Source organism: Hyperolius riggenbachi, chromosome 2 (genome assembly GCF_040937935.1).
Source record: "Hyperolius riggenbachi isolate aHypRig1 chromosome 2, aHypRig1.pri, whole genome shotgun sequence".
Lineage (NCBI taxonomy): Eukaryota > Metazoa > Chordata > Amphibia > Anura > Hyperoliidae > Hyperolius > Hyperolius riggenbachi.
Window position 1 is genome coordinate 559685551 of NC_090647.1, and position 72089 is coordinate 559757639.

General features: G+C 47.1%; 2 protein-coding genes across 4 annotated transcripts in view; one reads left to right on the forward strand and one right to left on the reverse strand.

Moving 5' to 3' along the window:
- Positions 1-4850: 4850 nt before the first annotated feature.
- Positions 4851-53280, reverse strand: LOC137545151 (stefin-C-like). 3 transcript variants are annotated; one of them, XM_068266264.1, is made up of 4 exons: positions 53219-53280; positions 15317-15441; positions 11342-11443; positions 4851-5275 (listed from the first exon to the last, which is right to left on the reverse strand). In XM_068266264.1, the coding sequence occupies exons 2-4, from the start codon at positions 15410-15412 to the stop codon at positions 5078-5080; spliced, it is 396 nt and encodes a 131-aa protein (XP_068122365.1). In that variant the 5' UTR covers positions 15413-15441; positions 53219-53280; the 3' UTR covers positions 4851-5077. The 3 variants fall into 3 exon arrangements, with proteins under 3 accessions (XP_068122365.1, XP_068122363.1, XP_068122362.1); XM_068266262.1 differs by having other exon boundaries at positions 15317-15494; positions 53219-53263; XM_068266261.1 differs by lacking the exons at positions 15317-15441; positions 53219-53280 and adding an exon at positions 26266-26386.
- Positions 53281-69827: 16547 nt separating this feature from the next.
- The window catches only part of LOC137545293 (stefin-C-like), a 5803-nt gene continuing 3541 nt past the window's right edge, over positions 69828-72089 (forward strand). The window contains exons 1-2 of the mRNA XM_068266408.1: positions 69828-69923; positions 70628-70729. Coding sequence (XP_068122509.1) covers positions 69828-69923; positions 70628-70729 — 198 coding nt within the window. The remainder of the gene's footprint in view (positions 69924-70627; positions 70730-72089) is intronic.

Here is a 72089-nt window from a genome sequence, read left to right on the forward strand (position 1 = left end):
CCCCTGTTGGTGCCTAAACCTAAGACCCCCCTGTTGTTGCCTAAGTACCCCTCCCTGTACCTACCCCTAACCCCTAGACCCCCCTATTGGTGCCTAAACCTAAGACCCCCCTGTTGGTGCCTAAACCTAAGACCCCCCTTTATTATGTGGATAATAATGTTTTACTAATTGTGGATTCAAAAAATATTTTGCAATTTACGTTACGTACTGATCGCTTTATTTTGTGAATAATAATGTTTTACAAACAGTAAGGGATAAAACTTTAAATAATGTTTTAATTATTTAAATAAGATAAATATGTTTAGTATTTTCATAAACGTTATTCGGCACGGGTGCATTTTATAAACGTAAATCACCACAAGTTCAGTTATAAATCATTAAACATCGCCGGGCGCCGTTTGTAAACTTAATTTAGCTCCTGGCGCCGTTTATAAACTTTATTTAGCTCCGGCGCCCTTTTTTCCTACTCGGCGCCCATTAAACGCTATTTATTATGGGAGTGAATGGCGGCGCCCTTTTTGTCCACTAGCGGCATGCGCCCTTTTTTCCCAGCTCCGATGGGGACAGCATGGATTACAGCACCAGTGAAGAGTCTTCCCCGAGTGCCACTTCTCCTGAGAGTCTCCCCAGCATCTCAGTGATGGAGCCCTGGGAGGAAGGAGAGAAGCCGCTCAACCAGCTGGGATCCCTGGAAACAGTCCATTCCAGTTACTGTTAAATACCGTCAGAAAGAATGTAATTGCCGGTAATTAAATTATGTCCCTTTACCAATGCTAATACCACCCACATGCTCTACCAATGATATGCCACTTTATGTAGAAATAGTAGATATACTGCACAGATGTAGAAATAGTGCACAGCTTAGTGATTATTAAAGAACATATCATTTTTGGTAACTTAGCATAAATCTTAACCAGCTGAGCGGTCTGGACGAGCTCAGCTCGTCCAACACCGCCAGCGGCTGCCGCTCAGGCCCTGCTGGGCCGATTTTAATGAAATAAAAAGCAGCACACGCAGCCGGCACTTTGCCAGCCGCGTGTGCTGCCTGATCGCCGCCGCTCTGCGGCGATTCGCCGCGAGCAGCGGCGAAAGAGGGTCCCCCCAGCCGCCTGAGCCCAGCGTAGCCGGAACAAAAAGTTCCGGCCAGCGCTAAGGGCTGGATCGGAGGCGGCTGACGTCACGACGTCGGCTGACGTCGATGACGTCACTCCGCTCGTCGCTATGGCGACGATATAAGCAAAACAAGGAAGGCCGCTCATTGCGGCTTTCCTTGTTTATTCTGGGCGCCGGAGGCGATCGGAAGATCGCCTCCGGAGCGCCCTCTAGTGGGCTTTCATGCAGCCAACTTTCAGTTGGCTGCATGAAATAGTTTTTTTTTTATTTAAAAAAAACCCTCCCGCAGCCACCCTGGCGATTTAATCAGAACGCCAGGATTGGAAAACAACATTATGGCAATTGATTCACTGTGGGTTATTACTCAACAGTAGCTACATTAATGTCCACCGCACGCTGTTCAATAATTAAAAATAGTGCTTCCTCAAGTAATAAGACAATGCATTTCTCTTTTTAATTCATAAATTCCTACCAACACTTCCTGTGTTGAAAGATGTAACAAACACGAAGTAGTTATGTAAACAAGATGTTAACAAATGTCCGCCACAGGGGTTGATAGTGTATCTGACACAGATAGAAAGTTTAAACAAGATAGTTTGTGTAAATTCATGGTCAGCTGGTGCATTAAAACACACTATAAAGCAACAGATCTTCTGCAATGCAATATGCTTCACACCAATTCATTATGAAATATAACATATTTATAAATCCACCTTAGAAGTTACCGACAAATCTGATAGAAGTATAAATATTTGTCTCCCATAACAGCTAACTACCCGTCCACAGATAGTTAATAAATAAAAGGCTCTATATGGATTGCACTGTAGATTCTCCTACACTCAAGAGCAGATTGCCATTGTCACTTGCTGGATGTGAAGTTACATGGCATGCAGACAGCCCATTCAGGTGCTAATAGCCGCTAGCAGGATCTGCACTGTTCTCTCAATTCAGAGGGGATGCAGACTATCAGCTGATGCTCTGAAGATTAGGATCAAGAGATGCCATTCCCACACAGACCAGCACAGCGGGTGTGCTTGCAGCAAATGACACCTTGTATCAGATCAAAGGATCACCTCAGAAGAACACATTAATTACCTTACTTGCATTTAACTGCTGATCAATTAACAGCTAATCTATAGTAATTAACTTATTTATTACATTATTCACAAATTGCATGATTGAAGCGCATCCCATCTAAACAAGAGTTTACAAAAATAACGAGCTGGTTTGGAGATGAAGTTAAAGATTAACTGAAGCTGAGAAATTCAGAGCTGAACAGGAGACAACTAAGGTGCTGGAGAGAGCTCACCATGCGAAATAACATCGGAGCTGATCAGGAGAGAACAGGATACTAGCATTGCAGGAGAGAGTAGCATATGATCAGTGCCGACCAGGTAATTAGCGGTGGCTTGGTGGGCTGTGCGCTATAATTTAACATGATGGGGAGCTTAATGAGGCTATGCACTCTATATATATACATGCTAATATTGGGCTACAGATCACTGCTACTTACAAGGTATGCTTCCCATAGCTGTAGCCTTATTGTAGCAACTGTAATAACTATGTTTTATTTGTATAGGACACATCTAGCTATATTGTATCGCACCATCCTAACTGCATTCACTGGCATCAGCGTGACAATGCAGCTAATTAAAATGGACTCTAAATTGAAAATTAGGTAGAAGGTGAGAAATATCGGCTATTAAAAGTGAGACCATGAAGGTGCAGTTAACAGAAATTATTGTATAATGTTGTATTATAAAGGCGCATTATATATTATATGTTTTGGACATTGTTGAGAAATATCGGGTATTTAAACTGAGAATATACAGTAAATAAAAAAATGCCGGTAATCATTAAGTTGACTAAGGGCGCATTGTAAATTAAGACATTTTGCTAGTGGGAACAAGTTGCCTAAAGAAACAGTATAAGGAGCAGTATTATGAATTACAACGGAATAATAATATTATCTAGCTTACGGTATACAGTAACCAGGTTTATATAGGTTGAGAAATAAGGGTTATGAAGGACATAGCCATAATGAATAATGAGATAGCAGCAGCCAATAGAGCGGGATAAGGGTTAGCTGCAGCGCATAAGGGTTAGCTATGCAGAAGACGGACGGTTTAATGAACAGCCGCAATCCGCGCCCATATTATGCAATCTGCGCCGTGAAAACAGGATGTAGCCGATAATTGCATTGTCTGAATAGCCGCGCCTAAATTAACTTGCGCTGCTATCAGCGTGTTCGTTCCAGACACAGGCCGACAAGTCTGACAGGGGAAAGATACATTGATTTATTACAGAGATGGTTATAGTAGAAAGAGCTGCAGTGAGCCAGAACAGATTAGAATAGGTTTAGGAACCTGTAGGATGGTAGAAAAATGTTGTAATTTTTGTTACAGAGTCACTTTAAAGTGGATCTGAGATAAATTTACTCATTGCATAAGTGCCCCTTACATGTAGTTTATATGGCATTCCTCAAGCTAGATAGTTTTAATACCCCAATTCCATATAAATTAAAAAAGCCTCACCCACAGTGCCTAGGCATTCTGAGTCCCATGTAGCAAGTGCTCATGGGAGCTCAGTCTGGGGTGGAGGCAGTATTACTAGCCAGAGATTTTAGAGGCAGAGGGGAGGAGGAAGGATGAGAGAAGAGTGGAGTTTCACAGGCTGGGGAGGGGGGGGGGGGGGGGGGGAGATACAGAGCAGCTTGCCTGTGTAATGACAAGTAGAATATGGCTGCTCTCATTGTATCACAGGAAGAAATCAGATACTGTTAAAGCTGTTAGCAGCTAGATTTGCTTTGTAAACTATAAACTTTAGATAAGATATATAGACTAGCATAGCTCCCAACTGTCCCTTTTTTAGAGGGACAGTCCCCTATATCTATATCTATATCTATATCTCTACTAAAAAAAAAGTGTTTGACTCTAAACTTTATTCCAATCCTTTAAATATATATATTACTAATTTTAAAATGTTACTATGAAGAACAAAGCAGGATAGAAAGTAACAGTGTGGTTTGAATTATATAACATTTTTCTTAGGAAATTTATGGTATGCGTGACTAGGGTTGTGATCAAGCGTGTGGCTTAAGTGTCTCTCTTTCTGATCTCAAAATGTTGGGAGGTATGGACTAGACTTCCTTAAAGGACCACCAATTTTTTTTTTTTTTAAATAAGTGTATGCATATGTATAGGATGTACATTTGTTCCAGAGTAGAATACACTATTGTAAGTGACACGGGGCGAAAGGCATTTATATATAGAGTGACATGAGAGGATTTGGCATATCCATCTACTCATGGGGGATTTTCATGTTCTCTTGATTTTAAAAAGCACTTCCTGGACAGCAGTTGCTCAGTCCAACTACCAAAACAGTGTGCATGCTGGCATCTTTGCCTATCCTCTCCACAGAAGGAAATACCCATAAGGAGATGGATTAGTCCAAAACCTGTCATGTTTACTGTAAGTGACACTGCAGGACAAACTATTTACAGCGCATGTTACTTTGGATACGTTTTTGCACGAATGTTCCTATATGAGCTGCAGGGGGAAAGTCAAACGTCTAGCCAAAAATGAGTTTTACCAAGTTAAACACCATACTTTATATTGCAATGTGATTTTTACATGGATAGTCTATTTCACTACAACCTGAATCAACTCAAATTCTCTGTTTTAAGAAAGTAAACTTGTTTGATAAAAAAAAAAAGACAAAGATAAAAAGCTGAGGAGAATAAGTTATTTATTTCAGTTGGTTTATAAATATGAATGTTTTCAAGACTCAAACTTGCCTTCAGTGATAAAAGCATCCCCCAACACAGGGCAGCAAGGGGTGGGGAATTTGGGATCCCAGCACAGTGCAGCAGGGGGTGGAGTTTTGTCAAGTGAATCTGGATGAACATTCAGCAACTCAGGAAAGGACTGATGCAACTCTACAGGAAGACGCAAGCTATTCTCCCTCAGGGGAGTGCAGCCTCCTCCCCCTTAGGAGGCACAGGCTCCTCCCCCTCAGGAGGCCCAGCTTCCTCATCAAAAGGCACAAGCTCATCCCCCTCGGTCTTGTCCAGCTGGTAGGTGGTGAGAGACGGCGGCTTATTTTCTCCTGGCAGCGGCTCAAACACCAGGATGTGAGCGTAAGTGTCATCTGCATACTGCACCTGTAAACACAAATATAAAGTCTTTAGAAATGCGACTACTCTACCCAGTCTGCAGAAATCAGAACTTCTAATCGTCCTCCCAGGCCTGATATGAAATTGAATAAGCTCTCATCTGTAAAGGTGCCCATACACCACTAGATATTGCAGCCTGATTGACCTTCCGAGTCCATCATTCCATCTAGCTGAAGTTGGTGTAGAAACATTTCAGCCAAAAGGCTAGATTGGACTGATGGAAAGTTCCTTTGATGCAATTCCACCACAAAGAATGCAAACTTTCCTGTGTTTGATACACATACAAATAAAATTTTTAAAGGAAATCACAATTCAGCAGTGTAAGTGAAGTGAGGGGAGCACAGTTAACTTCATTCCATTATAATTAAGGCCAGTTGCCTGGCAGTCCTGCTAAGCTTTTGGTTTTATAGTTGTGTTCAGGGGCGGGCCGAGGCAGAGGCGAGAGAGGCTCCAGCCTCAGGGCGCAGTGTAGGAGGGGGCGGGGCTGAGGCGAGAGAGGCTCCAGCCTCAGGGCGCAGTGTAGGAGGGGGCGGGGCTGAGGCGAGAGAGGCTCCAGCCTCAGGGTGCAGTGTAGGAGGGGGTGCACAATTCATTCGGCTATCATTCCCCTATTGTGTTTAAAGCGGAGAGAAAGAAAAAGGGGATACATGTCAGTGACTGCAAGCCAGATGAGAGATTAAGGTTTTCTGGTGCCTCTTAGTCTAATAGCAATCAGTGTGTGACGGAGGGATGGGAGTGCATTTTAGGGTCTCAGCCTTGGGTGCTGGAGGACCTTGTCCTGGCTCTGGTTGTGTTTGAGTCACACCTGTAACAAGCATGCAGACTGTTTAAAAAAAAAAAAGTGTACCAGGGGAAAGTTGATACATACCTGGTGCTTCCTCCTGCCCCCGCTGCCCAGATAGCTTCCTTGTCCTCAGTCGCTGCCTGGTTTGTCCACAACTGGCTTCAGTAAGTCGGTGCAGTCCAGCCAGGCATGCTGCTCAGAACATGTGACAGGGGCGTGTGCAGCCACACAGCATGCACCGGACAACTTTGAGGCAATTTGCAAAGGATCCTAGTGGCAACTGAGGACGAGGGAGCGTCAAGGTCAGAGGAAGCTACGGGTATGTATACATTTCTTTGGACCCTCGTAGGTTTACTAGATTAAAAATTGTAAATTCTTGTGATGTGGTGTGTCACCCCACATTCCCACTCTTGATACCTGGGAAGAAGCAGCATGGGTGTGACCAGGAGCACATCAGCAAGTTGACCCCCCCATTCCCCCCACGGCCAGCAACTTGTATGCATAGTCTGATGAGCGGCAAGTGTACATAAAAAAAGGCACCTGGAAAAGGGCATGTGGTGTAGCGGAAGTTTAAGGATTTTGTCAACCATATTTTATCATTTGTGATAAAAATCAAATATAGTTTAGAACACTGAAACTAATGTATTGTGTATAATCTTTTATCATTTCTTCATGTAATAAAATCTTAAAGTATTGTTTATAACTATGAAAAAAATATAAGTAGCTTGTTACATAGTTATAACTGTAGTAACTTTACTACAACTAAACCTAACCCTACTCACAGAACCCTCCGGTACCCATCCCTAACCCTTAAACCCCCTGGTGGTGCCTAACTCCATATTATCAAAAAAAATAGATATTGATATATTGAGTTGAGGAATTTTTGTATTTTCCACTAAATATTGTTTAATGGAACTTTTCATAGAAACGATTATGGTAAGTATGTTTGTAAAGGTTATTCACCAGCACCTATTGAAAATGTTATTTCACTGGGTGCTCAAATTTCCTGGCAAGCACCCATCAAATAATATTTAACGAGTCAATGGCGGTGCCATTTTTTGTCTGCTTGCCTCATGTGCCCAAATCTCCAGCCGCTCAGAAGCAGAGCACAACTGAGTATCAGCAATGTGAATGCTGCAAGATTTTTAATTTGTTCCCTTGACTGGTTGGCAGAACACTACAAGCAATGCTTTTCCTGATCTTAGATTCAAGTTAAAGTGACCCAGAGATGAATAAAGCTGTTTTACACTTGCTCAGGGCTTCCTCCAGCCCCATAAGCATGGCAGTGTCCCTCGCCGTCCTACAATGTCCCGTTCAACTGCGGCAAGTGCAGAAAGCCCTGGCGATGTCAGACTGAGTCCAGGGTTTGATTGCAGCTGCATGGAGGACGCCGTGACGACAGCAAGGGACGCATCCATGATTATGGAGCTGGAGGAATCCCTGGGTAAGTTTAAAGCTGCTTTTTTTTATTCCATCTCTGGGTCGCTTTAAGTGATCCTAAACTAAAGCTTTGCTCATACTCAAGGCTTCAGAACTTCACTTCCAACCACAGGCAGCTCTATACACCATGCTCACAGGCATACATTAAATAAGGGCACCAGAAGAAGGTTGTGGGGTATAGCTGAAATGTTATAATATTTTTATTGCTTCATCTAATAAAATGGCAAACTATTGTAGAACAAAAATGTACACTTGTAGTAGGGCATAGTAAAAACATTAGTAAATATTACTGATGTGATATCCGGATAGGTTGTAGTAATATGCCCACACAGTTCAGCCAGGTAGAACGATGCAAGTTGTGGATGGAGAACTGTTCCCCCCATGGACTTTTTGCTGGCTCAACCATACAAGCTACTGTCTCTCCAGTGCTCCCTCCAAACCATAGCCTGCAATTCAACTGTTGCTATGGCACACTGGGATGCTTAGATTACAATCAGGCAGGGCCAGGCAGAGGCGAGAGAGGCTCCAGCCTCAGGGTACAGTGTAGGAGGGGGCACACAACATCACCCTATTGTGTTTGAAGCAGAGAGAAGAAAAGGGGATACATAGTGACTGCAAGCCAAATAGAGATTAAAGGGACGTCCGGCGAAAAAAACCTGGGGCTTCTACTAGCCACTGCAGCCATCCTGTGCCCTTGTCATTTACTGCTGCTCCAGTCCCCTGCCGCCAGCTAGTTTCGTTTTGGGCCGCATTGCGTACATTTGTACGTATTCCTGCTGGTGCAGGAATGCATACGTTTTCACGTTAGCGGTGCAACGCTAATAAATTTGTGGGGCAATGCTAAAATGTATGAGTGTTGCACCGCTAACATGAAAAATTGTATGTGTAAAGTTCCTGCACCAGCGGGAATGCATAAAAATGCAGCCTGCCAACACCCCCCCCCCCCCCCGGTCAGCAAAAACAAAACTAGCTGACAGAGGGGGACCACCGGAGCAGCAGTGAGGTGCTACAAGGGCACAGGATGGCTGCATGGGGCTGGTAGAAGCCCCAGGTAGTGAAACTTGGTGGACAATCCCTTTAAGGCAGGGATGTCAAACCGGTCCTACGAGGGCTAATGTCCTAACATTTTATACACAGCTCAAATTAATTGATGGTTCTGAATCAGGAAAGGTGCCGTCCATCAGGTATAACACATTCCTCTCTCAGTCCATCCTAAACACTGGCATGGATCTGGCCCTCCAGGCCTGGAGTTGGACACGTGCTTTAAGGTGTTGGGGGCCCTGGGGTGTCTTAGTCTAATAGCAATCAGTGTGTGACAGCAGGGGTGGGATGGAAGGGCGCACTTTGGTATCTCAGCCTTGGGTGCTGGAATGCCTTGTCCCGGCTCTGCAATCAGAGAGTGCCAGAAGTCAGCAAGTAGACAACTTCTAGGTAACCAAGAATACAAGAGCAAGAAGCATAGTGTCAGGGCTGGTTCTCGCCAAGCAATGTTAAACATTTGCATCTGGCGCAGAGCTTACAGGGGCCAGGGCCGGATTTGGACTTCCCAGTGCCCTAGGCCCGGTACCACCAACCCCCCCCCCCCCACACACACACACACACACTCAGGGTGCATACACACATCAGACCATAGTCTTTGGAAAATGAAGGATCACAGACCAATTTTACCCCCTTCCATGTAGTATGAGGGCCATACCTACAAAGTCTATTCTATTGAGCTGAACTCCCCATCAGATAGAAATCTTTGCAAGATGCTGCACACAAAGATGCTGTACACATGCAACAGATCAGTATCTGCAAAAGATCTGTTCCTGCAAAAGATCCGTTTCTGCAAAATGCATTCATAGTCTATGATATCTGCAGATCCTCATACACACCTTGTTTAACAAACATTCATCTGCAGATCAGATCCACCAGGATGGGTTTTCAGATCTGCAGATGATTGTCTGATCTGCAGATGAATGTCAGTTAAACAAGGTGTGTATGATGATCTGCAGATCTCATAGACTATGAATGCAATTTGCAGGAACGGATCTGTGGCAGGAACAGATCTTTTGCAGATACTGATCTTTTGTGTCTGTACAGCATCTGTGTGTGCAGAATCTTGCAAAGATTTTTTTTCTGATGGGGAGTTCAGCTCCATAGAAAAGACTGTGAAGGTACGGCTCTCATACTACATGAAGGGTGGTAAGATTGGACTGTGATCTTTCTTTTTCCAAAGACTATAGTCTGATATGTGTATGAGCCTCACTTGTTTGCAGGATACCTATGAATGTTTTCTCTCTGAAAAATGATGAATGATTGTTTTTCCTGTTAGAGCAGTGAGTCCCTAATGCCTGGTACGCACCAGATAGATGGGTTGAATCGATTTTCCGATCACTTATACAAAGTCGATTAGAAAAATGATCAGAAATCAGATTAGACCTGTCAGAAATAATCAATTTGAACCCATCTATCTGATGGCAAATTGCATGGTGTGTACCAGGCATGAAGTAGCAGAGCGGCATTCATCTCCCTCTCTGCTCTTCTGTAATCACAGATCTGTTGCATTTATTTTATAGTATTTATTGTACTTATTCTTTCACAGGTGTTTTTTTTACTGTTTGCCAACACGGTACAAATATATATTTTTTTAATTTTTAGTGTATGTTATTACTTTTGGTATACAAAACAGAATGTAACAATACAAAAGTATACAACAGTACATTTGTAATTATAATTATAGAGAAGTTGTCTATCTCATACTAGACTACTGCTGCCTTTAAAATGAGCCAGCAAGGGGTTAAGATTTAGCTTAGAAGGGGCTGCCATAAATCTCTCTAAGGAAAAAAAACCCTTATCTGTTTAAGATTTACAATCCAGGGGGAGAGAGGAGAAGGAATGGCTCAAGTCATTAACAGAATCTGACCAGCAATACATTGTTTAGCCCAGCTTGAGTTGTAAAGTGGAAATAATTCTGTTAAAAATGTTTACTTTTACTGGATCAGAAATTGTCTACATTGTGATCCATGTTTCTCTCACCCCTGGCAATAAACTGAAGCGTGTATGTTCAGTAGATAGCACTGTCTCATCGCACACCACGAAGTAAGGAAAATACACGGAGCTCTGGAATTCTGACTGTGCGTGTGCAGCAAAGCCTGGGCGCTTTGGAGCAGGAGAAATGATTTATTTTGACATGCAGCCTCTTATCTCTCTCAGGTCCTGCCGCCCTTTTATCCTTCTGATTTTTTTCCGCCCTAGGCCGTGACCTTTGTGGCCTTTGCAGAAATCCGGCCCTGACAGGGGCAGCATTTTTGTGCTGTGTTTACACTAACATGCAGAGTAGGAGGAGACGCAAGAGGAGAGCTAGGTGGAGAGGCCATTGGGGAAGAAGCAGCTTGTTGTGCTGTGTGAGGAGTCTGACAGTGAGTGAGGAGAGGGAGGCAAAAGGGCAACAGTGTTTCATTTGACTTGCACAGCAGAAGGGAGGAGGTGGCACTGCTGTCCTGACTGAGGAATGGAGTAGCTGAGGGTGAGCAGTTTGTGACCCACAGCCAGTGTGCTATTGTGTTGGGCTGCAGCATGTCATGTGAGCATTAAATGAAGCAGAGTAAATTGTCTGGTGATGCTGTGCAATAATTTCAAATTGGGGGAGGGGAGGGGACACCCTCACAAGTTTGCCTCAGGCAGCAAAAAGTCTAGAACCGGCCCTGTAAAGTGTTAGATGAAGTCGGTAGGATTAATGTGTGTGTTGCGAGCCTTCTATTACTAAATCTCAGCAAGGTAAGGTTACTAATACTATAAACTACTTATGCCAAGACCCCTATAGCATCCACATGTGCACAAGTTACCTTGATGAGGTAGTTCATGCCGGCCACAACCTGTTGCCTGTATGATTTGGCCACAAACATGGTGGTGTTCACTCCAGACTTCTCCAAGAACTGCGGCTTCACCTGCAGAGGGGAGGGAGATATAAGATTACACAGCATGTAGTTACAACTACCCTCAAGTTCACACTAGTGAAGTTTTCAATCAGTTTGATCATAATGGGGGGCATTGAACATCGGTGTGGTACATCGGTCAAATGTTTGTAATGTCAGAAATTGATTGCAATTCTCAATTGAACAAAAAAAAAAAAAAAAAAAGTTAGTGTGGGCGTGGCCACCTTAAGGATGGAATAAAGTTGTCAATTAAAATAAGCCGTAGCACATCTTTTAGGGGGAAAATATATGTAAGACCGTCTTATTTTCGGGGAAACAGTAGCGTTTTGAATCGCTCCCTAAACACTCACAAATACGCTCTAGTGGGTCCCAGCCCCGACGGTTAGGAGCCAAGAATGCTTTTGCAAACGTCTTTCAGAGAACCAGCTTGTGGATGAAATCTCAAATATCACTTGACATTGGTTGTAAGTACTCCATGCTCGTATTGTTTCTCACATTACAAGAGTGACCGGTTAGCTTTCCATTAGAGGGAACCTTAACTGAGAGGGATAGGGAGGTTTCTTTTTAAAATATACCAGTTCCCTGGCAGTCCTGCCGATCTCTGGCTGCAGTAGTGGCTGAATCACACCAGAAACAGGCATGCAGCTCATACAGTCTGACTTCAGTCAGAGCACCTGATCTGCATGCTTGTTGAGGGGCTGTGGCTAAAAGTATGAGAGACACAGGATCAGCAGGAGAGTCAGGCAACTGGTATTGTGTAAAAAAAAAAAAACAAACAAACAAAAAAAACCATCCTTCTCAGTTTAGTTTCCCTTTAAGGAAGAGGACCTAAAGTAGTGACTGAGGCAGCCATTTAGCTGCACTTGTACCACCGCTCTGCCAAGCAGAAATCAGCCTGCAGCCTTCTGACACAGGGCTGTTACCATGGCAATTCTGAGTGGATGCAGGATTATAAAAAACTAAAAAAAGTTATGCAGTTTGACCAAATTAAGCCAAGGTGGACATTGGATTAACTTCCACCTCAGTTTCATTTGATTGGTCAATTTTGAACCTACATCATTTGCATAAAATTCAGCATCAAGTCAGGATGTTGTGCATGTGACTGGTCATTTCTCCTGCAGAGTTGCTGCAGCTAAATGAACCTGTAGAGTCACCTTGGCTTCACTATATATTAACCTGCCTGGCGTTCTATTAAGATTGCCAGGGAGGCTGCGGGAGGGTTTTTTTTTAATAAAAAAAAAAAAAAAAAAAACTATTTCATGCAGCTAACTGAAAGCCCACTAGAGGGCGCTCGAGGCGTTCTTCCGATCGCCTCCGGCGCCCAGAACAAACAAGGAAGGCCGCAATGAGCAGCCTTCCTTGTTTTGCTTACATCGTCGCCATAGCGACGAGCGGAGTGACGTCATGGACGTCAGCCGACGTCCTGACGTCAGCCGCCTCCGATCCAGCCCTTAGCGCTGGCTGGAATTTTGTTCCGGCTATGCTGGGCTCAGGCTGCTGGGGGGACCCTCTTTCGCCGCTGCTCGCGGCGGATTGCCGCAGAGCGGCGGCGATCAGGCAGCACACGCGGCTGGCAAAGTTCCGGCTGCGTGTGCTGCTTTTTATTTGAGCCAAATCGGCGCAGCAGGGCCTGAGCGGCAGGCTCCGGCGGTACTGGACGAGCTGAGCTCGTCCAGACCGACAAAGCAGGTTAAGCTTTCAAGCGGCAGAGACTACATAGAGTATTATGTGCATGCCATTGACAAGCACTGGTTTCCATTAACCCCAACACAGCCCTTAGACGACAACTGTAGCGAGAGGGATATGGAGGCTGCCATTTATTTCCTTTTAAGCAATACCGGTTGCCTGGCTGTCCTGCTGATCCTCTGCCTCTAATATTAGCCATAGCCCCTGAACAAGCATGCAGCAGATCAGATGTTTGACATTGTCAGATCTGACAAGATTAGTTGCATGCTTGTTTCTGGTGTTATTCAAACACTACTGCAGCCAAATACATCAGCAGGACTGCCAGGCAACTGGTATTTAAAAGGAAATAAATATGGCAGCCTCCATATACCTCTCACTACAGTTGTCTCACATCCAATTGTGATTGGTCCATCTTACCACTTCCATGTAGTACGAGAGCTTACCTACACAATGGGCATGAGGCAAAGCTTTTTCATATATAATTTAAGTCGATATGCCTCATACTTTTCCTTCATTCTTTACTAGTGTCATAATTGTAATTTTGCATCCCAATTCACAATTACAATGAGAAATTGTAATGCAAAGTTTTGGGAATATTTCTTATTTCACATGGAAATGTAATCCAGGCAGCTGTAATTTTGCATCAACTTACCAGTTAACAGCAATGCCACCACACATGCCATCATCAAAATTGCTATGTTAAGAGGAATATTGGGAACAAAAAAATAAATAAAAATAAACACGGTTTTACTTGTTCCCAATATTCCCCTTAGCATACGTAGCAGTTTTGGTGATAGCATGCATACGGCCTTTGCTGTAAACCCTTAGAGTCAGCATGAAATTGTGCAAGATTTCAGATAGTTCACTTCAACCGCATGTCCAAACTAATCACATATGGCTGTAATTGCAAGAAAAGAAATACACAAAACTTTGTATAATCATAAGTAGCAGATTACAATCAGGCACTTGCACACCACTGGGCTCTATTCACAATCATTTTCTACATGCAGAATTGCACTTGCTGTAAATTTGACTGAAATAAGACTATGACAGATTAAAAATTTTACACATTATTTACTGCATGTGTAAAATTGTGCACATTTACCTGCATGCAAACTTGAAATTCACAAACAAAAAGGGGCACCTTATTTCTGACTTACCGTAACTACTGATTTTATATCACCTACTAGTACTTGGTGATATATTTTGCCTTCATTGACTTAGGCCTCTTTTCCACAAACTGTTTCTAGGCAGTGAAATGCCTCAAACTCACAACTGCTGCCTGGCAACTGCTCACTGCTGCCTGGCAACTGCTCACTGAGCACACAGCTCAACAGTTCATGGAAAAGAGGCCTTAAAGTGGATCCAAGATAAATTTTTACTCATTGCATGGCGTTTCTTTCATATAATTTATAAGGCATTCCTCAAGCCAATTACTTTGTTTTTTTTTATACTCAAATTCCCTAAAAACTAAACTAGCCTCACCCACAGCTTATCCAGAGTGCCTTGGCACTCTCATGTAGCAAGGGCTTATGGGAGCTCAGTCTGGGTAGGAGGAGGATACTAGACTGAGATTTCAGGGGCAGAAGGAGCTGAGAGCTGCAGATCCTATCAGCTGGCCTGTGTGTGTGTGTAATGTGACAAACACAGCTGCTGTCATTGTATCACAGGAATAAATAATCATAAACTGTTGAATCTGCTTGCAGCAAGATTTGCTGTGTAAACAATCCAAACTTCAGATAAGATATGTAGACAAGCAATTTGTTATAGTTTTTCATTTCAGATCCCTTTAAGTGGAGTCTTGAGCACTGTGTTTGCTGGTCTTAAGTGTTTTTCGTGTGATAAAAAAAAAAAAAAAAAGTCACCACTACCAGTTGTATAGCGGTCAAAATTCTCTTACCACATGTGTGATTGTGAATAGAGCCCAATGTGGCAGTTGGGCTGTACCTGTCAACCAAGGAGTATTTTTGAAATTAAAGTTATTGCAAGATCTCCGAGAGGTGATAGATTAGCCCAAAGCAGACTTTTACTACTTACTGTGCCAAAGTAAAGAAAATGCAGTAAGCCTTTAGATTAGATTTGTAAAATTTATAGCAACATAAATAAAAACTTGCTTTCATATTAAAGCCTTCAGGGGAGGCTCCTCTAACTGATATATGAGCTTTACAATCTCCCTATAAGAATATCACTACCACTTACTGTATCACAGAGAGCCTGGATCTTCTCATCTGCCTGCTGCACTTCCCCATATCCTCCAATCACAGGCTGCTGAACTTGGGGCTCCTGATCACACATCTTCTATTGTGCAGCAACAGACTGAATGACTGCAGGAAACCAGAGCAAGTGCTTATATATGTGCGGGCTGTACCATTACCAGCTGGAAGGAGGGGTGGGGGACCAACAACTAGAGATTAGGAAGGTCAATACAATGCAAATAGTTCCAAATTGATGCAAACTTTTTATGCAAATTTATGAAGTTTGAATATGTTTGAGGCCTCTTTTCCATGGACTGTTGATAGGCAGTGAAATGCCTTCTAACTCTCACAACGGCTCACTGCTGCCTGGTAACTGCTCACTGCTGCCTGGTAACTGCTTGTTGCTGCCTGGTAACTGCTCACTGCTGCCTGGTAACTGCTTGTTGCTGTCTGGTAACTGCTCACTGCTGCCTGATAACTGCTCACTGCTGCCTGGTAACTGCTCACTGCTGCCTGGTAACTGCTTGCTGAGCACACAGCTTAACCGTGGAAAAGAGGGCCAAGGGCTCAGCCACACTCTAAGCACTTTTCTGAGTGCTTTGTGATTGATTAGCGCTTTCTGAGCGCTTTTTTAAAAATTGCTTGGTACTTATCCGTTAGCCGGGCGCATCCTCTAGGTGGCGATAGAACTCCACCAGAGGTACATCTTTCCCTACTATCCATGGCGGCCTGGAGGGGGCATAGTAATTAGCGCTACCTGCCGGATGCGCCCGGCTAACGGATAGGTACCAATTGCTCCCTTTCACTTTCATTAAAATAAACGATTTTAAACGATTTTTACCGCAAATTTAATGAAAGTGATTGGGAGAGATTTTTTTAAAAAGCGCTCAGAATCAATCACAAGCGCTCAGAAAGGAGCTTATAGTGTGGCTGAGCCCTAACTGGCAGAAAAGTTAAGGGTGATTCAGGTTTTCAAGAATGAGACTATTTTGCCTATTTGCCTATGTATAGGTGTCCCCAGTATATGCAGCAAAGGTCTTAGGTGTCCCCAGTATATGTAGCCAGGTGTATAGGTATTCCCAGTATATGTATCAATGTGTATAGGTGTCCCCAGTATATGCAGAAAAGGTCTTAGGTGTCCCCAGTATATAGCTAGGTCTATAGGTGTCCCCCAGGAGGGGAGGAGCGCAGTGAAAGGGAGCGGTGTGCACAGCGTGGGGAAGGAGGGAAGTTCCCCCCCACCCTCCCTCACCTTGGGACCCCCCTTCCTGGCTCTCCCTTCCGGTAACTCGGCGGCTAACAGCTGTCAGCGGGCGGGGACTTACCACCGTTCTTCCAGCCGCCGGAGGGAGCTCTGCTCTGTGCGCGCTAGTCTGGTCTACTGAAGACCAGACTAGCCGCGCACAGAGCAGAGCATTCCTTGCGGCTGGAGTTGCTCGGGCAGTGCCCAAAAAGAGTGCTTTCTCTCTCTCTTTTTTAAATTTTACTGCAGATTTTTAGTGAAAACACCATAAATTTCATGTTTTTTTGTGTTTTCACAGTCCGTATGAGGGAGAAGAAGGACTTATGGTCCCTAAAAGTAACCAGTCCTTGTCTATGAACACTCTGCCTTCAGGGGCGTAACTAGAAATCACTGGGCCCCCCTGCGAATATTTGGATGGGCCCCCCCCCCCCATAGGTGCCAAATAATCGTAATTCACTGTAAATTAATTGTAAAGTGGGCAGCATTTTACCAGACAATCGTAATGTGGGCCAGAAAATCGTAATGTGGGCAGAGTTCACCAGAAAATCGTATTGTGGGCCTTTAGAAAATCATAATGTGGGCAGAGTTCACCAGAAAATCGTAATGTGGGCAGAGTTCGCCAGAAAATCGTAATGTGGGCACCAGTCACCAGAAAATCGTAACGTGAGCAGCAGTCACCAGAAAATTGTAACGTGGACAGCATTCACCAGACAATCGTAATGTGGGCAGCGTTCACCAGAATATCGTAATGTGGGACAGAAAATCGTAATGTGGGCAGAGTTCACCAGACAATCGTAATGTGGACAGCATTCACCAGAAAATTGTAACATGGACAGCATTCACCAGACAATCGTAACGTGGGCAGTGTTCACCAGAAAATCGTAATGTGGGCAGCAGACACCTGAAAATTGTAACATGGACAGCATTCACCAGACAATCGTAACGTGGGCAGAGTTCACCAGAAAATCGTAATGTGGGCAGCGTTCACCAGAAAATTGTAACGTGGACAGCATTCACCAGACAATCGTAATGTGGGCACTGCGTTCACCAGAATATCGTAATGTGGGACAGAAAATCGTAATGTGGGCAGAGTTCACCAGAAAATCGTAATGTGGGCAGCGTTCACCAGAAAATTGTAACATGGACAGCATTCACCAGACAATCGTAACGTGGGCAGTGTTCACCAGAAAATCGTAATGTGGGCCAGAAAATCGTAATGTGGGCAGCAGACGCCTGAAAATCGTAATGTGGGCAGCAGACACCTGAAAATCGTAATGTGGGCAGCAGACACCTGAAAATCGCAATGTGGGCAGCAGTGACCAGAAAATTGCAATGTGGGCAGCAGACACCTGAAAATCGCAATGTGGGCAGCAGACACCAGAAAATCGTAATGTGCGCAGCAGACACCAGAAAATCGTAATGTGCGCAGCAGACACCAGAAAATCGTAATGTGCGCAGCAGACACCAGAAAATCGTAATGTGCGCAGCAGACACCAGAAAATCGCAATGTGGGCAGCAGACACCAGAAAATCATAATGTGGGCAGCAGACACCTGAAAATCGTAATGTGGGCAGAGTTCACCAGAAAATCATAATGTGGGCAGCAGACACCAGAAAATCCTAATGTGGGCAGCAGTCACCAGAAAATCATAATGTGGGCAGCAGACACCAGAAAATCGCAATGTGGGCAGCAGACACCTGAAAATCGTAATGTGGGCAGCAGACACCAGAAAATCATAATATGGGCAGCAGACACCTGAAAATCGTAATGTGGGCAGCAGACACCAGAAAATCATAAAGTGGGCAGCAGCCACCAGAAAATCATAATATGGGCAGCAGACACCAGAAAATCGCAATGTGGGCAGCAGACACCTGAAAATCGTAATGTGGGCAGCAGACACCAGAAAATCATAATATGGGCAGCAGACACCTGAAAATCGTAATGTGGGCAGCAGACACCAGAAAATCGCAATGTGGGCAGCAGACACCAGAAAATCGCAATGTGGGCAGCAGTGACCAGAAAATCGCAATGTGGGCAGCAGTGACCAGAAAATGGTAATGTGGGCAGCAGACACCTGAAAATCGTAATGTGGGCAGCAGACACCAGAAAATCGCAATGTGGGCAGCAGACACCAGAAAATCGCAATGTGGGCAGCAGTGACCAGAAAATCGTAATGTGGGCAGCAGACACCAGAAAATCGTAATGTGGGCAGCAGTCACCAGAAAATCGCAATGTGGGCAGCAGTGACCAGAAAATCGTAATGTGGGCAGCAGACACCTGAAAATCGCAATGTGGGCAGCAGACACCAGAAAATCGCAATGTGGGCAGCAGACACCAGAAAATCGCAATGTGGGCAGCAGACACCAGAAAATCGTAATGTGGGCAGCAGTCACCAGAAAATCGCAATGTGGGCAGCAGTGACCAGAAAATCGTAATGTGGGCAGCAGACACCTGAAAATCATAATGTGCGCAGCAGACACCTGAAAATCACAATGTAGGCGGTAGACACTAGAAAATCATAAAGTGGGCAGCAGCCACCAGAAAATCATAATATGGGCAGCAGACACCAGAAAATCGCAATGTGGGCAGCAGACACCTGAAAATCGTAATGTGGGCAGCAGACACCAGAAAATCATAATATGGGCAGCAGACACCTGAAAATCGTAATGTGGGCAGCAGACACCAGAAAATCGCAATTTGGGCAGCAGACACCAGAAAATCGCAATGTGGGCAGCAGTGACCAGAAAATCGCAATGTGGGCAGCAGTGACCAGAAAATGGTAATGTGGGCAGCAGACACCTGAAAATCGTAATGTGGGCAGCAGACACCAGAAAATCGCAATGTGGGCAGCAGACACCAGAAAATCGCAATGTGGGCAGCAGTGACCAGAAAATCGTAATGTGGGCAGCAGACACCAGAAAATCGTAATGTGGGCAGCAGTCACCAGAAAATCGCAATGTGGGCAGCAGTGACCAGAAAATCGTAATGTGGGCAGCAGACACCTGAAAATCGCAATGTGGGCAGCAGACACCAGAAAATCGCAATGTGGGCAGCAGACACCAGAAAATCGCAATGTGGGCAGCAGACACCAGAAAATCGTAATGTGGGCAGCAGTCACCAGAAAATCGCAATGTGGGCAGCAGTGACCAGAAAATCGTAATGTGGGCAGCAGACACCTGAAAATCATAATGTGCGCAGCAGACACCTGAAAATCACAATGTAGGCGGTAGACACTAGAAAAAAAAATGCACCTGTGTGAAAAAAAAACAATTCACTTACCTGACAGAAGTCTTCTCCTCTCCCGGCATCTGGCTCGCAGCTCCCCGAGTCCTCCTGCAGCACATCTCCCGCGCTGACAGGCAGAGTGCAGGGCTACGGCAAGATGGCTGCCGAAGCCCTGTACTAGAGACACAAATAGTCTCCAGTGTAGGGCTTCTTCGGTGGCCATCTTGCCGTAGCCCTGCTCTGCCTGCCGGAGACTATGCAGGCTGCTGGAGCGGGGCTGCGGGGAATGAACTGGCGCAGCGTCTATTAGACGCTGCGGCCAGTTGAGCACCTTGCTGGGGGGTCCAGAGCAGCACTCCCCCCCACACACAGTGAGCGGGCCCCAGAGCAGCCCCGGGCCCCCCTGCGGCTGAGGGGGTCGCATCCCCGGTAGGTACGCCGGTGTCTGCCTTGTTCTCAATCTCAAGACGGTTGAGAAGTTTATCTTCAATCAAATAGGTCAAATTCTTCTAGAAGAGATTCTCCACCTATGGACTATTATCATGAAGGGAATTCTTCTAAAAAGCATGTTAGCAGGAGAATTTCTCCGAGGAGGCATACTGTCCAACAGTCCTGATTTGGGCGGGACTTCCCGGTTCCCGCCCCCTTGTCCCGGGTCCCGCCCACTCTTTAACAAGTCCCGTTTTTACAATCCTTCCAAATGGTGGCACATACCAGGTGTCTATGAAGCCTGTCTTTTTAACACAGGGGTCTGTCTAAATGTGCTAATCACAAGCAGCTTATGTCCTGCCTGACATACACAAAAACCCCAGACCTCTCCTCCTTCCCTCCCCTCTGTGTGTAGCTCTTACTAGCTTTCTCCTTCCTCCAGCCAATAGAAACACAGAGGCAGCCCTGCCCTGCCACAAGCTCGTTCAGGCACGGAGGAGAATTGCCCTAGAGGTCTCACCACCAGCACCAGGACTCACCCTGCATGACACAACAGTGAAATTCTTACTGTACGCAGATGACCTCTTACTGCTATCACCAACTAAAGAAGGTCTACAAGACAGCCTAGAAATCCTGGAGAAATTTAGCACAACATGGGCACTCCCCATCAGTGGTGTTCCTACTGTAGGGTGCAGGGGGGTGTGGCGCACCGGGTGACAGACAGCTAGGGGGGTGTCGCCACGACCCCCCACAGCAGCAGAGCAGGAGGGGTAAGCAGCGCTAGAAGGAGGAGCAGTGGGGGCAGTGGTGGGCCCACTGTGCTTCCTGATTAGCGGAAGCACAGTGGGCGGCATTGAAGGCGGAGATCTGTGATGACATGACGCTACCAACGCTTGGATCGCGGAAGTGGTGAGTAATTCTGCACATGTCTCCCCGCCGCCGAGCCCGCACTTGCCACCGCTGATCTATGGAGGGGGAGAGAGGCAGAAGGAGGGGTCCCAGGTGAGGGAGGGGGGGGATATTTCCCCCCTCCCCACCGCTGCCCCCACTGCCCCTCCTTCTAGCGCTGCTTCCCCCCTCCTGGGGCATCTATACTGGGTGCAACTGTACTAGCTATACTGGGGGCAACTAAACTAGCTATACTGGGGGCAACTAAACTAGCTATACTGGGGGCAACTATACCAGCTATACTGGGGGCAACTATACTTGCTATACTGGGGCAACTATACTAGCTATACTGGGGGCAACTATACCAGCTATACTGGGGGCAACTATACCAGCTATACTGGGGGCAACTATACTGGGGGCAGCTATACTAGCTATACTGGGGGCAGCTATATAAGCTATACTTGGGGCAGCTATACTAGCTATACTAGGGGCAACTAAACTAGCTATACTGGGGGCAACTAAACTAGCTATACTGGAGGGCAGCTATACCAGCTATACTGGGGGCAACTATACCAGCTATACTGGGGGCAACTATACTAGCTATACTGGGGGCAACTATACTAGCTATACTGGGGGCAGCTATACTGGGGGCAACTATACCAGCTATACTGGGGGCAACTATTCCAGCTATACTAGGGGCAAATATACTAGCTATACTGGGGGCAGCTATAGTAGCTATACTGGGGGCAGCTATACTAGCTATACTGGGGGCAACTAAACTAGCTATACTGGGGCAACTAAACTAGCTATACTGGGGGCAACTATACTAGCTATACTGGGGGCAACTATACCAGCTATACTGGGGGCAACTATACCAGCTATACTGGGGGCAACTATACTAGTTATACTGGGGGCAACTAAACTAGCTATACTGGGGGCAGCTATACTGGGAGCAACAATACTAGCTATACTGGGGGCAGCAATACTAGCTATACTGGGGGTAACTATACTAGCTATACTGGGGGCAACTATACTAGCTATACTGGGGGCAACTATACTAGCTATACTGGGGGCAACTATACTAGCTTCATTGGGGGCAACTAGTTTCACTGGGGGCAGCTATACTAGCTTCACTGGGGGCAGCTATACTGTGGGAAACTACTAGCTATACTGGGGGCAACTATACTAGCTATACTGGGGCAACTATACTAGCTAATACTTTAAATTACAGTTAGCTCCGCCCTCATCTGGTAATGACCACGCCCATTTTTGCCGCGAAGCACGCCGCAGGTTGTGACCAATTTTTTAGGGGGGGGGGTGTGTCTTTTAAGACCCAGCACCGGGTGCCAAATGCCCTAGGTACGCCACTGTTACTTACCTGTTCTCTGTTTTGGATGGGCTTCTCTCCATTGCACTGCCCTGCCACCTGTTGGTGGCTCCGACTGCAGCCAGTCGCACAGAGGACAAAGAAGCAGCGCATGCTCTGGCCACTCGCGCTCCCTGCCACCTGTTTGTGGCTCCGACTGCAGCCAGTCGCACAGAGGACAAAGAAGCAGCGCATGCTCTGGCCACTCGCGCTCCCTGCCACCTGTCTGTGGCTCTGACTGCAGCCAGCCAGGACAAAGAAGCAGTGCATGCTCTGGCCACTTGCGCTCCCTGTAATTTCCTGCTCCTACCCAGATGTGCACAGCACACAAGGCCAGTACAGTGTTATGCATTCTTGACAAGTACCGGTCATACATCAGCGTCATTTCTCAAGTATGCATGCCCAGAACACTATCGGCTGCTGTGCACATTCAGGCAGGAGCGCAAATTACAGGAATTATTTCTTGAGGGGGCAGAGCAGCACAACTGAAATGAGCACATTGAAACCAGTGATCGCTAGTCAGAGTGTTGGACAGAATGTTTTTTAGTGGTGGTGGTGGGGGGGCGGGGGGGTTGGTGAAAGCAGGCCAAGGGCACTGGAAAGTACAAATCCGGCCCTGGCTGCTGCTGGGCTGCTGGCAGTGGCACACACATAGTATGAATTAGCAATGCTGTCTATGCAAGACAAGTGTCAGTTTGACACACAGAAAAAAAAAATGATGGCTACAACAGGATTAGCTCTGAAAAGAGCTGTTGAATGAGGGGTGCCATTAAAGCAATAAGATTCAGCCAGGAGCAAGCTAACAAACCAAGAGCCTGACTAATCTGTCCCTAGGAGAAAAAGTCTGCAGCAGCTTGCCCTAGTCTGTCTATTGCAGGCACACGAGTGAGTGTAATGGCCGCCGGAGCCTGCCTTATATAAGGGGGGGTGGGGCTCCAGGGCTGAGTGTAGCCGGATTGGCTACAATGTGCATGCTGACTGTGATGCAGAGGGTTAAAGTTGACCCTCATAGTGCATTATGGGGCTAATCGAACTTCCGCAAAAGTTTGCCATCGCAGGTGAACGCGAACCACCCGACGTTCGCCTGGAACCGTTCGCCGGCAAGCCGTTCAGGCCATCTCTATGCATTATACTTCTGAAAACGAATTTTAAAAACAATATTTGTCACAAACCTTATTCTGTAAACGAAAAGTTTTGTTTTCACGGTCCCGGCGCCTGCTATTTATCGAGCACCTTAATTACTTTTCAGGCACCCAGTAGCCGATATTTTGCATTGCAGCCTATGGAGCGCCCTTTTTGTCCATTAGCCATATGCATCCTTTTTTCCTGTTTCCGGAAAAAGTGCTGTGTTTAACCGTTTCATTGATGTTCTGCTACAATTTTTTTCTGGGATAGTAGCTTTAAAGAGACTCTGTATTAAAAAAAAACCCTCTGGGGCATACTTACCTTGGGAGGGGGAAGCCTCAGGGTCCTAATGAGGCTTCTCCCATCCCTGTGGCTGCAGGCAGTCCAGCGTTGGCTCCCCCGAATCCTCCTGGAATCCTCTCCCGACAAGCCTGACAAGAGAAAATGTACCGTGTTTCCCCGAAAATAAGACACTGCCTTATAATAATTTGTCTTTCAAAAATTGTGCTTGGTCTTATTTTCGGGGAGGTCTTATATTCTATGGTGGTAGTCAGATCCCCTTTAGTGTATACAATAGCTACCGGTAGATTCCCCCCACCCGCCTTCCCACTCCCTTTACCTCCCTGCTCTTGTTTCTGCCCCCCGCCTTAAAGTCCGGAACCCTCTGCTGAATATGCCTGGCATAATTCACACCGCATATTAGCGGTGACTCGCGGTGAAAGCAACTACAGTAATGTATCCAGTAACCGTACCGTCAGGAAGTAAACAGATAGTTTCTTGAATAGGGTGGCGCCGTTACTGGATACATTACCGTAGCTATTGTCACCGCTAATCTGCGGTGTGAATTATGCCAGGCATAATCAGCAGAGGTTTCCGGACTTTGAGGGGGCCAGGAGCAAGAGCAGGGGAGGGAAAGGGGGGCGGGCGGTCTTGTGAGCGGGCAGGCGAGCAGGAGCAGGTCTGCCACTAGGTTTTATATTAGGGGGAGGTCTTATATTTCGAGCATACTCGAAATATATGGAAGGTCTTATTTTCTGGGGAGGTCTTAAATTCGGGGAAACACTGTATTTACCTCTCCGGGATCCAGCGCAGGCACAGTAGCGGCTCTTTGTTTGGGCTAGACGGAAATAGCCCGATCGTATCCGCTACAGGGCATGCACAAAAGAACTGGCACCTGTGCAGTACAGCAGATCGATCGAGTTCAGCTATTTCCACCTTAACCCGATGGAAGAACGGCTAGGTGCACCTGCGCAGGATCGCGGTAGGTAAATATTTACATCACCACACTTTGGGGGACCCGGGCAGGCTAACAGAGGTACAGAGGAGGACAGGGGACATCGGAGGTAAGAATCCCCCAGAGGGATTTCTTGTAAATTACAGATCCTCTTTAAAGCTGTAAGGAATCTTTGAGCAAAGTAGAAATGGAGACTTCCACATATTATGCTGCATTTTAATGTTGTAGCATATATCATGTGTTCCTGCATATGGGGTGGTCTGTGTGTATCTGGGAGGAGGAGGGGGAAGGAGATGACACAAGGTTTCTTGCCTGGGATGCCAAATAGGTCAGTAGTGGCCCTGGCTACACACAGTTCTCTCTTTATTTTCTGTTTACGTTTCCTGTAACGCAAAACTGTAAGGGGGAAAAAGTTGTAACTGGATATCTGTAGTTAGATACCTACCTTTAGGATGATCCAGCTTCTCAGTTTCTCCTCCACTCCGCTGATGGCCAGGACTCTCACAGCCACGTTTGCACCAATGTACGAACCAGGGCCGGGCCGAGGCATAGGCTGGAGAGGCTCCAGCCTCAGGGCGCAGTGTAGGAGGGGGGCGCACAATTCATTCAGCTGTCATTCCTAATTGTGTATGAAGCAGAAAGAAATAAGAAAAGGAGATACATGGAAGTGACTGCAAGCCAGATAACAAGATATTAAGGTGTTGGGGAGGTTGTGGGCCCTGTGGCACCTCTTAGTCTAATAGCAATCAGAGTGTGACGGCTGTGGTGGGAGGGATGGAGGGGCGCACTTTGGTGTCTCAGCCTTGGGTGCTGGAGGACCTTGTCCCGGCTCTGGTACGAACGCATGCGTAAGTGCGGCCAGCACCTGCGCAGTAGCACAAACCCACTCATGCACTGCTATTTCTTCCATGCTTCTGTGCGGACTATACTTGCGCCTGTACAGTGTGGTCACGGTTGTACATAGACAGGAGCGAGGCCACGAGATGGTAGTCAGCAAAGCTTGTCAAATAGGTTCAGAGGGTCTTAGCGCAGGAATAGTGAGGCTGAGGGGGATGGAGGAAGGGGGGCTCAGTCCTTTCCAGGGGTGCCCTTCTACTGAAAAGACCACTATCGAGAAAAAAAGTAGGCAGTTAAAATCTCCTGAACAGCAGTTTAACTGCCAAAATAGTAAGATATCAGCCAGCCTCCCTACTCACTTGTACAATATGATGTCAGTTAGACCTTGCTACTGCCGTTCATGAAATATTGTTGAAAACAAAGAAAATCATGAGAATCCCCATGAGGAAATGGACTGGCCCAAAACCTGTCTGTTCTGTCAGATTCTCACTGCTTACTTTTTTCGTGATAGTGGTTCTTGACTCCTTGTAGTAAGTATCTTGCTTTTTAAGCAGGCATTATGTCACATGGTATTGCAGTATCACAGCATCCCCCCTCCCCACTTACCTGATCACAGACAGCTTGTTCACAATCATCAGCTGGTGTCGGAGGACCGTATGCTCCCGCCATACCCAACTCATGCTCATCTGGGCTATCGTGGCCAGACATCTTCAATCAAGTGTCACACTCACAGAGCAAACTGGATGCACCAACTGAGGCCATCTGCTCTTATATACTAATGGGCTGCACCATTTTTTGGGAATGATGGGGGTGGATAATTATTATGTGCTTTAGCATACTCTTGTTTAACCACCCTGGCGTTCTGATTAAATCGCCAGGGCGGCTGCGGGAGGGTTTTTTTTAAATAAAAAAAAAACTATTTCATGCAGCCAACTGAAAGTTGGCTGCATGAAAGCCCACTAGAGGGCGCTCCGGAGGCGATCTTCCGATCGCCTCCGGCGCCCAGAATAAACAAGGAAGGCCGCAATGAGCGGCCTTCCTTGTTTTGCTTACATCGTCGCCATAGCGACGAGCGGAGTGACGTCATCGACGTCAGCCGACGTCCTGACGTCAGCCGCCTCCGATCCAGCCCTTAGCGCTGGCCGGAACTTTTTGTTCCGGCTACGCTGGGCTCAGGCGGCTGGGGGGACCCTCTTTCGCCGCTGCTCGCGGCGGATCGCCGCAGAGCGGCGGCGATCAGGCAGCACACGCGGCTGGCAAAGTGCCGGCTGCGTGTGCTGCTTTTTATTTCATCAAAATCGGCCCAGCAGGGCCTGAGCGGCAGCCTCTGGCGGTGTTGGACGAGCTGAGCTCGTCCAGACCGCTCAGCAGGTTAAACTATTCTTAGACTGAAAAAAGTTGATGGTAAAAAACAACAACTGACTACTCCCAGAAGGCGAGGGACGGTAGTGACACCCTATAATTAACTTATTAGACCCCCCCTCTCAGTGGAATGGTATCTACAGTCTCAGAAAGCCAGGTATGATTGACAGGCAGGGAGGGAACACTTATTGTGCAATACAGGTGACAGATTTTTTTTTCCAAGGAAGCGCAGCCTAATTGTAAGTGGATTCCAATACGTTTATCTTGCTCAACAATAAGCGGAAAGCACCTGGGCTGTACCACAGCTCTGCACGGGGGTAAATTAGAGGAATGCAGATAATGATGGATAGAGGGGAACGGCGAGATGCAAATAATTCCGACTTACATGAAAATTTCATGCAAATCACATATAGCTTGAACTGGGCAAATCCAAATTGGCAAGCAGTATATTTAGCAGTATATTTAGTTCAAGGAAGTTTTGAATCAGGAGGATATTATTTATTGGCTAACTTAAAAGAAAAAGACCATAACCACGTGAAGATTGCGCCTTTTCTCCTGCCGACAAAGGCTTGCGCCTGGTGATATCATGTAATTGTGATTTTGCGTAAATGCACAAAACGACGGTTAATGACAGCCTACAAACTGCAACAATCTTTCATTTTGGATCTCCTCAGGAATGATCATTCACTCTGCCAAAGCCCACAGCTTGGAGGCAGGGCAGCCATCAAGGGGGGGGGGGGGGGGGAATTGACACTGCAGTGAGGAGCCCAGGGCTTCTGGGCCCCCCCAAAGCACTGGAGGGGCCGCATGTGCTGGCTGCGGGCCTGTGGCTCACTAACCAGCACACCGCATTCCAGCACTGAGAGAAGAGTGACATCAGCGCTTGAACGTGAGGAGCAGATGAGTGAGCCCGCTACAGCTGACTTTCTATACAGGGGCACCACCTATATCTGGCTACAGGCTACCTATACTGGGCCACCGCCTATACCTGGCTACTTATACTGGGGCTGGAACCACCTATACCTAGCTACCTATACTAGGGCACCACCTATACTTGGCTAATTATACTGGGGCGCCTATAGCTTGCTACCTATACAGGGGGCACCTGTACCTGGCTAACCTATACTGGTGCACCACCCATACCGGGGGCAACTATACCATGCTGCCTATACTGGGGCACCACCTATACTTGGCTACTTATACTGGGGCTGGAACCACCTATCTAACTACTGGAGTTAGATTTCAAAACAACCGATGTAGGCTGTAAAGTTGTTCTTCTGCGCGGTTCCAGTGATTTTTTGCCCACCGCCAGGCACTTCTCCTGTCTCTTCTGCCCCAGGGTGCCGGGGTCACTTGACAAAAACTAGAGGCCAAACAATGGAGGCTTCTAGTTGTCACGTGCCAAGGTGCCTCTAGTGTTTGTCCTTTTGTGTTGTCAAGTGACAATATGCTGCCTACACACTGCATAAGAGGGGGGAGGGGAGGAGGGGGATCTGGCAGGCAGTGTGCATAGATCTTTAATAGATTTCATGCTTAAATGTATTGAAAATCTTCATGTAACGTATGGAGGGGTTCAATCAGATAGTTCCCTCTCTGATTTGGTAATGATCTACAGGCCCGCACCCATTACTTGATTTTCATTTCCACGATTTTGTGATGTGGGTACAGTCAGGCACGTGATCATGCAAATGACATTTAGCAATGCACGGTGATAATGAACATCATGGGCGATCAGATCCTTTACCACTTCCCTACCACAGGTTTTTTTCCCCTTCAAGACCAGAGCAATTTTTACATAACTTCACCATAAAAATAATTACAAGCCTTATCAATAAAAGCAACAGTAATATACCCTCATGACATACATATTAAATAAGTCCCTAAGGTAACTATTTATGTAGTAGTTTATTTTTTTTATTTTTTTTTATTTGTATTTTTTTTTACCAGTGTTTCTTTTGGTAACTATGGGGTGGGGGTGGAAGGGGTTAAAAAATAATAAATGTTTATTACATTTTGGAATGTAAAAATATATTTGGGTGTATTTCAGTGTATTTTATTTTTCGGCCACAAGAGGGCACTACACTTAGTTCTGTCTGCTGTTTAGAAACTTGGCATACATTTGAAAAAGTCGCGGTCAAATTTGGGTGCTATTTATCATCGAAAATAAAACATAGCGGTAATTAATGGGATTTGTAGTGTCAAAAAATGACATCGTTAACTCCCAATATTTTGATTTTCAATATTTATAAATATTGTATTTTAAGTAAAAATGTCAATAATGCTTGTAAGAAATTGTTTTTTTTAGTAATGTGCGCGCTATAAAATACAGAACATAAAAAATAATTACTCAAAATTGATAATTAACGGTTAATTAATGTTGATAAATAATAATATATTTAAATAATAATATTGAAATTAACAATATTTATATTTATATTGTACTTCAATTCAAAATATCGTTTTATAGTTGTACAAGGGCAATATTAATAACCGTTAAAAAGAAATATCAATAATTAATTATTATCCCTAATTAACTGCTTTCTAATGTTGTAAAATAATAATAATTTGTATTAACAATATTGACATTATCAATATTTATTATTTTTGAACTTTAGCTAAAAAAATCTAAAATAATAGTTACAATTTCCTAATTTTTTTTTAAATATTAGTTTACACAGTTATATGTGTTTATGGTTTCTAGTTATTAGCCGTCTAAAGCTGAAATTTTAAAGTTTTTTTATCTATTTCAAATTTTCGGTTTTGTTCTTTTTCAATTGTATTAAACGTTATTTATTAATTGAGTTTTCAATGTTAGACCATATATTGATTGTACCCTGTAATTCCTTTTTCAATGGTTGTGATAATTTTGAAAATTGATTGGCTTGGGACTTTTTCAAATGTATACCTATAAATACTGTTTGAAATTGTTGTTCTGTTTTGGGTTTTTTTCTGAAATATAAGTATCAAAATAGCGGCCTTAATGTTTCAGCTACTCTACTTAATGGTTAATGTTAATTTAACAGTAATTTATCTATGTTCCTGCGAGAAATATGTATTATTACCGTAAAAAAAAACATGGATGGTTATTTGAGGAATGTAATAATATTTCATTACTAGCTGATTGCCCGGCGTTGCCCGGGTATGTATTTGGCTGGTGTTGGCTCCGCCTACGTTTTCTAACCCTAACACACAAACACTCAATGACCAAGTTTGTGAGCTTTGCGGTCTTTGGTATCAATAATCAGCATTGAAATGAAACAAATCTGATTGGCTGTGTGTGGCTCCACCCCCTTTTCTGAATTTGAACCCCAGTCACCCAATAACCAACTGTACCATGTTTGAGGCCTGTGCCATTAACAGTTCAAGAATGGTAGCAATTAAATATTCCCCTTGAAAAGCAACAGGTGAAGTTTGATTCACTTTTGTAGGCTCCACCCACTTTTCTGAATATTAATCCCAGTCACCCAATGACCAACAGTGCAAAGTTTAAAAACCCTGCGCTTAACAGTGTAAGAATGGCTGCAGTTTACATTTTCCCAGTGAAATTTGTATTTGTCTCCACCCACTGATGACCCGGCGTTGCCTGGGTATGTATTTGACTGGTGTTGGCTCCGCCCACTTTCTAACCCTAACACACAAACACTCAATGACCAAGTTTGTGAGCTTTGGTGTCCTTGGCATCAATAATTTGTATATTCCCATAGAAATTAAACAAATCAGATAGGCTGTTTGTGGCTCCACCCCTCTCCAGCATTTGAACCCCAGTCACCCAATGACCAACTGTAGCAGGTTTGAGGCATCTGCTATTAACAGTGTAAAAATGGTAGCAATTTAAATATTACACTTGTAAATCAACAGGTGAATTTTGATTGGCTATTATGGGCTCCACCCACTTCCCTGAATATTAATCTCAGTCACTCAGTGACCATCTGGGCAAAGTTTGGGAACCCTGAAATAAACAGTGTAAGAAAGGCTGCAGTTTACACTTTCCCAGTGAAAATTGTTTTTGGCTCCGCCCACTTTTTGTAACCTGGACACAAAGTCACTACTCAATGCCCAAGTTTGTGAGTTTTGGGGTCCTTGGCATCAATAATTTGTATTTTCCCATGAAATGAAACAAATCTGATTCACTGTTTGTGGCTCTGTCCCCTTTTCTGAATTTGAACCCCAGTGACCCAATGACCAACTGTACCAGGTTTGAGGCTTGTGCCATTAACAGTGCAAGAATGGCAGCAATTTTAATATTCTCCTTGAAAAGTGACATGTGATTTTTGATTGGCATGTTTAGGCTCCACCCACTTTTCTGAATATTAATCCCAGTCACCCAGTAACCAGCTATGCTAAGTTTGAGAACCCTGCCATTAACAGTGAAGAAGGGCTGCAGTTTACAATTTCCCAAAAAAATCTGTTTTTAACTCCACCCACTTTTTGTAACCTTGACACACAGTCACTACTCAATGACCAAGTTTGTGAGCTTTTGGGTTCCTGGCATCAAAATTGTGCTAATGAAGCAGTTTATCCAGCAAAGAAATCTGGCTGTTTTTGGCTCCGCCCCTTTACTGAATTCGAACCCCAAACACTTAACGACCGACTGTAGCAGGTTTGAGGCCTCTGCTATTAACAGTGTGAGAATGGCCGCAGTTTCAATATTCCCCTTGAAAATCGATAGGTGAATTTTGATTGGCTGTTGTAGGCTCCACCTACATTTCCAAATATTAATCCTAGTCACCCAGTGACCAACTGTGTGAAGTTTGAGAACCCTGCCATTAACAGTGTAAGAAAAGCTGCAGTTTACATTTCCCCATGTAAAAAGTTAGTTGTTTTTGGCTCCGCCCACTATTTCTAACCTTGACATACAGTCACTTAATGACCAAGTTTATGAGCTTTGGGGTCTTTGGCATCAATAAGTTGCATTTTACCATTGAAATTAAACAAATCTGATTGGCTGTTTTTGGCCCGCTCCCTTCAGAATTTAAACCCCAGTCTCCCAGTGACTGACTGTAGCAGATGTTAGGCCTCTGCTATTAAGAGTGCATGAATGGCAGCAATGTAAATATTCCCCTTGAAAATCAAAAGGTGAATTTTAAATGGCTGCTGTAGGCTCCACCCACTTTTCTGAATATTAGTCCCAGTCACCCAGTGGCCAACTGTGTCACGTTTGAGAACCCTGCCAATAGCAGAATGGCTGAAATCAATCTAACAAATCTGATTGGCTGTTTGTGGCTCCACCCCTTTAATGAATTTGGACCCCAGTCACCCAATGACTGACTGTATCAGGTTTGAGGCCTATGCCACTAACAGTGTAAGAATGGTAGCAATGTGAATATTCCCCTTGAAAATCAATAGGTACATTTTGATTGGCTGTTGTAGGCTCCACCCACATTTCTGAATATTCATCCCAGTCACACAGTGGCCAATTGTGTAAAGTTTGGGAACCCTGCAATGTAAAAAATAAAGTTGTTGGCACTGCCCACTTTTTCTAACCTTGACATACAGTCACTCAATTATCAAGTTTATCAGCTTTGGGGTCCTTGGTATCAATACTTTCTATATACCCATTGAAAAATAAACAAATCTGGCTGTTTGTGGCTCTGCCCCCTTCCTGAATTTGGACCCTAGTCACCCAGTGACCAACTGTACCAGGTTTGAGGCATCTGCTATTACCAGTATAAAAGAATGGTAGCAGATGAAATATTCCCTTTGAAAATCAAAAGGTGAATTTTTATTGGCTGTTGTAGGCTCCACCCACCTTCCAAAATCTTAATCTGTCACCCAATGACCAACTGTGCAAAGTTTGAGAACCCTGCCATTAACGGTGTAAGAATGGCTGCAGTTTATATTTTCCCTGTAAAAGCTGTTTTGGCTCCGCCCACTTTTTTGTAACCTTGACGCACAGTCACTCAATGACCATGTTTGTGAGCTGTCAGGTTCCTGACATCAAATTTGTGTAAATGGAAGCAATTTATCCACCAAGGAAATCTGATTGGCTGTATGTGGCCCCGCCCCTTTAGTGAATTTGGACCCCAGTCACCCAATGACCGACTGTAGCAAGTTTGAAGTCTCTGCCATTAAAAAGTGTAAGAATAGCAGCAGTTTAAATATTCCCCTTGAAAATCAATAGGTGAATTTTGATTGGCTGTTGTAGGCTCCACCCACTTTCCTGAATATTAATCCCAGTCACCCAGTGACCAAGTGTGCCAAGTTTGAAAACCCTGCGAGTGTAAGAATGGCTGCAGTTGAGATTTTCCCATTTAAAAAGAATGGCTGAAATTGGATTGGCTGTTTTATGCTCCGCCCACTTTTCCTGGAATTGTAACCTCGGTCACCAAGTGACCAACTGTGCCAAGTGTGGGGACTCTGGCTTGATTACTGTGAGAATGGCAGCCTTTTACATTTTTTCCATTGACATGAATGGGTGGAATCTGATTTGCTGTTTGTAGCTCCGCCCAGGTGTGCAGGGGGGACGCGAGACCCCCAGAACGTATCATCCCAGGTAGTAAGGGATCTGCATACCAAGTTTTGTTCAAATCGGTCAAGCCGTTTTTGCGTGATCGCGGCACATACACACACACACACACACATACACACACACACACACACACACATACATCCGATTTTATATATATAGATTGTTATCTTTTGTAAGAATGTAATTTCTTAGGAAGATACAACTGTGCTATCCCTATAAATACAGATAGCCAAATATCATTTCCCAGTTTAATTTCGGTTTTGAATGAAAGTTGCGTCTCAATGCAGCAAACTCTCATTCATCACAGGCACGGCGATCGGGGTTGGGAACAGCTGATTCTCATACCCCGATTATGGAAGAATGGGAGTGTGCTGAAGGCGAATGGAAACGGCGCAGGGATCGCGATTGGCGGCGGTAAGTAAACAGTGCATCTATATATGCTCCTGATCTGCTAGTGAAGTACACAGGGGCGTATATATACGTAACAAGTATCCAGAACTGGTTTAGATCCCCGGTACATATGTGAGAAAGGGGAGAAAGGGAAAATCGAGAGCCCCCGATAGTGTATTATTGTTGGTATGAACGTAGTGAGAAATAACGGTAAAATTATACTCACAATTGTAGGTTGCCGGGTTAGGCAACCACTTGTATCACAGACGGGAAGATTAGACCTGTCCCCGCTCAGGTTAAAAGTCGCTCTCTGCGTAGAAGAAAGAGGGTGTCCACACCCATCCACCAGGTGGATATTGCGTAATAAGAGGAACAGAGGCGCCAATAGAGTAAAAATGATTCCGAATTAAAACAAATTAAAATGTGGGTGGCAGTGGTGGACTTGCCTACCCCCAATGAGAAAAGGACCACTTTATATGGTTGAAAATATAATTTTAATCAATTTGATACTCCAAGACAATAATCAATTATTGATTATTGATTATTGTCTTGGAGTATCAAATTGATTAAAATTATATTTTCAACCATATAAAGTGGTCCTTTTCTCATTGGGGGTAGGCAAGTCCACCACTGCCACCCACATTTTAATTTGTTTTAATTCGGAATCATTTTTACTCTATTGGCGCCTCTGTTCCTCTTATTGGTTTAGATCCCAGACGACTACCCGCAAAAGTACTGCGATCGCTTGACTTCCTGTTTGCGCCCGTTGCGTGATTTCACGAGCAGGAAGAGGAATCGCTGAACATTCGTCATCAAGGGGACATTGCTGGACCCATAGGGGGGGTGAGTATTCAGCTTAAGAGGGATCAATCTGTTGGCCCTATTGACCAGTTTTTGGTCTGCTTTAGGTATGCAAGAGTAAAGTAAACAAAGGGTCTTATCTATGTAACGATTGGTGTCAGCACGCAGAGAGAATCTGATTATTGGTGATCTGCAGTATCACCAAGAATGCAGATATATAACAGATTATTGATGATCTGCAGAATCACCGATAATACAGATATATTGCTAACCTCTGGACACCTATGGTATGTGAGTGTTTGGTGTAACAGTAATACTTTGAGTAATGCACCTGCCGAGCAGGTGATCAAAGGCAGTGTAGCAATACTGCACTTGAGGACACAGAAACCTTGCAGCAGCCTGAGAATCTCCAAGGGGTGGAGTCAGGCTGGAGGTAGGAAGGACCAGAAGGTGAGTGACACCTGAAGGTGGATGTCACTGTCTGGTCTGGAGACTATCTCTTAAGGGAGAGATAGCTCTCGATGTCGGGCAAGCCAGGTCGGCAACACACGGTCAGATAAAGTACATAAACAGAAGGCTGATTCGGTATCCAAGGCTAGCAGGGTTTGACAAAAGAGTATCAGATATGCGAGGTACCGAATCAGTAATCAGAGGGATAGTCAGGAAAGCAGAAAGTCATAACAGATATCAGACAATGCCTAAACTGGGTGTGAGGTCCTTGGTCTCTACACCCTGGAACTAGTCTGGAGTATATCACAGATGACAGTACAGTTCCCTAATCTTGTGTGCGAGGTCCGTGGTCTCAGCACCCTGGAACTAGTCTGGATTATAACACAGATGACAGTACAGTTCCCTAATCTTGGGTGCGAGGTCCGTGGTCTCAGCAGCACCCTGGAACTAGTCTGGAGTAGAGTTGGGCCGAACGGTTCGCCTGCGAACGGTTCCATGCGAACTTCAGTGGTTCGCGTTCGCGTCCCGCAGGCGAACCTTTGCGGAAGTTCGGTTCGCCCCATAATGCACATGGAGGGTCAACTTTGACCCTCTACATCACAGTCAGCAGGCCCAGTGTAGCCAATTAGGCTACACTAGCCCCTGGAGCCCCACCCCCCCTTATATAAGGCAGGCAGCGGCGGCCATTACGGTCACTCGTGTGCTGCCTGCGTTAGTGAGAGTAGGGCGAGCTGCTGCAGACTGTCTCTCAGGGAAAGATTAGTTAGGCTTAACTTGTTCCTGTCTGGCTGCATACCTGTTCTGTGAACCCACCACTGCATACCTGTGCTGTGAACCCACCACTGCATACCTGTGCTGTGAACCCACCACTGCATACCTGTGCTGTGAACCCACCACTGCATACCTGTTCAGTGAACCCACCACTGCATACCTGTGCTGTGAACCCACCACTGCATACCTGTTCAGTGAACCTGCCACTGCATACCTGTTCTGTTCAGTGGACCCGCCACTGTATACTTGTTCATTGAACCCACCACTGCATACCTGTGCTGTGAACCCACCACTGCATACCTGTTCTGTGAACCCACCACTGCATACCTGTGCTGTGAACCCACCACTGCATACCTGTTCAGTGAACCTGCCACTGCATACCTGTTCTGTTCAGTAGACCCGCCACTGTATACCTGTTCATTGAACCCACCACTGCATGCCTGTGCTGTGAACCCACCACTGCATACCTGTTCTGTGAACCCACCACTGCATACCTGTGCTGTGAACCCACCACTGCATACCTGTTCAGTGAACCTGCCACTGCATACCTGTTCTGTTCAGTGGACCCGCCACTGTATACCTGTTCATTGAACCCACCACTGCATACCTGTGCTGTGAACCCACCACTGCATACCTGTTCTGTGAACCCACCACTGCATACCTGTTCAGTGAACCCGCCACTGCATACCTGTTCTGTTCAGTGGACCCGCCACTGTATACCTGTTCAGTGAACCTGCCACTGCATACCTGTTCTGTTCAGTGGACCCGCCACTGTATACCTGTTCATTGAACCCACCACTGCATACCTGTTCTGTGAACCCGCCACTGTATACCTGTTCTGTTTAGTGAACCCGCCGCTGTATACCTGTTCTGTTTAGTGAACCCGCCACTGTATACCTGTTCAGTGAACCCGCCACTGCATACCTGTTCTGTTCAGTGGACCCGCCACTGTATACCTGTTCAGTGAACCCGCCACTGCATACCTGTTGTGTTCAGTGAACCTGCCACTGCATACCTGTTCTGTGAACCCGCCACTGTATACCTGTTCTGTTCAGTGGACCCGCCACTGTATACCTGTTCAGTGAACCCGCCACTGCATACCTGTTCTGTTCAGTGGACCCACCACTGTATACCTGTTCATTGAACCCACCACTGCATACCTGTGCTGTGAACCCACCACTGCATACCTGTTCTGTGAACCCGCCACTGTATACCTGTTCTGTTTAGTGAACCCGCCACTGTATACCTGTTCTGTTTAGTGAACCCGCCACTGTATACCTGTTCAGTGAACCCGCCACTGCATACCTATTGTGTTCAGTGAACCCGCCACTGCATACCTGTTGTGTTCAGTGAACCTGCCACTGCACACCTGTTCTGTGAACCCGCCACTGTATACCTTTTCTGTTTAGTGAACCCGCCACTGTATACCTGTTCTGTTTAGTGAACCCGCCACTGCATACCTGTTCTGTTCAGTGGACCCGCCACTGTATACCTGTTCAGTGAACCCGCCACTGCATACCTGTTGTGTTCAGTGAACCTGCCACTGCATACCTGTTCTGTGAACCCGCCACTGTATACCTGTTCTGTTTAGTGAACCCGCCACTGTATACCTGTTCTGTTTAGTGAACCCGCCACTGCATACCTGTTCTGTTCAGTGAACCCGCCACTGTATACCTGTTCAGTGAACCCGCCACTGCATACCTGTTGTGTTCAGTGAACCTGCCACTGCATACCTGTTGTGTTCAGTGAACCTGCCACTGCATACCTGTTCTGTGAACCCGCCACTGTATACCTGTTCTGTTCAGTGAACCCACCGCATCAGTGCGCATACCTGTGCAGTTAAGTGAACCCACCTACCCAGGGCCGGCCTTAGGTTTCACGGCGCCCTGAGCGAAACCTGAATTTGGCGCCCCCCCCCCCCGTCATCCTACACACACAGTTGTCCTAAATATGGGTAGCCAAGCATAGATGCCCCCAGTATAGGAAGTTAGGTGTAGGTACCCCCCCCCCCCATAGATAGTCAAGTGTAGGTGCCTCCAGTATAGGTAGCCAGGTGTAGGTGCCCTCAGTATATGTAGCCAGGGAAAGGCCCCTCAGTATAGGAAGTCAGGTGTAGGTCCCCTCTGTATAGGTAACCAGGCAAACGTGCCCTCAGTATAGGTAGCCAGCTATAGGTGCCCCCAGTATATGAAGTCAGGTGTAGGTCCCCTCTGTATAAGTAACCAGGCATAAGTGCCCTCAGTATAGGTAGCCAGGTTAAAGTGCCCTAAGTATAGGTAGCCAGCTATAGGTGCCCCCAGTATATGAAGTCAGGTGTAGGTCCCCTCTGTATAAGTAACCAGGCATAAGTGCCCTCAGTATAGGTAGCCCGGTTAAAGTGCCCTCAGTATAGGTAGCCAGCTATAGGTGCCCCCAGTATATGAAGTCAGGTGTAGGTCCCCTCTGTATAAGTAACAAGGCATAAGTGCCCTCAGTATAGGTAGCCAGGTTAGAGTGCCCTCAGTATAGGTAGCCAGCTACAGGTGCCCCCAGTATATGAAGTCAGGTGTAGGTCCCCTCTGTATAGGTAGCCAGGCATAGGTGTCCCCAGTACAGGAAGTCAGGTGTAGGTGATCTCTGTATAGGTAAACAGCTATAGGTGCCCCCAGTATAGGAAGTCAGTGTGTAGGTGCCCTTTGTATAAGTAACCAAGCATAGTATAGTTGCCCCAGTAGATGTAGCTAGTATAGTTGCCCCCAGAATAGGTAGTAGTTTCGCCAGCTTATGTAGCTAGTATAGTTGCCCCCAGTTTCTACTCAGTCAGTTTCTGCGCTCCCGATCCAGATAGTGTCTGTGGATAGCAGGCGGAGAATTACTCACCTGTCATCCACGTTGCAGACTTCCAGCGGCGACATCACTCTTCTCTCCCTGCTTCTCCCCGCCTCCTCTCTATCTGTAATTGGAGCGGGACTACAAGAAAATGGGCGCCGAGGTCCGCATTTGTGGACATCGGCGGCCATTTTGTTGTAGTCCCACTCTAATTACAGACAGACGGCAGGGTGAGACAGAGGCAGAGCGGGCGGCAGAGCGGCGACACTATACTGTGCGCCCTTGTAAGCTGGCGCCCTGAGCGACCGCTCCGGTCGCTCAGGTCAAAGGCCGGCCATGCACCTACCTACGTGAGTGCACACAGTGTGATATACCACTCCGTGCATACCCGATATGGACAAAACAGGTAGAGGAAGAGGTAGTGCCAGAGCCAGAGGAAGGCCACCCGGCAGATCTGCGCGAGGTCGTGTAAATGTAATTTCGTGTGGACCTGGCCCACAGTACAGTGCTCGGAAGAAGGCACGTCCCATCACCTCCCAAGATTGTCAGGACGTGGTTGAGTATTTAGCGACACAGAACACCTCATCTTGCTCAGCCACCAGCGCTACTACTAGCACCACTTCCGCTGCATTTGACACTTCGCAAGAATTATTTAGTGTTGAAATCACTGATGCACAGCCATTGTTGTTACAGCCAGATGAATTTTCACCAGCTCATATATTTGAGTTACCCGGCAACACTATGGATGTAACGTGTAAGGAGGATGAAGGACCTACTGATGGTGCATGTTTGGATTTGTCTGAGGCAAGCGAAGCTGGGCAGGATGATTACGATGATGACGATGATAGGAATCCTCTGTATGTTCCCAATAGAGGAGATGAAGAGGGGGACAGTTCAGAGGGGGAGTCAGAGAGTAGTAGGAGGAGAGAAGTTGCTGAAAGAAGCTGGGGCAGCTCTTCGTCAGAAACAGCTGGTGGCAGAGTCCGGCACCATGTATCGCCACCTATGTACAGCCAGCCAACTTGCCCTTCAGCATCAGCTGCTGAGGTGACGGTCCCCATAGTGCCCACATCCCAGGGTGGCTCAGCGGTGTGGAAATTTTTTAATGTGTGTGCCTCAGATCGGACCAAAGCCATCTGTTCGCTCTGCCAACAAAAATTGAGCCGTGGAAAGGCCAACACTCACGTAGGGACAAGTGCCTTACGAAGGCACCTGAAGAAAAGGCACAAACAGCAATGGGATGGCCACCTGAGCAAAAGCAGCAGCAGCACACAAAAGCAAAGCCACCCTCCTTCTCCTCTTCCTCCTTCAGGTGCATCATCTGCTTCTGCCACTTTCTCCCTTCCACCTTCACAGGCACCCTCCTCCACTCCGCCTCTGCCCTTGAGCGGTTCCTGCTCCTCTGCCCACAGCAGCAGTCAGGTGTCCGTGAAGGAAATGTTTGAGCGGAAGAAGCCAATTTCGGCCAGTCACCCCCTTGCCCGGCGTCTGACAGCTGGCGTGGCGGAACTGTTAGCTCGGCAGCTGTTAACATACCGGCTGGTGGACTCTGAGGCCTTCCGTAAATTTGTGGCCATCGGAACACCGCAGTGGAAGATGCCAGGCCGCACTTATTTTTCGAGAAAGGCCATACCCCAACTGCACCGTGAAGTTGAGAGGCAAGTGGTGTCATCTCTTGCGAAGAGCGTTGGGTCAAGGGTACACCTGACCACGGATGCCTGGTCTGCCAAGCACGGGCAGGGCCGCTACATTACCTACACAGCCCATTGGGTGAACCTGGTGGTGAACGATGGCAAGCAGGGCGCAGCGGACCAAATTGTGACACCTCCACGGCTTGCAGGCAGGCCTCCTGCCACCTCCTCTCCTCCTGCTACATGCTCTTCGCTGTCCTCCTCCTCCTTGGCTGAGTGGCAGTTCTCCTCTCCAGCTACACAGCCCCAGCTCCGCAGGGCCTATGCTGCATGCCAGGTACGACGGTGTCACGCCATCTTAGACATGGCTTGTCTCAAAGCGGAGAGTCACACTGGAGCAGCTCTCCTGGCTGCTCTTAAGAAACAGGTGGATGAGTGGCTGACCCCGCACCACCTGGAGATAGGCAACGTGGTGTGCGACAACGGCAGCAATCTGCTTGCCGCTTTGCATATGGGGAAGCTGACACACATACCCTGCATGGCACATGTCATGAATCTAGTGGTTCAAAGATTTGTGGCAAAGTACCCTGGCTTAGCGAATGTCCTGAAGCAGGCCAGGAAGTTCTGTGGGCATTTGAGGCGGTCTTACACAGCCATGGCACGCTTTGCGGAAATTCAGCGCAAAAACAACATGCCGGTGAGACGCCTCATTTGCGATAGCCCGACTCGCTGGAACTCGACCCTGCTCATGTTCTCCCGCCTGCTAGAACAGAAGAAAGCCGTGACCCACTACCTCTACAACTACAGTAGAATGAAACAGTCTGGGAAGATGGGGATGTTCTGGCCCGACAACTGGACACTGATGGAAAATGCATGCAGGCTCATGCGGCCGTTTGAGGAGGTGACCAACCTGGTGAGCTGCAGTGAGGGCACCATCAGCGACTTAATTCCCTACGCTTACTTCTTGGAGCGTGCTGTGCGTAGAGTGGCGGATGAAGCTGTGAATGAGCGTGACCAGGAACCGTTACGGCAGGAACAGGCATGGGACCAATTTTCATCAGACCCAGCTGTTTCCTCAACACCTGCGGCAGCACAGAGGGGGGAGGAGGAGGAAGAAGAGAAGTCGTGTGCAGAAGACGAGTCAGACTCAGAGGATGATGAGCAAGGTGTTTCTTTGGGGGAGGAGGAGGAGGAGGAGGGGACAGCGGCAGGAGAACAACCTCAGCAGGCATCGCAAGGGGCTTGTGCTGCTCAACCTTCCCGTGGTATTGTTCGCGGCTGGGGGGAGGAGGTTGACTTACCTGACGTCACTGAGGAAGAGCAAGAGGAGATGGAGGGTACTGGATCCGACTTTGTGCAGATGTCGTCTTTTATGCTGTCCTGCCTGTTGAGGGACCCCCGTATAAAAAACCTCAAGGGGAATGAGCTGTACTGGGTGGCCACACTACTAGACCCTCGGTACAGGCACAAAGTGGTGGACCTGTTACCAACTCACCGGAAGGTGGAAAGGATGCAGCACATGCAGAACCAGCTGTCAACTATGCTTTACAATGCCTTTAAGGGTGATGTGACGGCACAACGCCAGCAAGGTACCACTGCCACTAATCCTCCTCCCGTGTCCACGCAGTCAAAGACAGGACGCTCCAGCGATCTCATGGTGATGTTGGACATGCGGACGTTCTTTAGTCCAACGCCTCGCCGTAGCCCTTCCGGATCCACCCTCCACCAACGCCTGGAACGGCAGGTAGCCGACTACCTGGCCTTAAGTGTGGATGTAGACACTGCTGTGAACAGCGATGAGGAACCCTTGAACTACTGGGTGCGCAGGCTTGACCTGTGGCCAGAGCTGTCCCAATTTGCCATCCAACTTGTCTCCTGCCCTGCCGCAAGCGTCCTGTCAGAAAGGACCTTCAGCGCAGCTGGAGGCATTGTCACAGAGAAGAGAAGTCGCCTAAGTCACAAAAGTGTTAAGTACCTCACCTTTATCAAAATGAATGAGGCATGGATCCCGGAGGGCTGCTGCCCGCCCCAAGACTAAGTCAGTCCCCGCACACACAGCATCTCTGCATGCACGCCGTGTGACTGGCTGCCTGGCCTGCCCCAAGAAGACTAAGTCGCTCCCAGTCCCTCCACACAGCATGCCTGCCTGCAGGCCGCTTGACTACCTTCTCCGCCACCACCAACAGGGTCCGGGACTCCAGGCGGATTGCTGAATTTTTTAGGCCGCTGCTAGCAGCAGCCGCTGTAATAATTTTTCTGGTGCGTGTACATGACTGCCTAATTTTTCTGGCTGCACTGCGGGCAGCTGCAACAACAAAAGAAAAGGCATGTACATGCGCCCATTCCCCTTCGTGATCATTACCTTGCCGTGGTGAAGGGGCTTGCGTATCACAATGAAGCAATGACCGGCGCCTAGATGAGTGTCTCGGGGGGCACACCCACGATAATAAGGTCGTTGCCTCATTGTGGTCAGACCAAATTTGATCAGCTGGACAGTCACTGTTCTGTCATTCAGCTACATCAGCCAGGCGACCATATGGGCTGTAAAGCCACCAAAACCTGCACTCTCGCCATGGTGCGCACCAGTCCAGCACGGCCGTCACTACACAAACAGCTGTTTGCGGTGCGTTACACGGTGAGTTTGGTGTGTCAGTGTGAAGCAGTACCTTAATTACACTACATGATTGATGTATACACATGCAAGATGTTTTAAAGCACTTTAGGCCTGTCATTTAGCATTCAATGTGATTTCTGCCCTTAAAACGCTGCTTTGCGTCAAATCCAGATTTTTCCCCGGGACTTTTGGCATGTATCCCACTCCGCCATGCCCCCCTCCAGGTGTTAGACCCCTTGAAACATCTTTTCCATCACTTTTGTGGCCAGCATAATTATTTTTTTTTTTCAAAGTTCGCATCCCCATTGAAGTCTATTGCGGTTCGCGAACTTTAACGCGAACCGAACCTTCCGCGGAAGTTCGCGAACCAGGTTCGCGAACCTAAAATCGGAGGTTCGGCCCAACTCTAGTCTGGAGTATAACACAGATGATAATACAGTTCCCTAATCTTGGGTGCGAGGTCCGTGGTCTCAGCACCCTGGAACTAGTCTGGAGTATAACACAGATGATAATACAGTTCCCTAGTCTGGGTGAGAGGTCCGTGGTCTCAGCACCCTGGAACTAGTCTGGAGTATAACACAGATGATAATACAGTTCCCTAATCTTGGGTGTGAGGTCCGTGGTCTCAGCACCCTGGAACTAGTCTGGAGTATAACACAGATGATAATACAGTTCCCTAATCTTGGGTGCGAGGTCCGTGGTCTCAGCACCCTGGAACTAGTCTGGAGTATAACACAGATGATAATACAGTTCCCTAGTCTGGGTGAGAGGTCCGTGGTCTCAGCACCCTGGAACTAGTCTGGAGTATAACACAGATGATAATACAGTTCCCTAATCTTGGGTGCGAGGTCCGTGGTCTCAGCACCCTGGAACTAGTCTGGAGTATAACACAGATGATAATACAGTTCCCTAATCTTGGGTGCGAGGTCCGTGGTCTCAGCACCCTGGAACTAGTCTGGAGTATAACACAGATAATAAGACAGTTCCCTAGTCTGGGTGTGAGGTCCGTGGTCTCTACACCCTGGAACTAATCTAAGCATAAACAGAATAACAATACAAGTGAACTGGCTCAGTGTGAATTCCCAGGAACGTCCTGGTTCAAACACACTGGAGGATCTGACTAAGGTCTGAGTGCTTCCACGTAGTGATCGCAACGGCAGACAACTTGAGACTGGCCAGCAGTAACTATATATAGAGTAGTGCTCTCCGGCACCACCCCTAATTGATCAACCAATAGTATACTGCTCTGGAGTCAGCTGATCGGCGTGATCAGCTGACCTCTCCTTGCCCAGTATAAGAGTTCTGCCTCTCAGCGTGCGCGCGTGTATTCCTAAGCCTGTATTCCTAAGACCCAGCCACACCAGACCCACGCTGCTGCGTGCAAACCCGCCGCGCTGGACGCGGAACCAGCCGCCTTACTGTTGTAACATGCGGCGGCTTTTCCGCGTTCTGCCCTGTTACCAGCCGCACGTCTCCGCGTGCAAACCGCCGCATTGGACACGGAAACAGTCGCCTCTTCAGCAGCACATGCGGCGGCTTTTCTGCGTTCTGTCACAATCTACTTGCCAGAAATACCTCACAATCCTGACAAGACCCCTTTGATGTCCTGGTGTAATTTAGGGCTGGTTCACACGGACGCTTGGCAGCGTTCACCGCCAAGCGTTCGGGACACGTTGGCTAAACGCTCCCATTCAAGTGAATGGGAGCGATTAGCATCGTGCGTTTACCATCGATTGCCGTCGATTGCGCAAACGCGGCGTTCCGATCCCGATTTAACACGTCATTTCGGCCGGCCCTAGAAGCAGCATGCGGTGTCCAGGGCCGGCTAGCCGCCGCGGCTTCATGTCCCCGGATGAGAAACGCTGATCGCAACGCGAAGCCGACAGTCGCCGTACCGCCGCCCCCGAACTAGACGTCACATGACGCCACGCCCCCTGTCGTCCGTCTGAACCAGCCCTAAGGCATATGAATGACATTTATAATTAAATTAACTTGTTTGCCTAAGTTTTCTCCTCCTAGAGTGATATTTTCATTTGCCTTTTAAACCAACAGCAAGCAAGAAAATACTCAAAATAATTTTGATAGTACTTTTTCATCTACAGTACTTGTGGTACTTTTTCAAATGTAAAATACTGAAAAGTTATTTTAAAGAGAAGATGAAAATTATCTCCCAGGATATAACTTAGGAGAAAGGGTTAATTGTATATGGGGCAATTGTGTCAGCAGATAGGGACAGAGTCTGAAGAAGGCGTTTTGGCTGAAAGCTTTCTCTATTTCAATAAGTTAGCCAATTAATGGTATCTTCCTGATTCAAAGCTTCCTAATTACTAAATTTGCTGGTTGCCAATTTGGATTTGTCTTATTTCAAGCTATATACGATTTGCATGACATTTTAAGGTAAGCCTTAATTATTTGCATCTCATCGTTCCCTCTATCCATCATTATCCCTGTGCCTCTGATTAGCCCCGTGCAGAGCTGTGGTACAGCCCAGGTACTTTCCGCAAGATAAACTCGTTGGAGGACAGTTACGTTAGAAAATGAATCTCTCACTTGTATTTCACAATAAGCATTCCCTTCACTCCCTGCACTTTGCCTGTCAATCATGTCTGGTTTTCATACTGTAGATACCATTCCACTGAGAAGGGAGGTCTAATAACTTATTTATAGGTCCTCACCTTCTGGGAGTAGTTACTTCTTTTGTACATTGCAACTTTTCCAGTCCAATAACAGTTTAAGCAAGAGCATGCCGCAGTTCATAATAATTATCCACCCCTATCCTTCCCAAAAAATGGTGCAGCCCATAGGTATATAAGAGCAGATGGCCTCAGTTGGTGCATCCAGTTTGCTCGGTGATGCTTCATTGAAGATGTCTGGCCAGGATTACCCAGCTGAGCCTCCTTTGAGGATGTTGGAAAGATATGATCGAGTGACACCAGCTGATCATCGTATACAAGCTCTCTGTGATCGGGTAAGTGGGAGGGAGATGACGAGATATGATCGAGTCACACCAGCTGATCATCGTATACAAGCTCTCTGTGATCGGGTAAGTGGGGAGGGAGATGACGAGATATGATCGAGTCACACCAGCTGATCATCGTATACAAGCTCTCTGTGATCGGGTAAGCGGGGGGGTGGGGGGGGGAATGACGAGATATGATCGCGTCACACCAGCTGATCATCGTATACAAGCTCTCTGTGATCGGGTAAGTGGGGGGGTGGGGGGGGGAATGACGAGATATGATCGCGTCACACCAGCTGATCGTCATATACAAGCTCTCTGTGATCGGGTAAGTGGGAGGGAAATGACGAGATATGATCGAGTAACACCAGCTGATCGTCATATACAAGCTCTCTGTGATCGGGTAAGTGGGGAGGGAAATGACGAGATATGATCGTGTCACACCAGCTGATCGTCATATACAAGCTCTCTGTGATCGAGTGAGTGGGGAGGGAAATGACGAGATATGATCGTGTCACACCAGCTGATCATCATATACAAGCTCTCTGTGATCGAGTGATTGGGGAGGGAAATGACGAGATATGATCGCGTCACACCAGCTGATCGTCATATACAAGCTCTCTGTGATCGGGTGAGTGGGGAGGGAGATGACGAGATATGATCGAGTCACACCAGCTGATCGTCGTATACAAGCTCTCTGTGATCAGGTGAGTGGGGAGGGAAATGACGAGATATGATCGAGTCACACCAGCTGATCGTCGTATACAAGCTCTCTGTGATCGGGTAAGTGGGGAGGGAAATGATGAGATATGATCGAGTCACACCAGCTGATCGTCGTATACAAGCTCTCTGTGATCGGGTAAGTGGGGAGGGAAATGACGAGATATGATCGAGTCACACCAGCTGATCGTCATATACAAGCTCTCTGTGATCGAGTGAGTGGAAGGGAAATGACGAGATATGATCGAGTCACACCAGCTGATCATCGTATACAAGCTCTCTGTGATCGGGTAAGTGGGGAGGGAAATGACGAGATATGATCACGTCACACCAGCTGATCGTCATATACAAGCTCTCTGTGATCGAGTAAGTGGGAGGGAAATGACGAGATATGATCGAGTGACACCAGCTGATCATCGTATACAAGCTCTCTGTGATCGGGTAAGTGGGGAGGGAGATGACGAGATATGATCGAGTCACACCAGCTGATCATCGTATACAAGCTCTCTGTGAACGGGTAAGTGGGGAGGGAGATGACGAGATATGATCGAGTCACACCAGCTGATCATCGTATACAAGCTCTCTGTGATCGGGTAAGTGGGGAGGGAGATGACGAGATATGATCGAGTCACACCAGCTGATCATCGTATACAAGCTCTCTGTGATCGGGTAAGTGGGGAGGGAGATGACGAGATATGATCGAGTCACACCAGCTGATCATCGTATACAAGCTCTCTGTGAACGGGTAAGTGGGGAGGGAGATGACGAGATATGATCGAGTCACACCAGCTGATCGTCGTATACAAGCTCTCTGTGATCGGGTAAGTGGGGAGGGAAATGACGAGATATGATCGAGTCACACCAGCTGATCGTCATATACAAGCTCTCTGTGATCGAGTGAGTGGAAGGGAAATGACGAGATATGATCGAGTCACACCAGCTGATCATCGTATACAAGCTCTCTGTGATCGGGTAAGTGGGGAGGGAAATGACGAGATATGATCACGTCACACCAGCTGATCGTCATATACAAGCTCTCTGTGATCGAGTAAGTGGGAGGGAAATGACGAGATATGATCGAGTGACACCAGCTGATCATCGTATACAAGCTCTCTGTGATCGGGTAAGTGGGGAGGGAGATGACGAGATATGATCGAGTCACACCAGCTGATCATCGTATACAAGCTCTCTGTGAACGGGTAAGTGGGGAGGGAGATGACGAGATATGATCGAGTCACACCAGCTGATCATCGTATACAAGCTCTCTGTGAACGGGTAAGTGGGGAGGGAGATGACGAGATATGATCGAGTCACACCAGCTGATCATCGTATACAAGCTCTCTGTGATCGGGTAAGTGGGGAGGGAGATGACGAGATATGATCGAGTCACACCAGCTGATCATCGTATACAAGCTCTCTGTGAACGGGTAAGTGGGGAGGGAAATGATGAGATATGATCGAGTCACACCAGCTGATCATCGTATACAAGCTCTCTGTGATCGGGTAAGTGGGGAGGGAAATGACGAGATATGATCACGTCACACCAGCTGATCGTCATATACAAGCTCTCTGTGATCGAGTAAGTGGGAGGGAAATGACGAGATATGATCGAGTGACACCAGCTGATCATCGTATACAAGCTCTCTGTGATCGGGTAAGTGGGGAGGGAGATGACGAGATATGATCGAGTCACACCAGCTGATCATCGTATACAAGCTCTCTGTGATTGGGTAAGTGGGGAGGGAGATGACGAGATATGATCGAGTCACACCAGCTGATCGTCATATACAAGCTCTCTGTGATCGGGTAAGTGGGGAGGGAAATGACGAGATATGATCGAGTCACACCAGCTGATCATCGTACACAAGCTCTCTGTGATCGGGTAAGTGGGGGGGGGGGGGGGGGGGAATGACGAGATATGATCGCGTCACACCAGCTGATCATCGTATACAAGCTCTCTGTGATCGGGTAAGTGGGGAGGGAGATGACGAGATATGATCGAGTCAAACCAGCTGATCATCGTATACAAGCTCTCTGTGATCGGGTAAGTGGGGAGGGAGATGACGAGATATGATCGAGTCACACCAGCTGATCGTCATATACAAGCTCTCTGTGATCGGGTAAGTGGGGAGGGAGATGACGAGATATGATCGAGTCACACCAGCTGATCGTCATATACAAGCTCTCTGTGATCGGGTAAGTGGGGAGGGAAATGACGAGATATGATCGAGTCACACCAGCTGATCATCGTATACAAGCTCTCTGTGATTGGGTAAGTGGGGAGGGAGATGACGAGATATGATCGAGTGACACCAGCTGATCGTCATATACAAGCTCTCTGTGATCGGGTAAGTGGGGGGGGGGGGGGGAATGACGAGATATGATCGAGTCACACCAGCTGATCATCGTATACAAGCTCTCTGTGATCAGGTAAGTGGGAGGGAAATGACGAGATGTGATCGAGTCACATCAGCTGATCGTCATATACAAGCTCTCTGTGATCGGGTAAGCGGGGGGGGGGGGGGGGGGAATGACGAGATATGACGATACCGCATAATAACATAATGCTTGTTTAAAGTGTTCCTGCCACAAAAAAATGGAAACGTAAGCTAGATACTTGCCCCGGGAGAGGAGAGCCTCTGGATAGTCCTGAGACTTCCCCATCCCCCACCTTGCTTTTCCTGCACTGGATACCTCTAAACAGAGCAGGATTATCCACCAGGCAATGTAAGCACCTTGTGGGTGCTAAGGGGCCCACCTGCCTCCTTCTCTGACCTCTCTCCACTTCAGCTAGCCAAAAGGAGCACAACGGGGTGCCAAATCTGCTACCTTTCCTAGTCCCCTATTATATCTTAATCCATCTGTGAGGATTCGCTGGGCTGCCTGCGCAGACAGGCAGCCTTTTGACCACTGTTCAGGTCTGCATTCTGCAGGTCTCTGGAAGAGAGACCTTTTGTCAGTATTGCAGATTGCTGCTGAGGAATTTGGATACTCCCGTTATGCAAATCCCCTACCTGCTTCCTTTGATGACTGGCAATATAAAGAGCTATGTTTCCCAGAGTCCTTGGCTGGTCATAAGGATTCCTTCCTGTGAAACACTCCTGGAGGAGTGTCAACCTTGCTCTTTGTTTGAAGATCAGCTTAGAGTAATTCCTGAAACTGCGCTAGGCAGGCTTCCCTAGTGCAGTTAGGATTGCTTATCTGTTTTGTTTGTCTGTTGCGATTGTCCTGTCCCAGCGGTGGTCGACAGGAAATCGTTCTGATCTCTGTTCTTGGAGTATAGCTGGTGCAGCGGTTGCTACCAGCTATCTCTTCTGATCTGTCTCCCTGGATCGCACTGGCCTCTTTTCGCTAGTGCTGTGGATCCTTCTGTTCTGCCTCCCTGGATCGCACTAGCCTCTTTTCGCTAGTGCTGTGGATCCCTCTGTTCTGCCTCCCTGGATCGCACTAGCCTCTTTCGCTAGTGCTGTGGATCCTGTCTCTCGCTTGTTCCTGTTTTCGTGTATCTGTCTTGTCTGCTACGAATGCTTGCTGGAGGCTCGGTGAGGTAACCGTTAAGCAAGCGCTCGCGTCCTCTGTTTTACGTTTGTCTGTCGGTGGTTAGTTAGGCGTGCTTGTCCCTGTTGTGCTTATCACGTGGGGACCGCGCACGAACGCGTGCACTGTTGCGAATGAGTGCGGTGTTCGCGTTCAGTTAGCGTTTGTTATTTTCCTTATCTTTCTCATTGTATGATTTGCTGTGCCTTTGCTACTCTCGTGCTCTGCCTTGCTGTAGCCTTGTGTCACGTCTGGCGATCGCACCTCTCGCGATCGCGTTCCTATTTCATATCTGCTGTTGTGTGTGCGCTGTCGCGGGTTGGCGACTAGATTGGTGCACACACATACAATCTGTCCCTGTGCTCATTCTCAATCGCCTCTCTTGAGATTGCGTTTCTGCCCTTCGTGCAATTCCTGTCTGGCGTGTGTGGCAGGGCAGAGGAGCTGTTCCTCTGCACTCCACAGCTCCACCTGTCGACAGGAATTTCCCTCTACAAGTGCATTGCACCTTTTGCTGGGTTCCTGCAAATTATACGCTTGTGCAGGATTTCCGCAGTGTCAGCGCACGTCTTGTGCGCTGATCACGGAGAGAATCCCACAATCGTTACACCATCTCTGCCTCTGAACATATTCGGGGAGGGGGGTGTTATTTATGGTGTAGGTTCTTGTCCATAGAGATTAGTTATAAATTCAGATACAGGGTAAGGTAGTGGGCAGGGAGTTTGGTCTTAGGTGTGGGGAGATTGACAGTATTCTATCAGCAATGATATAATGATAGATAAGCGCTCAAGTCCAGTCCTATAATTATAACTTCAAGAGGCTTCAACTCTTGCACTTCATCTCCAGGAGGATAATATACCAAACCAGCAGTGTCCCTCCGCCAATATGAAGAGACTCACTGGATTGTGTGGCCAAACCAGGCCCAATAGCACATCAGGGGTATAGGCCACCCCTCAGCCTCTCTGGCAAAACTCAGCCGCTGGGCTTCCCTTCCTCCACCGTGGCAGCATGACTTTCAGGAACACACTTCACAGCAAACCGATCCTCGAGGAGTTTTGCCAGAGAGGCTGAGGGGTGGCCTATACCGCTGATGTGCTGTTGGGCGCGGTTTGGCCGCACAATCCGGTGAGTCTCTTCATATTGGGGGAGGGACACTGCTGATTTGGTATATTATCCTCCTGGAGATGAAGTGCAAGCAGTGAAGCCTCTTGAAATTATAATTATAGGCAGGGCCGGAGCTACCGTAGGAAAAAATAGGCCCCAGGGCCCCAGAGCCTGTAGGGGACCCCAAGGTGTCCCTTTCCCATCTTATCTGTTGCTCCCCAGGGACTCTGCAGAGTCTGTTAAGCTGGGAGGTGATTGGGGGAGGGTCAGCAGCCAGTTTAGGGGCCTAGGAGGGAAATTTGACTGCAAAAAAGGGCCTCAAAGGGCCCTTTTCCACTTGCAATCGCTAGCGTTCACGCTGAACGCTAGCGATTGCTGAATCGCAATTACCGGCGATTCCCCGACGTTCGCCGCCGCGATTTTGCTATGCTATGCACTGCATAGCAAAATCGCGGCAAATATCGCTCCGCCGCGCGTTCGCGTTCCTGACAAAAACGAATCGCGGTAGTGGAAATGACCTACCGCGATTCCTATGTTAAAAAACAAACCGTAGCGATTGTAAAATCGCTAGCGGTTTGCGTTTTTGCGATTTAGCCAGCGCAAACGCGCTGGTGGAAAAGGGCCCTAATGGTGCTTTTTGGTCAGGGGGTGTCTGTTGGGGGGCCCCCAGGCTAATTTTGCCCTAGGGCCCAATTGTTACTTGAACCGGCCCTGAGTATAGGACTGGACTTGAGCACTTATCTATCATTATATCATTGTTCATAGAGCTAACCACTATTAGCAAGGGAGTGCAGTGCTCCATCTCTATGGACTGGTGTTTGTTCAGTTGCTAACTTAATAATTTAATACATTTACAGTGGTTTTGTCAATATTTATTACTTGGTCTATGAGCGCTTATGTACTTTGTTCTTGAATTCTATCAGCAATATCTTGGTAGGATTTGTGAGCTCTGAGGACCGTCAGTGACATGACTATGTACTCTGTACAGTGCTGCAGAAGATGTCAGTGCTATATAAATACATAATAATAATATGGTAGGATATTAGACTATGACTATGGTAGGATTAGAGTGTGAGCTCCTCTGAGGACAGTCAGTGACAGGACTATGTACTCTGTACAGTGCTGCAGAAGATGTCAGTGCTATATAAATACATAATAATAATATGGTAGGATATTAGACTATGACTATGGTCAGGGGTGCCTCTAGTCATTTTGTCACTCCAGGCGAGAAAACCTGTGGCTCCCCCCCAAGCCCCTCCCCCCCAGGAAAATAATCATAATGCAGTATCGTTTCACCAGAAAATAATCGTAATGTGGCAGTGTTTCACCAGAAAATACACTTATTGCAGCAGCAGTTCACCGGAAAATATTCGTAAGGTGGCAGCGTTTCACCAGAAAATACTTATTGCAGCAGCAGTTCACCGGAAAATATTCGTAAGGTGGCAGCGTTTCACCAGAAAATACACTTATTGCAGCAGCATTTCACCAGAAATTAATCATAGGGCAGCAGCGTTTCACCAGAAAATAATCGTAATGGGGCAGCGTTGTCAGAAAATAATCGTAACGTGGAAGCGTTTCACCAGAAGATACACGTAATCCGAGCAGAGGGAAAGAGTAGAGAGGGAGAGGCAGCATAAGATGTAAGAGGTGGGTAGAGGAACAGAGAGGGGGAGGGATAGACAGCATAAGATGGAAGAGAGTGCAGAGGAACAGAGAGGAGGTAGAGACAGCATAAGATGGAAGAGGGGGCAGAGGAACAGAGAGGGGAGAGGGAGAGACAGCACAGCACTAAAGCACAGGTTTACAGCTTTACCAGCCTACAGCCTAACCAGCTTTCAAAGAAAACTCTAGTATCAAAAGAGCAGGGCACATTTTAGCAGTTATAACAGTACTGGGAGTCTGCACACAGGACAGGAAGTGTTCTCAGCTGCCTGCCTGCATACCTTCTCTTCTGCCTTTGCATGCAGCTTATCATCTCTGGAGTAGTGATGGGTCGTTCGCGAACGACCCGGCTCTTTGCTGCGAACGACAAGAGACGGTTCTCAGTTTTGAAAGAGCCGATGCCTCAACCGCCCCACAGAGCTCTGCTTTGCTCTGCAATAAAGGGCGCTGAGGCATGTTGGGAGATGTAGTCCTCCTCTTGCAGCTTGTAGGAGTGTATGGGGCGGAGCAGAGCAGTAGCAGGAGGGATTGCTCCAGTCAGAGAAGCAGTCTGGAATTGTCATGGAGACGGGGACGGGGCTTTTACTCCGATTCTGAGTGGTGTCTAGTGATATTTAATGAAGAGCCGATTCAGAGCCGTAAGAGCCGGCTCTTTAATGGGAGCCGATTCAGAAGAGTCGATTCTCTGAAAAGAGCCGGAATTCCCATCACTACTCTGGAGCAGAAACATCCCTTCTCCCGGGCTGTGTTGCTGTCTTGTGCGGGGGCGGGGCTCCAACATTCTTCTCTCTGTGACTGCATCTGTCCCCTGGCTGTCTCGCTCCAGTGTCTGTGTGCAGCCAGTGACACAGGTGGGGGGGTCAGACTGTCCAGGGCATAAGCTGGCTGGCCGCTGGCTCCTGGTTTGACTGGCGTGGGGCGGAGTTAAAGGCTGGGCCACACGGGATAAACACTTTACCTGTGTGGCTACTGAGAAGAAGGGGCACGGCTTTAAAGAAGGAGCCTGGCAGAGAAAAGCAGTATTGATTGCTCTATTGGCTGGGGAGAAGTGAAGGTGGAGGCACTGCTGAGCACATGGTAGCGTGCCGAGCACCGGGGACTGAGTCGGGAGGTAATATAATATAAAAAAAAAAAAAACATGGTCACAGTAGCAGCGGTGGGGGAATGCGCCTCACAACCTCATGGCGCCTCAACACCTCATGGCACCCCAGGCAACCGCCTATACTTGCCTGGTGGGTGAGACGCCCCTGACTATGGTAGGAATAGACTGTGAGCTTCTCTGAGGACAGTCAGTGACATGACTATGTACTCTGTAATGTGCTGCAGGAGATGTCACTGCTATATAAATACATAATAATAATATGGTAGGACATTAGACTATGACTATGGTAGGATTAGAGTGTGAGCTCCTCGGAGGACAGTCAGTGACATGACTATGTACTCTGTAATGTGCTGCAGAAGATGTCGGTGCTATATAAATAAATAATAATAATATGGTAGGACATTAGACTAGGACTATGGTAGGGATTAGATTAGGAGCTCCTCTGAGGACAGTCAGTGACATGACTATGTACGCTGTAATGTGCTGCAGGAGATGTCAGTGCTATATAAATACATAATAATACTATGGTAGGACATTAGACTATGACTATGGTAGGAATTAGAGTGTGAGCTCCTCTGAGGATAGTCAGTGACATGACTATGTACTCTGTAAAGTGCTGCAGAAGATGTCAGTGGCAGTGCTATATAAATACATCATAATGTTGTAGGACATTAGACTATGACTATGGTAGGATTAGATTGTGAGCTCCTCTGAGGACAGTCAGTGACATGACTATGTACTCTGTAAAGTGCTGCAGGAGATATCAGTGCTATATAAATACATAATAATAATATGGTGGGACATTAGACTATGAGTATGGTAGGAATTAGAGTGTGAGCTCCTCTGAGGACAGTCAGTGACATGACTATGTACTCTGTACAGTGCTACAGAAGATGTCAGTGCTATATAAATACATAATAATAATATGGAAGGACATTAGACTATGACTATGGTAGGATTAGATTGTGAGCTCCTCTGAGGACAGTCAGTGACATGACTATGTACTCTGTACAGTGCTGCAGAAGATGTCAGTGCTATATAAATACATAATAATAATATGGTAGGACATTAGACTATGACTATGGTAAGATTAGATTGTGAGCTCCTCTGAGGACAGTCAGTGACATGACTATGTACTCTGTAAAGTGCTGCAGAAGGTGTCAGTGCTGTAGAAATACATAATAATAATATGGTAGGACATTACACTATGACTATGGTAGGATTAGAGTGTGAGCTCCTCTGAGGACAGTCAGTGACATGACTATGTACTCTGTAAAGTGCTGCAGAAGATGTCAGTGCTCTATAAATACATAATAATAATATGGTAGGACATTAGACTATGACTATGGTAGGATTAGAGTGTGAGCTCCTCTGAGGACAGTCCGTGACATGACTATGTAGTACTCTGTAATGTACTGCAGAAGATGTCAGTGCTATATAAATAAATAATGATATGGTAGGACATTAGACTATGACTATGGTACGATTAGAGTGTGAGCTCCTCTGAGGACAGTCAGTGACATGACTATGTACTCTGTAAAGTGCTGCAGAAGGTGTCAGTGCTATATAAATACATAATAATAATATAGTAGGACATTAGACTATGACTATGGTAGGATTAGAGTGTGAGCTCTTCTGAGGACAGTCAGTGACATGACTATGTACTCTGTAAAGTGCTGCAGAAATACATACCGGTAATAACCACAACTGTAGAGTCTGGTTCACTCATCTCTCCCCTCTCTGCAGGTGAAGGCTCAGTTCTTGGCACAGTCTGGAGTGAACGCCACCATGTTTACAGCCATATCATACAGGGAGCAAGTTGTATCCGGCACAAATTACATCATCAAGGTAACTTTTATGAAGCTCTTGTGCTAAGAAGTGACATGTGTATGATGTGCTGTGTCCGCGGATATACAGTACATGTTGGTGATTTTTGTCACATCTTATTTCTGTTTAAAGCATGAAGAACAGATGCAGTCAGGCTTGGATTGACATCACAGGAGCCTATAGGCACAGATCTCCTGGCACACTAGACTCCGCCCACCATGAACCTGCAAACCCCCTCCAAACTGCACCAGCTGTGCTGGCTGTCTCAGCTGTCACTTCCCCCTTACCATGCCTGTCATAGGTAGCTACAGGTGCCCTTTAGTATTAGGTAACCAGAGATACCATCAGTATTAAGTAGCTAGAGGTGCTCCTGACTGAAGGGAGATCTCACCAGTGGAATGCTGAGAGCTGGAGGAGGTAACCTGTCATTTACACTCCACTCTGCATAGGGAACAAGGGAGTGAGCCACCTCTCCATCATCAGGCGCCTGTAGGCATGTGCCTTCAGTGCCTTATGGTAAATCCGGTCCTGGATGCAGTCCATCTCTAATTGAATCCGGTGACATATTAGTGTTCTGCTCCTGCAACAGTGACAATGGATATATTGAAATGTGTCATGTCTGAACAGAGCTTATAGATGACACAGAATCTAGGGATGCACTTCCGACTGCACAGTCTGAGTATCATATGAAATGGAAAGTTTACGCCTGCGGGCCAGAGAGGTGAGCTGATTAACTCCCCCTTGTCGCCACCTCTGGCCCTTGTGCTCCACATCGTGCTCCACTACTCTGATACTTCCTCCCTCAAAGGCAGAAGGAGGAAGCATCATAGTGATGTAGAAGGGGCGTGGCATGCAATGGCCGGAGGGTGTGACAATGGTGAGTTAACTACCCTGCCGTGGCCCGCAAGTTTAAAGCCTTCATTTCATAGGAAACTCTGAAAGCGCACTCGAAATCTGAAAATATGTTAATTTCATACTTCACAAACCTATTCAGAAGCTTTCCGGATGGATGACCTTGATTAATATCAAAATAAATGGTAGAGCTGGTTATCCTGATTCAGTAAACTGAGGTGTGGTAAGATATTATGACATTTTGTGAGCATGTGGGTTTCCTTTTCAGTGAAACATCCAGAAATAATCACTGGATCTACAATGACTGCTCAGCTGGACATTGGTGCACTCAAATTAGTTATCTGGAACCAGAACTGTGTACACTGTTCAGAATGCACCAACACCCCGAGCATTCACCGTAGATCCAGTGATTATGTCTGGATATTTTTGCTTGAAAAAGAGGCCTTCATGTCCTTAAAAACCGGTGTTCCTTGCCAGGGCCGGTCCTCTCATGAAGCAAGGCGAGACACTTGCATCAGGCACAGAGATTACAGGGACGGCATGTTTGTACTGTGTTTACACTAACAGCATGCAGTCAGAGTAGGAGGAGAAGCAAGAGGAGAGCGAGGTGAAAAGGTCATCATTGGGGAAAAGCAGCTTGTTGTGCTGTGTGAGGAGTCTGCCAGTGAGTGAAGAGGGGGAGGCAGGAGAGCATCATTGGGGAACAGCAGCTTGTTGTGCTGAGTGAGGTGTCTGACAGTAAGAGAGGAGAGGGGAGGCAAGAGAGCATCATTGGGGAAAAGCAGCTTGTTGTGCTGTGTGAGGAGTCTGGCAGTGAGTGAGGAGGGGGGAGGCAGGAGAGCATCATTGGGGAAAAGCAGCTTGTTGTGCTGTGTGAGGAGTCTGACAGTGATTGAGGAGGGGGAGACAGGGGAGCATCATTGGGGGAAAGCAGCTTGTTGTTCAGTGTGAGGAGTCTGACAGTGAGTGAGGAGGGGGGAGGCAGGAGAGCATCATTGGGGGAAAGCAGCTTGTTGTGCTGTGTGAGGAGGCTGACAGTGAGTGAGGAGGAGGGAGGCAGGAGAGCAGCATTGGGGAAAGCAGCTTGTTGTGCTGTGTGAGGAGTCTGACAGTGAGTGAGGAGGGGGGAGGCAGGAGAGCATCATTGGGGAAAAGCAGCTTGTTGTGCTGTGTGAGGAGTCTGGCAGTGAGTAAGGAGGGGAGAGGCAAGAGAGCAGCAGTGTTTCATTTGACTTGCACAGCAGAAGGGAGGAGATGGCACTGTTGTCCTGACTGAGGAGGGATGGAGTGGCTGAAGGTAAGCAGTTTGTCTCAGACTCACAGCCAGCCAGTGTGCTATTGTGTTGAGCTGCAGCATGTCATGTGAGAACATTAAATGAAGCAGAGTAAATTGTCAGGTGCTGTGCGATCATTTCAAATTAGGGGGGGGGGGGGGGGGCGGGGCATCCTCATAAGTGCGCCTCAGGCGGCAAAAGGTCTAGAACCGACCCTTTTCCTTGCTTAGCCTGTTTGAGATGGGCCAGCCCCATCCATTCTTCTCGAATCTTATGCTACGTACACACCTGCGATAATGATCGTTTACTACGAACGATAGTTCTGCAACGAACGATAGTTGCACGAGGAAAGGAATAAATGCAAATTAAGCAACAGAGAACATAGTGCAGCGATTGTTATCACTGAAACCAACGATCACTAAAGAATAGGTGCGTGCGCACACGGATATGACGTGCTAGCGATCGTCGCACCACGAACGTACACACAGTGACGATCTCTGGCCGTTAAACGATCGTTACGCAGCGAAGCGGATCAAAAGAAAAGTGTGTACATTTTACAAAAGTAACAAAACACAAAAACATATATATACATGCACACCTATGTAAGTGGATTGCATGCTGTTTAACAAATAATGTTGTAAAAAACATTTATATTCACAGCAAGATTGATTGTGTATTTTTTTTTTAATTTTCAAAGAACGATCGTTACGAAACACACACCACAGGAAATGCGTAGGTTACATCTATATGCGCAGTTGCGCACTGCTTTCAGTAACGATCGTTCTCGTGCAATTGCTGTACACACCTTTCTTTTACAGCGATGATCTCGCGATACGATCCAACGTTTTGGAAAATTCGCTCGTGCAATGATTGCACTTTTCTCGCTCACCTTAACGATCGCTTCTGATTGCGACGGAAAGAACTTTACACAATTGTCGGACGAGCGATCGTTAATTAGGTGTTACGAACGATCATTATCGCAAATGTGTACGCAGCATTAGTCACACAGAAAAAATGCGTAATTGCAGCTTAAAGAGGACCCGAGGTGGGATTATATTATGCTAGTGGGGCACAGAGGCTGGTTGTGCACACTAACACCAGCCTCTGTTGCCCCATGGTGTGCCTCCAAGACTCCCCTGTGCGCCGCTATACCCCCCGCAGTGCTGGCGACACGCAGCGCGTCGCCAGCACAATGTTTATCTAAGCGCTGTCTGTCAGCGCCGCTCCCCCGCCTCCTCCGTATCGGCGCTACCCGCCCGCGTCACTTCCCTCCAATCAGCGGGAGGGAAGGGACAGAGGCGGGTAGCGCCGATAAGGAGGAGGCGGGGGAGCAGCGCTGACTGACAGCGCTTGGATAAAGAGAGAGGGAATAAATGAGAGGGAATATCCTGCACGCTGGTGCCCCCTGCTGGTCATATAGCCATTGTCTATATGCAACTGAAGCCCTCTCCAACTGACTGGCTGACTTGCTCAGCTTCTGTTTGACTAATCACTGCAAGCTAGGTGTATTATATGTGTGCACTTCTCATTGGCTTATAAGCAGCCTGCAGGCTTTATAAAGCAGCAGAGAACTGTTTGGAAGTGAGTTTCTCCAATTGTGTGTTTGGTAAGTTTGACAGCGCTTGGATAAACATTGTCGCCAGAACTGCGATGGGTATAGCGGCGCGCAGGAGGGGTCTTTGAGGCACACCATGGGGCAACAGAGGCTGGTGTTACTGTGCACAACCAGCCTCTGTGCCCCACTAGCATAATATAATCCCACCTCGGGTTCTCTTTAAAGACTTGAACTGAAAATAAAAAGTCAACATAACCATACACAGGTCATACTTACCTACCCTGTAATCTGCTCATCAATCTCTTTCTCCTCTCCCGCATCCCATTTGTCTACTGTGATCAATATCCAGATCAAGAACCAGCACCACACTGCAAGATGTAAGCGCAATTACTTTATTCCCACTGGGAAGCTTACATCTTGCAGTGTGGTGACCCCTTGGGTACTGGGGTGAGACCTAGGCACACTGTTGATTGCTCAGTTTGGTGCTCCTGACTACTTTGGTTACCTCTACTGTGATCAATGGAATTCTCCATCCTCCATTTTAAAAATGGCCATTACCTCATAGCAGCTTCCTAGTCAGCACACTGTTAAACAGTAATACCACCCACTTGAGTCATAGCGAAACATGGACATTACCTTGCACATTCAGTTCTAACTGACAGCAGCTGATATGTAACTGACAGAAACTGGTATATTTCAGTTCTGACAAAATATTGTCAGAACTGGAAGGGATCACTGTAAGAAGAAAATGGTGAGCTTCTGAGAGGAACTGACGGTGAGGTAAGTATGTAATATTCATTTGCAGCTACGTCATGTGTTTATTTTAAATAATTTTACTCAATTCAGGTGCCCTTTAAGGGCCCTTTTCCATTACAAGCGCAATCATAAGCACAATCACACTGCGTTTGCGTAGTTGCTTTTTCCACTACCCGTAATTGCACCATACAGCCGTCAGGAGCGGCGTGCAAACTTGATGAGAATCACCCAAACTAGCGATTGTGTTCTGGGGAAAAAAAGTGCACACACTAGTGAGAAATGAGCACCACTATGGACATGTCAATCATGGTGCTCTAGCGATCGGCAAAAAGGCTGCGATCTGCTTTTTGAAGCCGATCGCAGCTGGAGGAAAAGGGCCCTAATGCTAGGTACACACCATACAATTTTGTGTTAGATAGTCGGTTCGATAGTTGATTTCTGACATGTCCGATCTTATTTTCGATCGTTTTTCTGATTGATTTCTCATAGAAGTGAGAGAAACGATAACAGAATTGAATCGGAAAATCGATTCGGAAATCGTTCGGATGGAAAGATTATTTTAATTAATATTTTACTTTTTGCTTACAGGTCAAGTATGCAGACAACAAGTACACTCACCTCCTGGTGTATCAGCCGCGGCCCTTTACAAATAAGCACCACTTCTCATGACCGTCCAGCTGAACAAGACTAACAGGGATGATCTTGTGCCTCTGGACTAGTGACATCAGCCAATTCTAGCCTCAGCTACTGTTCTGTATTTATCCAAATCTACTTGCCACTAGGGGCGTAACAATAGACCCTGCAAAGGATGCAGCCACAGGGTGGCCCAGAAGCCGCAGGAGACCCCCTGGGGGAAGAAGTTTCTTTCCCCTGTCCTGAGAGACTGACAACTAAGGACACGGACAGGGAAAACTTTCTGCTCTCTGCACAATTGTTCTAATGACTGCATCTGCTCAGCCACTGATAACGAATCATACAAAGTTTTGAAGACAAAGATTTGTAGACAGTCCCTATTCAGTGTGCAGCAGGGTCTTGTGTACAACGCCCAACCCCCAACTTCTCTACCCCTCCCCAAGTGCTGTGTACAGTAGTGATGCTGGAGAAGTCTGCAGAACCAGTTCTGCTCCATCAGAGATGGACAGAGTGAGTGTAATAAGCTGAGGCTGGGAGCACACTTGTCTGTCAGTTGTCTGTGTTCATTTTCTGCACACCATGTGTGTCTGTATGTGTAAAAACTGTACATTTTATCACAGATGCTAATGTAACTGATAGAGAAAATGCCTGCAGTGCTTCCCTGCTTTCTGTTTTTATCTGCATGGGGAAAACACATTCAAGTGTGCACTAGTCAATTGAGTAACATTGGTTCTCAGTTTACCTGTGCAGAAAGTGAGGGGGAGGGGGAGAGGGGGCCCCATCCAAAGTTTTGCAGGGGAGCCCAGTGATGTCTAGTTACACTCCTGCTTGCCACACCCCATTCCTTACTGTGCTGGGGATGCCGCACCCCATTCCTTACTGTGCTGGGAATGCCACACCCCATTCCTTACTGTGCTGGGGATGCCACACCCCATTCCTTACTGTGCTGGGGATGCCACACCCCATTTCTTACTGTGCTGGGGTTGCTACACCCCATTCCTTACTGTGCTGGGGATGCCACACCCCATTCCTTACTGTGCTGGGGATGCCACACCCCATTCCTTACTGTGCTGGGGATGCCACACCCCATTCCTTACTGTGCTGGGGATGCCACACCCCATTCCTTACTGTGCTGGGGATGCCACGCCCCATTCCTTACTGTGCTGGGGATGCCACGCCCCATTCCTTATCACACACTGTGCTGGGGATGCTGTAACCATAAGAGGCAAACTTCTCTTCTGGAGATGTACTGTTGACTTTTATTACGAAATAAAACCTCTTTGACCTTGTTCATTTTTGTTTCTTGACTTTCCAAAGTGTATATAGAGTATTGCACAGAGCAGTGCCAGGCCCGGTCCGCCCATGATGCCAAGTGAGGCGACTTCCTCAGGCGGCAGAAGTCTGGGGACAGCACCAGGCAGAAACAGGAAGTGAAGCAAGAGTCTGGCCAACCTTTCCTGGGGGCAACTGTACCTAGCTACCACTGCTGGGGGCACCTATACCTACCAACACTGAGGGTGTTTTTGGGTGCCTCACCACAGCTATAACGTGCGGTGCAAATTTTCATGTGCTGTGCGATCATTCCAATTCATGGGGGGGGGGGGGGGCATCCTCACAACTTTGCCTCAGGCAGCAACAAAGTCTAGAGCCAGCCCTACACAGCAATGTGATGGGCTAAAAATATATTTTTTTATTAGCTATATATATGTATGGAGGGAGATACTGGTTACTTAGCAGTTGGACAAAAACTTTATTTCCCACAACACAACAAGGCTCACAGACCGCAAACTGTCAGGACCTAGGGCCTGACATCACACTGTGGGAGTGGTTTCTCCACAATATCATCCATACAGATATCCCTGATGATCTATTCGAGAAAAGGGAAAGATTTCTCATGGGAAAGGGGGTATCAGATACTGATTGGAATTAGGCCTCATTCATAGTGGGATGTTGTGTAGCTCATATAACACAGCTGACTGCACTGCAATGCTAATCCTATACATCATTCACACTGCGAACTTAGCGTTGCATTGTAACGTGTAGCATTATGGTAACACACTGCTTGCACACAGGAAGCCACAGCTCCCTTAATCACCCTGGCGTTCTATTAAGATCGCCAGGGCGGCTGCGGGAGGGTTTTTTTTAAATTAAAAAAAAACTATTTCATGCAGCCAACTGAAAGTTGGCTGCATGAAAGCCCACTAGAGGGCGCTCCGGAGGCGTTCTTCCGATCGCCTCCGGCGCCCAGAATAAACAAGGAAGGCCGCAATGAGCGGCCTTCCTTGTTTTGCTTACATCGTCGCCATAGCGACGAGCGGAGTGACGTCATGGACGTCAGCCGACGTCCTGACGTCAGCCGCCTCCGATCCAGCCCTTAGTGCTGGCCGGAACTTTTTGTTCCGGCTACGCTGGGCTCAGGCGGCTGGGGGGACCCTCTTTCGCCGCTGCTCGACGCGGATCGCCGCAGAGCGGCGGCGATCGGGCAGCACACGCGGCTGGCAAAGTGCCGGCTGCGTGTGCGCCTCTTTATTTGATGAAAATCGGCCCAGCAGGGCCTGAGCTCGTCCATACCGCCCGGCTGGTTAACAGACCTATGGGAATCTTCCCTGAAGAGGATTCTCATTGGTTTGTAAATGAGCCAATGGGGAGCAACGGCAGCACCAGCGGCGTCGCTAGGGCCTTTGATCCGGGGCACCGCCCATGAACCTGTTGCCATGGTGCCCCGGATCAAACTGAGGGGAAAAAGGGCACTGGGCGGAGCAGAGGGGGAGCAGGCATAGCGCAGTTAAAAACTCACGTTCCAATCTCCGCATGCAGCCTCCATCATCTTCCTACTTCCTCCTCCAGCGTCCGTCGCCTTGTGTACAGCGCCCCCTGTGTTGTCACAATGGGGATGCTGTTACCAAGGCGACGGATGGCGGGGGGGGGGGGAGTCGGAAGAAGATAGAGGCTCTGCCTGCACAGATTGGAAGGTGAGTTTTTAACTGCGCTATGCCCGCTCCCCCTCCGCTCAGCACTCCCCTACTCTCTCTCCTCGGGGCATCTTGCTATCTAACCTACACTGTGGGAAGCTACCTATCTAACCTACACTGAGGAAAGCTGCCTATCTAACCTGTACTGGAGGAAGCTACCTATCTAACCTGTACTGGGGGAAGCTACCTATCTAACCTGTACTGGGGGAAGCTACCTATCTATCCTATACTGGGGGCATCTATCGAACCTACACTGGGGGAACCTACCTATCGAACCTGCACTAGGGGAACCTACCTATCTAACTTATACTGGGGGAACCTACCTATCTACAGCCAAGCAAAGCCCCAGACCCCAGCCCAGCAAAGCACAGCCCCCAGCAAAGCAACCCCCCCCCCCCCCCCAGCCTAGCAAAGCCTCCTGGTCCCAGCACAGCAAAGCGTACAGCCAAGCAAAGCCTAGTAAAGCCCTCAGCCCAGCAAAGCCCCCCAAAATGCCCCCAGCAAATTGCACAGCAAAGCCCCCAACAAGTCACCTAGCAAAGCCAGGCCAGCTTAATATCACTGCCAGCCAAGCTGGCACAGCATCACCGTCAGCCAGGCCGGCACATCATCACTGCCAGCAATGCCAGCACAGTATCACCACCAGCCAGGCCAGCACAGCATAGCATAACAACCAGCCAGGCAGCCCAGCATAACCGCCAGCTGAGTACAGCACACAAGCCAGACAGCCAAAGACAAGACAGAAGCCAGGTAGGTGGCTTATTTATGTAAAATACTGCCTATTGAATATATTTAAGTTACGCCACTGCTATGCTCATGTACATTTGCTCCCCCCATGACCACGCCCACGTTCCGTGGCATGACCACGCCTGTTTTTTTGCCACGGCGAGCTATGCGCTCCTCACAATCTTTCCCTCTTGGTGCCTAGGGGTGCCCCGGATCTCCCAGGAACCTAGAAACGCCCCTGGGCAGCACTTGATGGCAGGACACCAGAAGAAAGTTCAGGTTATTTCCTTTTTTCTTACTCAGTTTTTATTGCATAGAAACATATATAAAAAAGGGTAACAAACGTTTAGCATATAAAAACTAACAATGCGACAGCTCAACAAAGAACCAAACAATTATGTCCATATGAAAGAAGATGCTATAACACAGGGGTAGGGAACCTAGGGCTCGGGGGCCAGATGTGGCTCTGTGATGGCTACATCTGGCTCACAGACAGATCAGTAGGGGTGATTCACTAATCTACATTGCTCAAGCAGCGCAGCTTAGTGTGGCAGCGCAAGTAACATTTTCAAAGTAGGCACATTACTGCTATAGCATGCACTACTAACTTACTCACGCTCCCCCCAAAATGAAAGGCCGCTTCAATTGTACTTGTATTTAGCTTGAAATATATTGTATGGCTCTCACGGAATTACATTTTAAAATATGTGGCATTCATGGCTCTCTCAGCCAAATAAGTTTCTGACCCCTGAAATAGCCAATGATATTCTAATAATTCCCACTGGCATGCAGGATTATGTAGAATTTTGTATGCAAATTTATGCAACTTCAGAAAAAAATGGCCAATCAAGTCCTACCAAGGTTTAAATTGATTGGTCCATTTTCAAACTGCATATATTTGCACACTTAATTTGCATAATCTTGCATCAAGTTGGAATTATTTGGGCTCTATTCACAAAGAGCCAAATTTTCCACAAAATTTTACCGCTATATTCCCGCCAGCGGTAAACTCCGCATTTTTTCCACATTCACTAATATTTTCCGCATGTTTTCCGCATGCGGGAAAAAAGATGCGGAAACAGCCATTATTCATGCGGGAATCATGCTGTAAAAAGGTCGCATGAAAAAGTGTTTAAAAAAAAAAATTAAAGTCCACCAAGCACAGCCCTTAAGCCTCCACACTTCATTAAAGTCAATGGGATGCGGAATATTTTACCTACTATTTGTAGGTGATAAAAAAATCGGTAAATAACGCCGAAATGATGCGCCTGAACATTTTTGAGAATTGATTTTTTTAATGCGGAAAATACCGACTTTTGCGGAAATTATTCTGCATGAATCCCGCACTTTTACCGCATGCGGAAAAAACATGCGGAACATTTTTGAGAATTTCAACTTGACGGTATTTTGGTCGCAAACTTCCCGCATGTACTTTACCGCATGTGGGAAGTCTTTGAGAATAGAGCCCTTTGCATCTTATTGAGGTTTCCCCAGTCAGAATCAGCAGGGAGAGCATTTGATTGGACAGATTCCAAGCTGCATGAAATTTGCATGTAAACTGCAATTATTTGCCTCTCGCTAACCATCTCCACTAAATAGGCAAAATAGTCTCCTTTTTGAAAACCTGAATTAGGCCTCCTTTCCACGGACCGCTGATAGGCAGTGGAATGCCCCTCAAACTCTCTCAACTGCTCACTGCTGCCCGCCCGGTAACTGCTTGTTGCTGCATGATAACCGCTCACTGCTGCCTGGTAACTACTCACTGCTGCCTGGTAACTGCTCACTGCTGCCTGGTAACTGCTCACTGCTGCCTGGTAACTGCTTGTTGCTGCATGATAACTGCTCACTGCTGCCTGGCAACTGCTTGTTGCTGCATGATAACTGCTCACTGCAGCCTGGCAACTGCTTACTTCTGCCTGGTAACTGCTTGCTGAGCACACAGCTCAACAGTTCATGGAAAGGAGGCCTCACCCTCAACTTTTCTGCCAGTTAGGCTTCCTTTCCACGGACTGTTGATAGGCAGTGAAATGCCTCTCAAACTCTCTCAACTGCTCACTGCTGCCTGGCAACTGCTCACTGCTGCCTGGTAACTGCTTGCTGAGCACACAGCTCAAAGTGAAAGAGAGCAATTTTAAAAAGCACTTAGAAAGCGCTAATCAATCACAGAACACTCAGAAAAGTGCTTATAGTGTTGCTGAGCCCTTGGCCCTCTATTCCACAGACTGCTGAACTGTGTGCTACTGCTCAGCAAGCAGTTACCAGGCAGCAGTGAGCAGTTACCAGGCAGCAACAAGCAGTTACCAGGCAGCAGTGAGCAGTTGAGAGAGTTTGAAAGGCATTTCACTGCCTATCAACAGTTCTTGGAAAAGAGGCCTCAAACATATTCAAACTTCATAAGACCTCCTTTCCACGAACTGTTGAGCTATGTGCTTTCCAGTTACCAGGCAGCAGTGAGCAGTTACCAGGCAGCAGCAACAAACAGTTACCAGGCAGCAGTGAGCAGTTGTCAGAGTTTGAGAGGCATTTCACTGCCTATCAACAGTTCGTGGAAAACAGGCCTAAATTTGCATAAAATGTTTGCATCAATGGGCTCTATTCACAAAGATGAAAAAACACCGCTAAATTTTACCGCTAAATTTCCGCCAGCGGTAAACTCCGCATTTTTTTCCACAATGGGCTCTATTCTCAAAGACTTCCCGCATGCGGTAAAGTACATGCGGGAAGTTTGCACCCAAAATACCGGCAAGTTGGGATTCTCAAAATGTTCCGCATGTTTTTTCCGCATGCGGAAAAAGTGTGATAAAAGTGCGGGATTCATGCGGTAAAATTTCCGCAAAAGTCGGTATTTTCCGCAATAAAAGATCAATTCTCAAAGATGTTCAGGCGCATCATTTCTTCGTTAATTACCGAATTTTTATCACCTACAAGTAGTAGGTGATATATTCCGCACCCCATTGACTTTAATGAAGTGTGGAGGCTTAAGGCCCCGTTTCCACTATTGCGGTGCGGATTCCACCGCTGACGAAATCGCATGCGGATGCGATTCCGCATGCGTTTTTTGCCGCGATTTCGCATGCGAATTCGCATAGGTGAGTGTATATGCGATTTTAACCATGTCACTGCCTGTGTAAATTTACATTGGTACCTATGCGAATTCGCATGCGAATTCGCGGCAAAAAACGCATGGGAAAAACGCATGCAATTTCCCTATTAAATACATTGTGTGCGATTCGCCTGCATTCCACACGCAGGCGAATTCAGAGGGCTCTGCCGTGCAGAAAAATCCTGCACATAAAAACGCACAGCAAAACTGACAAGTGGAAACAAGCCCATCCACTTGTATTGGCTGTGCGAATCTGCATGCAGGAAACGCATGCAGATTCGCGATAGTGGAAACGGGCCCTAAGGGCTGTGCTTGGTGGACTTTAACTTTTTTTTTTAAACCACTTTTTCATGCGACCTTTTTACCGCATGATTCCCGCATGAATAATAGCCGTTTCCGCATCTTTTTTCCCGCATGCGGCAAACATGCGGAAAATGTTAGTGAATGCTGAAAAAATGCGGAGTTTACCGCTGGCGGGAATTTACCGGTAAAATTTTGCGGTACTTTTGGCTCTTTGAGAATAGAGCCCATTCACTAATATTTTCCGCATGTTTTCCGCATGCGGGAAAAAAGATGCGGAAACAGCCATTATTCATGCGGTAATCATGCGGTAAAAAGGTCGCATGAAAAAGTGTTTAAAAAAAAAAAGTTAAAGTCCAGCAAGCACAGCCCTTAAAGCTGAGTACACACGTACGATAACGATCGGTCGAAAACGAACGATAACGACAATCGGACCGATAATCGTGCGCTCCAAATTTTCCAACGATCGTTTTTTTGGGACGATAACGACCGTTATCGTTCAATCCGACCGATCCAACCCGGCGGATTTTTTCGAAAGATAATCGTTCAATCGTTGCAGTGTGTACAAAGATCGTCCGATAACGCATGTTCTTATTGCCTGTCATAACGTCACTTCCGTTTGCGCACGCATTTTTTAATCGTTCGTCGTTCAGTACTTTATACTTATATCGCTCACGTGTGTACACAATCGTTCATTACGAACGATCTTTTCAGTCTAATTTGAATATCGTGTAAACGTCACGAATCGTTTGTAACGAACGATCTTTATCGGACGTCTATACGAACCCTAAGCCTCCACACTTCATTAAAGTCAATGGGATGCGGAATATATCACCTACTACTTGTAGGTGATAAAAAATCGGTAAATAACGACGAAATGATGCGCCTGAACATTTTTGAGAATTGATTTTTTATTGCGGAAAATACCGACTTTTGCGTAAATTTTTCCGCATGAATCCCGCACTTTTCCCGCACTTTTCCCGCATGCGGAAAAAACATGCGGAACATTTTGAGAATGTGGGCCATATTCATAAACCATTACCGCAAGTTTTCCGCTCAAAACAGCGGGTTTTCTCGTCCATTTAGCAAAGTGGGCATTCATAAAAGCTGTTCCCGCATGAAAATCTACAATCCCCCAGCAGAGCGAGAAATTTCCGCCTTCTCCAGTGTTTTTCTAGATTAATCTAGAAAAAAGTAACAAAATGGCCATTCATAAAGATTAGAGGAAGCGGTATGAGGACGGGAAATACCGCTTCCTCTGATTTTGCGGATTACATACAAGTGAATGGGACAGACCTCCCAGAGAGAGCAGCGCACGGAGGGACTCTGCCGGCTGTAGTGTTTCCGCATGCCTTCCGACAGCTTACCGTCAGCCTTCAGCGGGAGATCTCCGCTCTGCTATCGCAGCTGGCAAGATTTTTATGAATGACCACCCAGAAGTCTAAAATACCGCTGCGGTATTTTACCTCCAGGATTTTTCTCGCCACAACTTTTTTATGAATAGAGCCCTCAGAAGTTTTATGAATAGAGCCCCAGGAGTTTTTTCGCCACAAATGTTTTATGAATAGAGCCCCCAGAAGTGTAAAATACCGCTGTGGTATTTTACCTCTACGAGTATTTACACCACAAGTTTTTTTATGAATAGAGCCCTTTGCATCTTATTGACCTTCCTAATCTCTAGTTGTTGGTCCCCCACCCCTCCTTCCAGCTGGTAATGGTACAGCCCACACATATATAAGCACTTGCTCAGGTTACCTGCAGTCAGTCAGTCTGTTGCTGCACAATAGAAGATGTGTGACCAGGAGCCCCAAGTTCAGCAGCCTTTGGATGGAGGATTTGGGGAAGTGCAGCAGGCAGATGAGGAGATCCAGGCTCTCTGTGATTCAGTAAGTGGCAGTGATTTGTTATAGGGAGATTGTAAAGCTCATATATCAGTTAGAGGAGCCTCTTCTATGGCATACATAAGCAAAGTTTTATTGATGTTATACATTAATTTTACAAATCTCTAATCTAAAGGCTTACCACTGTTTCTTTACTTTGGCACAGTAAGTAGTACAGATCTGGCCAGTCTGGTTTGGACTAGTTTATCACCTCACGGAGACCTTGCAAGAATTACTTTAACCCCCTTGCCGGTCCAATTCCTGCCCTTTTTTTTTTTTGCACAGCCCTTTTTTTTTATTTATTTATTTATTTTTTTGTCATGTAGTGAGCCCATGTACCCTCATGTATTTTACCACATATATCAGTGGGAACATCAGCCCTGATAGGATCTCTGACTGAGCATTCAGTCTGGCTTTGTTCAGGAATCATTATAGTGGAGTCTGTCTTCTCTGATGTCTTTTCAAGCCCACGTCTGGCTCTGCTATGACTCGGCTATAATGGTTCCTGAGCAAAGCCAGACTGAATGCTCAGTTGGGGATTTTATCAGGGCTGTAACAAGCAGGCTGAGCAGTGAGGATGAAACAGAGAGCAGGGTAGGTGTTTTCTCTAATGTTCCCTGTGTGAGTGTGACTGTGAGTTTCAAATCTGAGGGTAGTTGGAACTACAGCTGCTACATGCTGTGTAATCTTCATCTCCCTCCCCTCTGCAGGTGAAGGCTCAGTTCTTGGAGCAGTCTGGAGTGAACACCACCATGTTTGTGGCCAAATCGTACAGGCAACAGGTTGTGGCCGGCATGAACTACCTCATCAAGGTAACTTGCATGAATATAGATGCTGCTGATATTTGCATAAGTAGTTAATAGTATTAGTAACCTTACCTTGCTGAGATTTTAGTAATATAAGGCTCGCAACACATCTAAAACTATGCTTCTTGGTTACCTAGAAGTTGTCTACTTGCTGACTTCTAAAACTCCCTAATTGCAGAGCTGGGACCAGGTCCTCCAGCACCCAAGGCTGAGACACCACAGTGCGCCCCTCCATCCCTCCCACTCCAGCCGTCACACACTGATTGCTATACACTAAGAGGCCCCTCCCCATCCCTCACACTCCAGCCATCACACACTGATTGCTATTACACTAAGAGGCCCCTCCCACCCCAGCCACCACACACTGATTGCTATTACACTAAGAGGTGCCCCAGGGCCCCCAACACCTTAATCTCTAGTTATCTGGCTTGCAGTCACTGCCATGTATCCCCTTTTCTTTCTGCTTCAAACACAATAGGGGAATGATAGCTGCGTGAGCTGTGTGCCCCCTTCTACACTGCGCCCTGAGGCTGGAGCCTCTCTCTTCTGCCTCAGCCCAACACCCCCTCCTAGACTGCACCCAGGGCCGGCCCACTCATGAGGCGGGGTGAAACTTTTGCCTCATGTGGCAAATTTCCAGGGGCAGCACCCGCCCGTCCGTGGGTGCGGAGAGCCGGCCCGCCGAGCTGGAGGGGTAGCTGGCAGGACGGGGGTATTGGGCCAGCGGTGGGGAGGGGGGTCGGATCCCCCCTCCCTCGCCTGGATCCCCCGTCCTCCGCTCTCCTCCAGCCTAAATAGAAGCAGCCGTATGTGTAAGAGGCACGGGCGGGGAGACACTCCCCTCCTCCTCGCTCCAGCGTGCGTTCCACTGACATCACTTCCTGCAGGAAGTGACGTCAGTGGAGCGCACGCTGGGAAGAGGTGAGTGACCCCCCCCCCTCCCCGCCGCTGGCCCAATACCCCCGTCCTGCCAGCTACCCCTCCAGCTCGGCGGCCCCCCAGAGCGAGGGGGGAGGGGCGGTGGTGACAATTTTTTAAAAATTTGCCTCAGGCGGCAGAAAGTCTAGGGCCGGCCCTGACTGCACCCTGAGGCTGGAGCCTCTCTTGCCTCGGCCCTGCCTGATTGTAATCTAAGGATGCCATAGTAACAGTTGAATTGCAGGCTATGGTTTGGAGGTAGCACTGGAGAGACAGTAGCTTGTATGGTTGAGCCAGCATAAAGTCCATGGGGGGGGAACAGTTCTCCATCCACAACTTGCATCGTTCTACCTGGCTGAACAGTGTGGGCATATTACTACAACCTATCTGGATATCAGTAATATTTATCTGATTTTTACTATGCCTATAACAATTGTACTTTTTTGTT

Coding starts and splice junctions, on each gene's coding strand:
- LOC137545151 (XM_068266261.1), bottom strand. CDS start 26,367: ATGTCTGGCCACGATAGCCCAGATGAGCATGAGTTGGGTATGGCGGGA. Junction 11,444..26,265: donor AACAAGCTGTCTGTGATCAG/GTAAGTGGGGAG, acceptor TCCCCTCTGCAG/GTGAAGCCGCAGTTCTTGGA. Junction 5,276..11,341: donor GCATGAACTACCTCATCAAG/GTAACTTGTGCA, acceptor TTGTGTTTACAG/GTGCAGTATGCAGATGACAC.